This window comes from Clytia hemisphaerica, unplaced genomic scaffold (assembly GCF_902728285.1).
Source record: "Clytia hemisphaerica strain Z4C2 unplaced genomic scaffold, Clytia hemisphaerica genome assembly, whole genome shotgun sequence".
NCBI classification, from domain to species: domain Eukaryota; kingdom Metazoa; phylum Cnidaria; class Hydrozoa; order Leptothecata; family Clytiidae; genus Clytia; species Clytia hemisphaerica.
Window position 1 is genome coordinate 50,368 of NW_027104628.1, and position 72,089 is coordinate 122,456.

Here is a 72,089-nt window from a genome sequence, read left to right on the forward strand (position 1 = left end):
GACACCCTGTAAGTTGACTTTTGAATTAGATTTTGGATATGTTATAGCTCTGAAATTATCTCAAAGGGTTAAAAATTGCTATGAAGGGTGTTATTTGAGGTTGACATTTATTAAATGGCTCCAAAAATGAGGTTAACATTAGTTTTGTGCATAATTTTGACAAAGGTAGATAAATATGATGACTTTGGTTTACAAAATATCATTATTGACCATCTAAAAATCTTTTTCCAAGGAAATATCTGTTATTTGAGCAAGTTTTGAGGTTGACAACAACGTTTATTTCAATGCAAGGTAAAGTGCCTTATGGTGGAAACAGCCAGAAGCTCTTTTAAAATCATTTGTAAACCTCAATTATATTTGTTTTTAAGACAGAAAGACTATGGAATTGGATTTAAAAATGATTATTGAAGCGTTTTTTTTGAGGTCGACAGCCCCCATAAAGCCTTTTCTCCCCACTTTTAACTCAATACAGACTTTTGCGGCTTGTCAACCTCAAAAACAGCTCATTTTAATGGGTTTTGTTTAAAAATCTATCTTTGCTTAGCTTTTTTGCCTTACTTAAAACATATTGTAATGTTCAAAGTCCAAATTTTGAGGTTTACAGTGCATTTTAATAACTTCGACTTTGTCAACCTCAAATTAGGTAATATAACATAAAAACTTGGTTCTTTTAACACTTTTTGTCTTGTATAACTATCCAAGAGGCTAATCTCACCATTTTTTACATTTCCTTTTTAGTTCCCTTTTCTGAGGATGACATTTCCTTGAAATGGTCATTTTTGGTCTGTCAACCTCAAACTGGCTCGAATAAGGGAAATACCTATATCCATGGCTTTGTCTTCATTAGCTCTATCCCCTCCTGAAATCTTATTTCAGGATACCAAGATTTGAGAAAGTTATTGACAAAATTCTAAATTTGGTGTTTTTTTGGAGAAATAAAAATGTCACACTATTTTTGACTAGCATCATATGTCAATGTTGATTCAATGCCCGTTAAAGAAAATGATCGTGCCCACGGGAAAGTTCCAATTTTTAATTATTGGGAAATTGGGGAAACCGGTTCACCACGTGGATAAAAAACGTACGGAATGAAACCTGACAGAACATTTTCAACCAGGTTCATTACTTGTGGATTTTAAAACCTACATAACCAAAAACGAAAGTTGTTAGAAAGGAAAGAGTAAACGCAAGACAGAAGGTTTGGTTGTGTTGATCAGGTATATTTTTATTCTATCCGAACTAATGTTTTAAAAGACCAAGGGGGCCTTGACTGCCGTCGTGCAAGGCACTGAGAGGCCACAGGTGCCAAAAAGGCCGTTTGAAATGTGACAACCTCATTGGTGGAAATTTGATAAACAGCTGCGAAGGAGCGCTGGAAAGCAATCAGTAGAAGATACCAATTTCTTTTTTGTTGCAGATTTCGAAATAAAATTCTCTCAGGGATTACTTGTCAATGTACATGTACACATGTGTTGTGTCAAGGTTTGCTGATTTTATTGCTTAAACAGGTCTTCTACAATCAGTGAAGTTCTCCCATCAAATTTCAAATTTTTCATTTTCCCTCGTACCTCCAAAAATAGGGCAAAATCAGAATCCCCCCTTTATAAAGGGGGGGGGGGGGAGGACACTATAGCCTGCAAGGGGCTAGGGCAAGTGGGTTTTCAACTTCTATCTCTCGATATCTTTTTGGGACTTTTCAGGGTGGCATGATAAAAAAACAAATCATAATTTGAAATGAAAAAGAAAAGAAAAGCTAAAAAAAACCAACAATTAAATTATTTTTGAAAAAAATTGTCTTGCAAAATCGTCTGCTTGCAAAAATTAATCCACCTAAAACGTATGGTAACGTCTAATTTCGACACTCTTTTATAGATCTGAGAATAATCGAAAGGTTGAAACAATTTTTCTTTGCTTTGTGGTCTATCTGTCTCTTTCATCATCCAGCTTGTTGTCCCTAAAACATTGATTGAAGATTGGTCGAATTGAATTAGTCCCAATAAGGGTTGTAAAATTCACAAAAATTTTCAGTTGTTCCTCTTTTTTAAGTCATGCTAAGGGTGCAACGGTGGAAAGAAGTCAGGTGGCATACCCCTGTCAACTTCAAACCCATATTACTCCCCCCCCCCCCGGGTGAAAGCGAAATAAGATGTTAAGAAAGTTCAAATTGCAGGAAAAAGTAGGAATTGATACTGCACAATTTTTGATTCATTTAATGGCATAATGATCATTTTTCTATGAATCATGGATTACATGATTTGCTGCAATCCTTGTTGGGCATAGTCTATTACTTTCCACATGAAAATTTCTCTGAGACCAGACAATGTTTTGACTTATCTTACTCAAAACAGCACATGAAGTACAGGTACTACATAGATTGACTGTCATACTCATAGCCTCCTTGGGACGAAAACTTATTTAAATTCTATATAACAGGAACAATAAAGAAAAATGGCTGAAGAAATTAAGGCACAAACTTTCCCAAATATACAAGATAATGATTCAAGCTCACAGCTAGGTTCAAATGCTTCCAATGAAGTTTTAAAAGAACAAGACGCAGATGTTATTGGCAAAACAGCAAGTATGATAAATGTTGAAGAAGACAAAGACGAATCCATTGTTAAGGATATCCCAAAGACTGAATTAGAGAAAATGACACCAAGTTGGAAGACAAAGATCATTGAGAAAATACCAGCTGAGGAATTAGAAGGTCTATCTAAAAACCAGAAAAAAAAGTTGTTTAAGAAGAAAATCTTTGAAGAAACACGACATGAGAGACGACAAGAAGAACGGTCTCGTCGTAAAGAGAAACGCAAAAAGGAAAAGGAGTTAGGCCTAGAGGTTCCGCGAAAATTACGTGCTAAACATTTCAAAAATATTGAATACCGTGACCCCAATATTGTCATTGATTTAGATTTCTATGAGTTGATGAATGAAACTGATGTTAGGATGGTTGTGAAGCAGGTTAATTCTTGTTATTCCATCAACCGAAAAGCAAAACATCCTGTTCATTTACATGCAACTAGCTTTCATGGACCTTTGAAAGACTTATTTGTAAAGCTACAACCAGGTAGCCCGCATTGGGACTTTCATTTCCAAGAGAAAGACTATATCGATTTGTTTCAGAAAGAGAAGATAGTCTACTTATCGTCAGATTCGGATAATGTTCTAGAGAAAATGGATGAAAATAAAGTCTATGTGATTGGAGGTTTAGTAGATCATAATCAACATAAAGGACTTTGTTTAAAGCGAGCCCAAGAGAAGGGATTAGCTCATGCTAAACTACCTATTAACAAATTCATCTCATTATCAACAAGAAAAGTATTGACTATCAATCACGTCTTTGAGATTTTATCCAAGAACCTTGAAACTAGAGATTGGAAAGAATCCTTTTTCTCAGTGCTGCCAAAAAGGAAAGGGATCGAAGACAAGAAAGAAGAAGTTGTTGTGGCAACCTAAATGATTTTGTTTTGATGTTGGGTTTTTGTTTGGGTTTGAACAAAATTTTTCTACATAATCTTTAGGTTAATTATATTATCAAACTATCTATTTAGTTTCTTTTTTGTATCTTTTTTAAAAGAAAAAAGAGCTCACAATTTAACATTATTTCAAGGTAAAATTATTACTTTCTTTTGTAATATTTTTGGTGTTGAAGAGTCAAAAAGGTTAAAAAAGGTCACAGTTATTTCATTTCTGGAGTCTTCACAATCTCTATGATAGGACAAAATTTGCTGCGCTACACGTTTTTTTTTTTATTAGAACACCTTAAATTTGGCTGAGCCTGGATGTGCTTATTCTTTTAGCAATTTTCAGCCTGAAATGTTCTTAGATGCGTTCTTAAATTTTCAGACTACTCTAAATCGACAATATCATGCAAAATACTTAAAATTGGTAAAATTTGGACAATATTTGACTCTCGATTTAGAAAATCCATTCCTAAGTTTGTTTAAAACTGCTTGAAAAGAGGAAAAAATTGTAGTTTCTTGTCATTTTTTTCCAAATTGAGGCTGGGCATGTTCTTACGATGTTCTTAATTTTTCGACGAATTTCAGCCTGGATGTTCTTATAAACTGGGTTCTAATAAAAGAAAAAACGTGTATCATGGTAAAAGGGCTAATCTGAAAAATATTGGCTGGGAAAACTAAGAATTTTTCATTGTAACTGACCTTAAATTTTGAGATTGACCTTTTTTTGTAGCTTGGAGGGTCTAGCCACCTATTAAAATGGCTCTAAGTTGAAGGTCAGCTAAATAGAAAGATTTCTAGTTTTCTGGGGAAATGTGTTTAATGTATTCTTGTTGTATAACCGAGAAACTTGTTTGATTAAAGTTCCTTGGTATAACAAGACCTTAGTTAACTTCCTGTTATCATACTCAAATGTCAAAAATGAAAGTATCAGATTACAACTTGCTCGTTTCTTTAATGTCATGTTGTTGTTAAAATGTTATTTTAAAGGAATGTTTAAGCTTGGTCACGAGTTTTGTTTAAAAGAGATTCATTTTGTGCTTTAATTCATTCTGGTTAGTAAAAGATTTGTTTTTTGGATTTATTTGATCGCCAGCAATCAGTTTGGTCACAAACAATGGATTCTTTAGAACTTAAAAAATTTATCGTTAGAAAAAGGGATTTATTGCTTAGATTTTATGGAAATCACTGTTGCTTTTTGGCTTAAGTTTCAATGACTTTTTGGAATTTTTGTCCGAGGTTGCAGTACAGTGTGTCCCAAAAAAAGAGAACAAATTTTTATAAAAAGTAAAATTCTCAAAAACTCTTCATCTTAACTGGGCTCTATGATTGAAATAAGATAATTTATCATTTAAAATTAAGATAAAAAGATTAAAATTGCTCTGTTCAATCAATACATATTCCATTCGACTGCAAGATGATTGAATAGGTTTTTGAGTTTGAAATATTACTTAAAAAAATTCCGCTAAAATATAAACTATGAGGATCTTACTTTTTGCGGAACGACCGTTTTGAGGGCGCGAAACGCCCGAATAGGGAGTGTAGCATCCTTTCTCTAGATCTGCGCGTGGCGTAAAAAAATCTGTATAATTATGTACGAAAATTTCTGAAAATGAGCCGGTGGGATGGCGAAATATCGACTTTGCTTCGTGTTGGATGGGGTTTAAATTAGTTTAGCACTATTTGAAGTATTTGTTTCATAAATTACTTATTTTAATAGAATATAATCTATGTTTTGAGTATTATAATGTAAGATATTTTATGAAAATTGCAACTTTTGTACAAATAATAGTAATAGTACCAAAACTTTATCTCCTTTGCTTTTTTCCCGCTTCTTCCAGATGTCTGGGCCCAGTCTTTTTTTCTGCGTTTCATTTTCAAAACAACAAAGATGGCCCTGAAAACCAACGAATCTCTTCGGTTTTTGAGGTGCATGCATTAACTTTTGGACTGATTATACCTGGTTATATAGCCCATTGAAAGGTAAATCTTAATTTTTTCCCCTTTATAGTTTCAACTACCTTTGGAATGTTACATTAGTACTTTTTCTTTGTGTTGACTTTTTTGTATTAAATTGGATTTCATCTGCATCTCACAAAACAAAATGTTTTTTTCTCGGCCATCATGTGCTTCATGGATATCATATGGCCCTGTTTTCTTTCCACAGGCTTATTTTTATTCATATGGGTCGTGTGTTTATTTCATTTTACTCTAACTATAATTATTTTCATCTCTTCTGTCTTCAGGGTTCAGGTGAAGGAGCTTGATGTGATGGGTGACTTTTAACTACTACCGATCGGCCGACTGGCTGAATCAGCAGTGTTTCAGAGTTTTGGTGGGTGAACGTGCACAACAAAGAAGCTGCATAAAACCAAAATATATATATAGCATTATGACTGTATGAACAGATTGTGATTGATGGAGAATAATAAAATGGTCCTCTTCTGCTGAATATAAATTGTGCCAGTTCCATGTTATTCCGTGCAATGTTTACGAGACAAAAGAGAAGACTTACTGGAAAGTAGAATCAAAATGATAATTACTAGTTGCTATTTTCGTCATTGAAGATTTCTTCAATATTTATTTGATAATGGAATCATTTTGATTTGGCTTGATTGATTGTTGATTCCATTATCGCTTGCTGACTCTCGAGAGATTTTTGTTCAACATTGGAGCTTGATCATCATCAAATAGAATAATGCCTTTAGCCCAAAAGACAACTTAAATGATAAAAGTACCTATATGTTTTTTTGATGCTAGCTCGAATATATTTTCAAACAAGATATCTTTCACAAAATAGTGTTTTTTACTGGCGAATCAACTTATATTTGACTCTTTGACGTGAGATTGTAGATAACGCTTGTTATTATTACCGCCTGATAAATAGTAATGGCATTACTTTAAATTATACTTATACTGTATATATGAATTATAGAAGTTTTTGAATTTTATTTTGCAAGGCAAGGTTCTTGAAAAAATTAGTTTGGACTGGTTTGGATTGATTTTATAAATGAAACATTGGGAACATCTTTTTGCCGAACACCCAATATCGCAAAAATAGACTCACAAAAAGACAAAATTTCATCACGCAAAAGATCTAAGACCTTTTTTCAAAGAGGACGCCCTGTTGAATAATTGTGTAGTCCAGCCATAAAAACAATGATAGAGCCATGCATAATTACTGTATCATGCATATTGTAATAATTATGCATGGTTTTATCATTGTTTTTCTGCTGGACTACATAATTATTCAACAGGGTGGCCTCTTTGAAAAAAGGTCTATAGCTAGGCTGCTGATTCCTTTTCGGAAAATTGATACTACATTTGAAGTGAATGATATCATAAAGAGGTAGCACATTTTGAGAGATTGTATACTAGGTTCTAATGGCTGAAAAGCTCAAGATCATCTTTCAAACTACGCACTATTTTTTTTTAATTTTGAAGGGAATTGTTGATAAATTTGTCTTTGTAAAAGTTTTACAGAGAGCTAAGTAATAGTTTTAAAAAGTCACAAAAAGATGGGATAAAAGTCTTTCAATTTATTCAGATAAACTACCAGCCTAAAGCCTAATGTAATATCTTTGTTGTTGGTCATTCAGCCATTGCACAAGAAACATGTGTGTTCTTTTTTGTCACTTGCATTCTTTTTTTTAAGAACCAGTAAATTTTTTTAAAGGTTTGGCTGTCCTTTTTTGCACTTTGAGCCTGAAATTGTTTTTGAATTGCTCAAAACCCGGCGTATTTAATTTTTGAGCCTCGTATTGTTCTTATAAAATTCTTATAAAAAAGAAAGAGTTGAGTTGGAAAACATTATCAATAAAAGTTTGACTTATAAAAATAATTTGTTAGTGTCGAAATTTCTTCGCTTTGCGAAAACGGAACGGTCGTTCCGCAACCCCTTTTATGTTGATTATAAATAAGATTTTATCCGTTTTTTTTTGGGACACTGTAATGAATATTTACAATGTTAAATTTCATTTTGAAAATCTTTATATTTAGCATTAGACTTTCTTTTTCTATTTTAGTGAATAAAAAAAAAACGACGAAAAAAAAGAAAAAAAGTAAAACACCCTAACTTTTTATAAATTTAACATGTCAAAGGTGATTGATAAAATTGTCAAAGAGTTTAAATCATGGACTTGGCATCACTTGTTTATCTTCGTGTTAACTTTCATGGCATATGCGGCTTTTCACGGCTGCCGAAAGTCGTTTAGTAACATCAAGGATGAGTTAGCAGAAAATTTCACTCCCAATACTACTTATTTCCCATATGATACTTGGCAGAAAGAAACTACCTTCGCGAACAAGGATGACGCTGATGTGTTCTTAGGTAAGGTGGCTTTTATTTTGACTGTTGAGCTTTATGTAAATCCTGGAGGCACTTCCTTGGTCCCGGCTAACTGGGATTTTTCTTCGGAGTTTTTATGAAAGTGGTAACCTAATGAGGGCAAAGGTGTAAATGCGTTTTTGCTTTCATCGAATACCTGATATGATGTTGTGTCACAAATATTTAAATGAAGGTTCGATCGTGTTTACTGTATAATAATTATTTTGACTAAAATATGATCGCGGTTATAAAATCTCATTTTCTTTATTTATAGGTGAATTAGATTCTTTGTTTTTGTTCGCCTACGCTTTTGGTTTATTCGTCAATGGTGCGTTAGGCGACCGCCTGAATCTACGATATTTCCTCGCCTTCGGCATGTGTGGTTCAGCTATCGTCACTTTCATTTTCGGTTATCTTGGAGCAGCTTACCACGTCCGAAAAACCATTTTTTATCAGATTCTACAGTTCTTCAATGGTCTGTTGCAATCGATCGGATGGCCAGCTGTAGTAAGTATTATGGGGAATTGGTTCTCAAAATCTTCAGCTGGATTTGTGTTCGGGATCTGGTCGGCAAATGCGTCCGTTGGAAACATTATCGGTTCCGTAGTTCTAGCTCAAGTGTTGAATTATGGTTACGAATATGGTATGTTGTTGAATTCTTTAATTCTTTTTTGTGTCGGTTTGATTGTTTTGTTTTGCCTCGTTGTCCACCCTAATGAGATCGGCCTCGAAAACCCCGACCAACAAGAACGCGTCGAAACTTTAGGACAGGAGGATAACGATCCTCTACTACCATCAAACAAAGTCGCCGTACAACAACCAAAACCGATCAGTTTCATCCAAGCTGTTCTAATACCAGGTGTGATCCCGTACTCGTTAGCGTACGCTTGTCTGAAGTTGGTCAACTATTCGTTCTTCTTTTGGCTACCAACTTACCTCTCACAGGGTTTACACTGGAAAGATGACAAGAGCGTCGAATTTTCAAACTTCTACGACATCGGTGGTATCTTTGGAGGTATTATCGCGGGAATCGTTAGTGATTGTATCGGAGTTCGATCACCAGTTGTCGGCATCATGTTAGCGTTTTCCGTAGGTACAATCCTATGTTTTAATTATTTCTCGGGAGTTTACAATGTCACAGTCGCGATCTTATTCATTAATGGTTTTATGATCGGAGGTCCAGCCAATACGATTAGTACGGCAATCACAGCTGATCTTGGAAAACACGAGAAAATCATGGGTAATGCTGAAGCTTTGGCAACAGTCACTGGCATCGTAGACGGGACTGGCTCTGTCGGCGCTGCCATTGGCCAGTACCTTGTTGGGGTTATTAATAAGAAAGCTGGATGGCAATATGTGTTTTATTTCTTGATCGTGATGACGGGCTTGAGTATCGTGTGTATTATTCCGATGTTAATCAACGAACTTAAATATCTGTTCCGAAGACGCCCAGACCCTAGACGATATTCGCCTATAGGCTCTCAAGCAGAACCCGAAGAAGTACGTTCGTAAAGTTATTTTTATTGAATAATTAGATTTTAGGGATACCCTGTATGTGTTTTTCTCTTTATTGTATTTTTTAAATTATTTTTTGAGTAGATTTTGTGTTTGTTATTCTTCTTATAAAGGTTTTTCGTTAGAAAAAATTCATAAGCTTTTTCGGATCCGCTTTTTCTGTCAATTTTCCAGGCTTGGGTTCTGGTAATAAGTCCCTTGAAGGTAATAATTGATGGGCGTAATCAAGATAGCGTCATTTTTCCTGTCGCTTTCGGAATCACGAAAAGTCTAAATTTGACCTTTCTTTTGCTATTTATCCCATTGAAAAAATTGTATTTTCTTATCGTCAACCACTACATGACTTTTATTTTCGCTAGGCCAGAACGAAGTTTCCCGTCGTCAAGAAAATTCATTATGACGTCAGTTTTTTGTAAAGAATTTGAAAGCTCGGTTGTTTACTTGACCTCGCCTGGCTTCCTGGATTTAGAAATAAGCCGTAGGTGTTTTTAAGGATTAATTTGCTAATTTTTTATATTTCTTGTAACTTATTCAGATTTGATAATTTTTGGTAAGCACAGATTAGAAATGTTGTTTTTATTGTTAAAAGTTTTATTCATCTTGTGTATTGATGTTACATATATTAGTTTTTGTAAAGTAATGATGCAATTTTTGATACACCTTTTCGACCGTAGCCGCCAATTGCTGCGCGGGCATTTTTTTTTCCGTTTTACCACCCTAAAACCGTCCCAGTCTATTTTTTGCACCTATAGACAATAGAAAAAGGTGTAAGAAAGAATTGGATTGAGTTTAGGGGGATATTAAGGGCTCTGACCATGGTCGGAAAATCGATTTTAGTATTTAAACATAAAAGTTATGTTTTAAGTTATTTAACACTTTTAACAAAGAATTGCCTTTATAAATTGCTTTTAAAGCAAATCCCTTAAGAGTAATTAAGAATTTAATGACAAAAATGACGTTATGAACTTTAAAAAGACGTTAATAATATGATAATATATGTTGTACCACCTTCTTTTATAAAAAGTGCTAAGTTTTAATATGTAATTAACCTTTTTGTTTCGAAGTTTTTTCAAACTGTCCGCAAAGAATTGAACTGTTTTAAATTTTCTAAATTAATGCATCAAAAATTATGGCTGTTTTTCTATGAAAAGTTGGGGTGGAAAATTGGTCAAAAGCACTATTTTCAAGATTTTGAGACAAATAAGCTTTTCGAAAAATTTTCCGAAAAAATAAATTTAGTTCGATAAAAGCAACGACTTAATAAAATAGATGGACCAAGAACTTCATATGGCTCTTAGAAATCAATTGTTTTCTATTCATTTTGTATTCTTTCATCTTGCCGTCTTTCCGCCGTCCGCGTAAGTCATATTACAAAGAAATTAGACTTTTTACAAGCATCTCTAAATGGTGTAAAATCAATTATATCGAATTTCTACTGACCATAAACATAATTTTCGATTTTTTTTGCTTACGTCAGATCGCATTTTTAATCATCTTTCTCACAAGATATTTTTCAATATTTTTCGACAACACTGTTGCGCTTTTCAGCGCATTTTCTTTAAGAACATAAACATTTTTGAAAGACTCTAACTAAGAAAATAAACGTGCGTTCATGGTGTGTTCTTAAGATAGAAAACACAAACACTATCCAATTCAAATGTTATAATTTTAACAATGTTGACTAATTTCTAAGCCTAACAGTTTGACTTGAAATTAAGAACATATTCACAAAAATTTAGGTCATGTGATCAATATCAACCAATAGCTAATCTTAAAAAAATGCTTTTGCACGCGGAATGACATTTTAATGATGCAAAAAATCATTAAATTTTATTATCATTCTTACGGATCATTTCAATAGGATACTGGTCTATCTATTTTATTAGGTCGTTGATAAAAGGTATACTATCTAGCGCAAATTTTTTTTCAAAATGTTTTTTCTCCGCCGAAACTCTTCTTTGCAAAAGTCTTCATTTTCTTCTTCATCAATTTTTTTCATTGCGATTCTTAAATTTTCAGACTCTAGGATAATTGGACAAACAGAAAATGTATAACATGTCACAGTTTTGTGGGCTACATCAAGTAGAACTTTACAAATTGGCAAAGTGGCAAATATAAAAAATTCACTATGGTCAGAGCCCTTAAATAGTAATAAAGCTGCACGCGTCTGACCGCGCGACTACGGTCGAAAAGGTGCATTAACACGGTTCAAAGTAGCTGGGAATTCTCTCTTCGTGTTTTCCCGGAACATTTTAAGTCGAAATAGTAACAAGCATTATTTGAAGGTTTCAACATTCTACCCTGTATTATCTTATAAGATAATACATAAATGTCTTCTAGTCATGGCGTTCGAAATTAAGAACGCCGTGTTTCTTCTCGTGAAATATTTTACATGGCCAAATATAATTACCTTAAGTGGATGAATTTTTGCGAGGCAATTTTTTCAGCCCTAATATCTTTCATTTTCATAATGGCTTTAGCAAAATAACTAGTGATTTTGGCAAAAATCTCGATAACAAAATTTTTGCGAGCATTAAATTTTTGAAAAGCTCGTGAAGTATAATCCTGGTGTAAATTATTAATCCACTTATGTTACTTATTAATGCATTATTTCTAACTTTAATTTTAATGTTTTAATATTTCAAACATGTTGGAAACTTGAAAGAATTTAAACTTAAAAGAACAATTCTTGACCGCCCTTGTTTATTTATCCACGTCTATAGATTGTTTTGCTCGGCTTCGAAAAAAATTTCGTTTGACGGAAGATTTAATATTTTAAAACTTTTTTGTTTTGACGAAATGTCCTTGTGATATGTATTTTGTTATTATTATTTGACGCAAGATTTTTTTTTCAAAAATATTTTGGTACGAATATTCTGATGAAAGATATAAAGACGTGAAAAATATTTCATCGAAATTTATTTGGACTGAATATTTTGACGCAAACTTTTTTAAGACGTTAAGGATATTGCAAATTCCTTCCCAAGACAAAAAAATTAAAAATTTTGTAAATTTCGGAATGCTAAAATAACCTTCTTCGACTAGAAAAACTTCAAATATCACAGTTAATTTGTTTTGACACGTTCGTTCTTTTGTTCTAAAAGAATCTTTCGAATCGGTAGATTCGAAAATGTCAGAACTCCTCAAACATCGCTGGAACCCCCCTCAGGTGAGTTAAGGAAAGTCCAAAACCCAAATCCCGATTTTTCCACCGCTTCCCATTGTTCCTTAACTCTCGTATATAGCTCAAAAGAAGCGTATTAATGAAAGGATTTCGGAAAGTGCTGGGCCGAAAATTTAAATTTAGCCAATCTCAAGATATCGACCAAAAATAGGTTTTGGACTTTCCTTAACTCACCTCAGGACTGGCCTTAAACGGATTTCCTTCATTTTTCGTGTTGCACTTGACGGAAATTCATGTTTTTTGCATAATGAAGGAAAATAGTAATTCCCAAAACGAGGTAGCCTGTACTAACCCACCCCACGGGCGTTTTTTGTATTTTGAAAAAACTTGCAATGTTTCGATTAGCGAGATTCTGTGTCTCAGTTTATCCCATTTTTCTGGAACAAAATCCTAAAAAACTTAAGCGTACAGCAGGAGTGCTCTTTTTAACAATGAACCATTGCATTGATTCGCTAGATGTAACGTTACTTTAGTAGTTGAGCTAGATTGAATAATAAAAATAGGTACGCTCAACCGCTGAGACAGCCAGAGATTCGTCTCAGACACGGTCTAACCGTAACAAACACTTCACGTTTTCTTTTCAGTCAGTAAAGAAGAATTTAGTGCAGGCTAAAAATGCAGTGGAGCCCAGTCTTCAAAAAAAAAATAATCCAGGTCCAGAAATGTCCCGAAAAGTGGCTTTCGGGAATTCCTCTAGATTTTCTCATTAGTTTTTCCTGAAGTTTTGTTTATTTTTTATTTTGAATTTAATGTTTTCTTTTGATTATCCAGGTAGATCCATAAAAGTATCACTACCATTTCTCGTCAAAATTTTTGGGTTTCTGCCTGTAAAACGAGTGGGCTTGCTTCAATGAAGTATAAGCCCGAAGGGCTAGAATCGAATCTTTAACCTTTCTCAGGCAAAAAAAAAGCGAAGCCTTAAAATATGCGCCGCATTTTTGACGACGGATTGAGTCTATCGATTCCCTTGTTTTTCCGTGATATTTTTCCGAAATTTAGTGGTAAATTTTAGTTTCAATCTGTCAAAGGCAGGCAAACCACCCTAGGCCCGCCAACTTTGGTAGGCTTCAATTTTTTTGACTTGAGAAAATTTGGTGAAAAATTTTCTGTATTTGATATTTGATGTTAGACTTTTTTTGATTTAAGAATATTCGATGTAAGATTTCTTTGACTTTGAGAATATTTGATGTAAGATTTTTTTGATTTGAGAATATTTGATGAAAGATTTTTTTTGATTTAAAGATTTTTTTTTTGACTTTGATTTGATTTTTTTTGATTTGAGAATTGATTTGATTGAATATTGGTGTAAGAATTTCTTGATTTGAGAATATTTGATGTAAGATTTTTTTTGATTTAAGAATATTTGATGTAAGATTTTTCTTGATTTGACTTTGAGAATATTTGATGTAAGATTTTCTTGATTTGAGAATATTTGGTGAAAAATTTTCTGTATTTGATATTTGATGTTAGACTTTTTTGATTTGAGAATATTCGATGTAAAGATTTTTTTGATTTGAGGATATTTGATGTAAGATTTTTTTGATTTGAGAATATTTGATGAAAGATTTTTTTGATTTGAGAATATTTGATGAAAGATTTTTTTTGATTTAAGAATATTTGATGTAAGATTTTTCTTGATTTGACTTTGAGAATATTTGATGTAAATTTTTCTTGATTTGAAAATATTTGACGTAAAACATTCTTTATTGGAATATTTTTGATGAAAGATTTTCTTAACTTGAAATTATTTTTGGTGCTAATTTTTTCTTTGATATTTTGATGCTAGATTTTTTTGATTTGAGATATTTGCTGTAAGCTAGATTTTTTTGAATTTGATATTTGATGTGATTTTTTTGATTTGTTTTGATTTCGATTTTTTTGATGTCAGCTTGTTTTGATTTGATATTTGACGTCAGATTTTTTTGATTTGAATCTTTGACGTGAGATTTTCTTGATTTGATTTTGGTGCTTTTTCTTGCTTTGCCCTATTGGCTGTATTTTTTTCATTTGAGAATATTTGAGATGATTTTGATTTGAGAATATTTGATGAAAGATTTTTTGATTGATTTTGAAATTTTTTGATTTGAATTTGACGTGAGATTTTCTTGATTTGAAAATATTTGATGTAAGATTTTTTTTGATTTGAAAATATTTGATTTAAGAATATTTGATGTCAGATTTTTTTGATTTGAGAATATTTGACGTGAGATTTTCTTGATTTGAAAATATTTGACGTGAGATTTTTCTTGATTTGAAAATATCGGATGTAATATATTTTCTCAATTTGAGAATATTTGATGTCAGATTTTTTGATTCGAGAATATTTGATGAAAGATTTTTTTGATTTGAGAATATTGAATATTTGATGTCAGATTTTTTGATTTGAGAATATTTGATGAAAGATTTTTTTGATTTGAGAATATTTGACGTGAGATTTTCTTGATTTGAAAATATTTGACGTGAGATTTTCTTGCTTTGAAAATATTTGATGTAAGATTTTTTTTGATTTGAGAATATCGGATGTAATATATTTTCTTAATTTGAGAATATTTGATGTAAGATTTAATATTTGATGAAAGATTCTTTTTGATTTGAGAATATTTGATGTAAGATTTTTTTTGATTTGAGAATATTTGACGTGAGATTTTTCTTAATTTGAGAATATTTGGTGTAAGATTTTTCTTAATTTGAGAATATTTTTTGGTTTTCATACATCTTGCAAAGATTACATCGATTATAAAAAATGCGATGAAAAATTGTTTTTGCAATGGAAGATTTCCTTCAAAAGATTTTAAAATGTTTCGAGGAACCGCCGAACTTCGGGTTATTTGAAAAATACAGAAAGAAAAAAGACAAATTTGATATTTTTAACAAAAATAAATAATTTTATTACCAATATATGAATGTTTTGATTGGAGAAAGTTTTTACGTCCAGCATTTTGTCCATAAAAAGAACAACCCTGCTAGCTATTGAAATAATAAATTGTTCCTGATTATATTACAAAATACCAAATAACGAATGAGAAAAAATGACTAATATAATAAAATAACGCTAAATTTAACGGCATCTATACCATGCTGTTAGAAAGTTTATGGCCAACGCTCGTTACTAGGAATTTCGAAATTTGTTCTTAATATTACATCGAGATTCAGAAATTATTCTTATATCGACGACGTAATCTTTTATACGGAAACACCCGAAAAAAACCGGACGTTTGCCACCAATTTCATTGTTAAATCCAAAACTGGTGGCAAACGCGCGGTGTTTTTCGGGTGTTTCTGTATAAAAGATTACGTCAGAGATATAATATAATTTACTACTAATCATTTACGTTCGAGTCATAGAAAAATTCGAAAAACAAAAATCCGCTGTATCCGCTGAAAATTGATAATTGAACATTGATAGTAAAATTACTTTTTGCTCGAGCAATCTCGTTAGCAGAGAGGTTTGTACCACTTTTTTATTTACTGATGGGCGTTGGCAGCCTCGTTTTCGTGTATCCAAAGCTTTATTTACGTTACTGATAGACGCCAGAGAATACACTCATCATGATTCAGTAAGCATCAACAAGCTGATAATGCACAAGGAACAAGGTTGGGACGATGGTGCAATCGTGAGCACTATCAGTATCATAAAAAGCGAACTAAGGCACTGGTATTCAAGACAAAATCTATGTTTTTTTGTAAAATTACGAATCGTCATAAGTAAAAATGACCGTTACCGTATAGTTGCAATCGCGATACAGAGCTCTAAGTGGTTTAAATATACCATATAACATAAAGAATTGACCAATCAAGCTGCAAACTCGAACTCAGTGCCTTAGTGCGTTTTTTACCGATTTTGATAGTGTTTACGATTTTATCAAGTCTATCAGTAAATAGACCTTATCGGAGTTATTGATTTTTCTAAAAAAGCGATGCATTGTGGGATTGTTTTGAGTGTATTTCAATAGAAACTCTTAGGAATTCCTCAAGGGAATTCTATTGTAATACACTCGAAACAATCCCACAATGCATCGCTTTTTTAGAAAAATCAAAAACTCCGATAAGGTCTATTAAAAAGTGGTGCAAGTGGCTCTGAGTATAAGATTCATTAAATTGATCTTTAGATCAGGCGGATGTACTTTACGGTACAAAATCAATCGCGGTGACTGAATGACTTTCATTTACAGTACTGAAAATATATAGTGGTAAATTTACAAAAAAAAATGTTAACATAAAGAGTACAGCGATACATATACAAGAAAAATTGAAACAAAACAGAAAAACAGCGTAGCCTAAAATTCTATTTAAAATATGGTACATTTTTGTATATGATACATGATGTTGCGTTCGAAGAAAAAGAAAAATATATAAACTTCTGCATTTCCCTTTTTTGTATTCAGGATCTAACTTCATAATCTTCACAACGTAATCTTTTATATGGAAAAAACTGCGGGATTACTATCGAGTTTCAAACGATAAAATGATTTGTAAAGGCCCGAGTGTTTTAGGCTATTTCCATATAAAACATTAGGTGACAAAAATCATGAATCTCAAAAATATATGAACCATTTTTTGGCTGACAAAAGAGCCAAAGCCTTGTATTAGTCCATATACTTTTGGTAGATGAAAATTTCTTATTTTGTTTATATACTTGTATATTGTTCTTTTTGGACGTAATTAAGACCTACTCATACTGTGGTCGGTTCTGATGAAATATCTTTTCAACGAAGTGTCTTGAAACTTTGTGGCATCGCCAAATAGCTTGATCAATGATAGAATCATGTGAAAGAACCAAGGTACTTTCCGTCAAATAAAATGATCGAATGAATTGACACCCCTGTATCAATTTTCCACCAAATAAAATGATCGAATGAATTGACACCCATGTATCAATTTTCCACCAAATAAAATGAACGAATGAATTGACACCCCTGTATCATTCACCAACCATCATCTTGTAGCCTCTAACTGACCAAACACTCTTACTTTTCCGACAACAGCTTCTTGTTCAAAGATTCATCTATTTCTATTGTTGTAAGTTTATAATCGTTCTTTTAAAACATGTCATCAATTTGAGAGCTGAAATCATCCAGATCTGCCAATAGGTTTGACATTATGTCATCTGTATTCTTGAACCTGGAAAGAAAAAAACAATGAAAAAATATTTTGAGAAACATATTGATAACCTTTATTAATAGAATGCCAGGATAATTGCAACAACGGAAGAAAATTGTTATAGGCTAGTCACAAAACGAAATTTGATTGGTTGAAACTCACATGCTTGTTATATTTCTACGCCCCCTTCTCACAGACCCGGTAAGATAATTTTCCACTAGGGACGATATTTGGGCCAATTTTTACAGTGGAAAGGGGTCCAAGCGGGTCTGTGAGAAGGGGTGTATTTTACGTCTGTCCAACGATTTACTTATCCTCACTAATAATATCCCAAGGTCGTCTTTGTGAAAGTAATCAGTTGTCAAAACAAGAAAAGTGGTTTTTGAAAGTATGCTTGCATGCGTAGCCAACATTTTCAAAGCCTATTCTGGGAATGGCAGAAATCTGAGAAATTTCTGTTCAAAGATTCTGAGATCTTTTTCTTGTAGCTTCCTTCCATGATCCTGAGCAAAACTTTAAAAAACTCGAAATACAGAGTTACAAATTAAATTCTAACTTTCGGCAAGAAAACAAATAAAATTTCTCAGACCACCTGATTATCCCTTTGAATGGAGAATTTCAAATAAAATGTGTTTTAATTTTAGCTTGATAACGACACAGTACTCCAAAAAAAAAATAAAGTCCCAACTTACGCTTTGTCAATATCGTTAATATCGTCATTGACCACTGTTCCTGTGGTTGCCGTAGTCGTTGTTGTTGTTGTTTGTTGAACAACAGGAGCTGCTGGCGTCTCTACTTCTTTGGGCGGTTCTATCTCATCGGGCGCCATTAAAACCTCGGGCGGTGGTGCTGGTAGATCTAGAGGCGACGGTGGTGGTGGAAGATCATCCAACGGTTCAGGTACGAATTCTTCTGTGGGTGGAGGTGGCGGGATAAAGGCGGGCATTGGAGGAGAGAAACAAATTTCTTCTTCTGGTGGTGGAGGTTGAGGAGCCACAGTGGCGACCGGTTTGGCGTTAATTTCCGGTTGCGAGGATGCGGGCGAGACACCGGGAAGGGTAACTGAAAATGAAGAACAGAAAAAATTAACACTTATTATCCCTATTCTACTTTACTAGATATTTTAATATTTGTATAATTCTTTGTCTTGGTAAATAAAAGGCCTTCTAAAAAACAGAGATATTAAACCTTACATTGCATAAACTTGATAGAAGTTGCCTTGCCCTTGGCTCCTCACTGAAAGTTTCTAAGAAGCTTTGTTAGGAGTGTCATCGAATATACCGGAAAATTCATGTTCTCAAATGAAGCTTCACATAAAAAGTCATACCGTTTTCACTTATCTGACTGTTGATTCGTTTCGGTGGTGCAGGTGGTGGCGCTTTCTTAGCGGCTACTGGCGGCGCTTGTGCAGCCAGCATTGCTGGTGGGTATAGCGGATCCACGTGTGGTTGTGGTGGAAGTGGTTGTGGCTTTTCTTCAACCACTGGTTTCGGTTTGGGTGTTGGCGCAGGAACAGGTTTCTTTTTAATGATGGTACCTGGGAGTGAAATAGGAATGAAAACTTTAAAAAACATTTTTTATAAGTAGCACAGAAAACCAATCGAACTGCATTTTGATCAATAGACCTTATCGGAGTTTTTGATTTTTCTAAAAAAGCGATGCATTGTGGGATTGTTTCGAGTGTATTACAATAGAATTCCCTCGAGGAGTTCCTAAGAGATTTCTATTGTAACACACTCGAAACAATCCCACAATGCATCGCTTTTTTAGAAAAATCAAAAAATCCGATAAGGTCTATTAAATGCTAACAAAAGCAACAGAAGGTGACATGGCATGGGTTGAGGTTTTAAGATGCTCAAACAGCAGATTTTGAACTTTAAATTGCCTATATATATCATTTTTGCTTCGAACTAACCAGATGCGGTCGTGTCCAACAAGAATCGCAGCAGACCCTATTTGTCGGCCCTCAAAATGAGACTTGGATGAACGTAGACATTCAACATGAATAAGAAAAAAGGACTAGTGTCTAGCAGTGAGCGCGACTAACAATTCCTGCATTAATATGGCGTATGCGTAATTTGTTTATCTCTGCAATAAACAAAGAGGAATGAGGTGAACAAACCGGCTCGGGTTGTTGATGACGTAATGCAAGATTCTTAAGAACAATCGCTCCTAAACGAGAGATGATGTGACCAACCTGTTGGAGAAATGGATCCAGTAGAACTATGAGAACTTCTTCGATCGTTCCAAGAGGCCGAAGATGAAGAACTGCGTCTTCGTTCCAAGGAGTTGGTCGGACTGTTATTATCATCTAACACTTTCTTCTCAACTTGCTTGAAAAAATCTGGAAAACATTAGATGATATTGAAGAACATTAGAATTCAAGCAATGGTATTTCAGCGCAGCGTATGGCTCAAAGGTGCGCAAGGTTGTGTGTTCAATCCCTGGCCGGGTCGTATCAAAGACTTCAAAAAGGTACTTCTCTGTTTAATGCGCAGTAATCAAAGAGAAGATCAAGATTAAGTCAGTCGAGTAAAGAGTTACAACCAAGGAGGCTCCAGGTCACCTTCGGGTCGACTGAAGTCGCAAAGATTCACTTAGAATGGTATCAAAACTTAACTTAAACTTGGTGAAGAAACGCCTGAAATATAGCGTTAACGAAATAGGAATGATGATTTGGTAAAATAAATGAACAGCCGTAATATCAATTTCACCATCTTATTAGAAATTCTAAGGAAACCTGACAAAAACGACACTTTCAGTTCTAGAAATACGTTAGCTAGGAGTGGTAATCGATATTCATCCCAAACCAGAATATTGATAACACATACCTCTTGATTTCGATGATCTAACAACTTCTTCCTGACTACCTTGCATTTCCCCTGATGTCACTTTCGATGCAGGTGAACTTGGTACCGCCTGGTCTTGGGGCGGTTTGACGGGCGGCTTTGGTTTCGGTTTTACTGAAGGCCCAACAGATGGTTTACGGGCGGCAACCGGTGGAGGAACAGCTGGCTTTGGTTTAGGTGTTGGGGCGGGCTTAGCAGGTTTTGATGCTAAGGGCGGTGGCGCGCGTGGGCTTAAGGCGGCTGTGGACATATCTGAATCGTCTGTGTAGGAAGACTGTTGTTGATAATTTATTGATTTTGAGATTGTATTTTCTTGAAAATGAGTAGCCTCTGTGAAAGAGTTTTGGTTTTGAGTAACAGTTTCAACGACTGCTATATCAGGCTCCTGGTCCAGATACGAATTCCGGAGGTGCAATGTTGATTGTTCAGCGTGAGAGTCTCTACTCGTTTGTTGTTGGTGATTCTGAGAATCTGTTTGTGGAGAAGCAGGGAATGTGAAGACGTTTGAATCTTCTGTTATTTGTGTCGGTAACGGTGACGGTTCCGGCGTCGAACTTTTATTACTGTTTTCACGGGTTTTTCGAAAACTGTGTGCTCTTTTTGTTGGACTTTCTATGAAGGAATAAGAGATGAGTTTTAAATAAATTGAATTTATAGAATTTTGTAACGACAGGATCTGGTCTTATCACTCTAGACCAAACGTTTTCGTAGTCTCGAGGTAAAAGATTCTAAAAAGTTACAAAACACTGAACTTAATTGGAAACCCTGGATCTGGTGATAAACAGATTTCGATTGGCCGGAATAAAAAACTAATCATGGACAGAAAAACACTGGAAGTTACTTCAGAAATTTAAAACTGACTCCTCAATGAACTCTCGCTTATTCGAACTTCTATAATTCGAACTAATTCCCAGTCCCCGTCAAAGGGAGACCCTCTTAAAATACTTTCTAGAATTCAAGTACGAATTTGAAAAATTGGACAAGTACTACATGTAGAAAAGAAAATTGAACTACAAAAATTCCTAAAGTACAAGTCTGCCCTGCCAACCAACTAACCACAAATTACATAAAAGAGAAAAATCACAGAAAAAATACTTTTGAAGGGACGATATTTTCAGCTAATCCCGCCATATTTTTGAGTTAATCTTATTTTCAAGTTAAAAGAATGTGACATGAATAATTAAACTTTCTTTGTCGCAAAACTAAAAAAAGGGTCGTCAAAAAGTCGAAATCGCTGTCACTTTAAAAAAACGAGGTCATTGACTTACTTAAAAATAGTAATGGTTTAACGCACTCCGGATTTGCATTCGAATGTAGAAAGAGTACGTTTCCCACTGTATACAGTACAGTCTCCGTAACTCGAACACGCACGTGGAACACAAACTTGTTCGAATTAAGGAAATTTCGAGTTAGGGAGCAAGGTGTGCAAGACATCAGTAACTGAAGGGACTATGAAGCTTGTTCGAGTTAAGGAGACGTTTGAGTTGAGGTTCGAGTTGAAGAGACTCCATTTTATTTATGTTCCTCTCGAGACCCAGATTACCTTCATAAAAATGGATGTAAAGTCTGTCTCAGTTCTACATGAAATGGACTTGTATTTGATATTATTCCACTAGGGAATATCGACTTTTAAAAAGTACACAATCTGATTCGAATCTTAAGATAAAAAAGTTGCAGCTTTTTTTTGTTTGTGCTGCAGATTACTACCTATCGGGAAAGACTTGAATATGTACCTTTCTCACATCTATAGGTCCTACCTACGTTCAAAACGAGTATTTTTTTTCGAGAAGAATTTGTTAAAAAGTTAGAAAATTTTCAAAAAACTGTTTTTCAAATGATAAACCTATTCATGACAACCGACATCGGAAAGACCCTTAGGCAAAACGGTTGATAGGTGACAAACGAGTACAGAGTCTTAAAATTACAAATCTAAAATCTTACACCAAGTGCTATACAGCCCGTCAACCAAGCCTATAGCCTTTGGCTCAAGTCACGTGACATTACAATAGAATTTCAGCGCTTGACCAATCAGAAGCTTCGCGGGTTTTCGAAAACAATAGCAACAATATTTTTTTCTGATATTCACTTTTTTTTGCCTGTGATGGCTTAAAGCACGTCATCTAGCCCCTTTGGGCTAGATAAATCTATGTTCAAAACACATCATCAAAATACCAAGAGCAAGAGAACATTATTTAGTAGTTTCGTGTTACATATGCAATCCAACTAATGACCGTTTGATCCAATTAACAAAGGTGCTGTAATGCCAAACTACCAATTAGCTGTTAATTAATATACAATTACAATTTTCTAATAGCTTTCTGTTTGGTGGAAAATGAACTATGCTTTACATGGCATAAAGCGTTGAAGCTATTTTCGATTTCAAGGCCAAAAGATTTGAGATGTAAAACACAAATATCTGAATCATTTGAATAAAGGACATGGGCCCCGTCAACGGGAAGGGGGGGGGGTCCATGTCAAATGGATATCGTTTTAAGGTGCTTTGAGGGTGTAAAATTTTTTTCCAAAATGTTGGCCCCCTCACTCAAAATGGCTCGCCGTGTCCCATGAAGGAATAAACATCAACATTTTCCGCCTTAACTGTATTTGCCATCATTGAAGTTTCTACTTTCTCTAAATCAGCTCCCGTTCTTAATGAAGTAATCCCAACTCTAAAACCCCCTGCCGAAAACAGCGAAAACCAATAAAAAAAATTTACGCTAAAATAATTTCAATTCAACAAAGTTCTTCACGAAAAACTACTCCACTTACAGATTTCTCTCTTGAAGTCAAATGTCTGGAACAGAAAGAGAAAAAGGATTTCCTTGTACGAAAATTTGAAAACAAACTTCAGAAGTAACAAAGCCTTGAATTTGAAGATTTTTTCATAATATTAAGAGAGAAAGTTGAAAGCAAAAATTGAAAGTTTGAAAAGCATGGTATTAATAATTTAAAGCAAAGAAGAATAAAGAAGAATGTGGCAAAGATTTTCCGTTTACATTTTTTTATAAGCAAACTTAAAAAGGACTAAAAAAAACTTCAAAAATCTTCATAAATAAAGGATTGTGCTGCTCCGAAGAAATACACGGGTTGCAAAATTATATCAACATGTGATTACTCGAAAAGTTCACGTCATTTTATTCCCATGTTACTTGCTTTGCAACTTACAGCTGATAACTTTATTAGTGTGAAATGTCATGTAACAAGCACATAAAAATTTTAATTTTGCAACCTGTGTATTCATTCGCAAATGATCCGATTCAATTCTTTTGGAATTTTCCTCTTTATGATATTCCTATATACAATTTCCCCCTTGTTTTCTTACAAAACCCCTTCTTATAAATAAAATCCGAGACAACAGCTTCCATAGTGGGATCCCAAAATCTGTTAATCCAATCACCATAAGCTTCTTCACACCAAATTACAATATAATGAAAAAACATTGAGAAATTTCAAAATCCTTTTCATACAAACAACCAATTGAAACAGAAACATTCTCACAGCTTCACACTTTGTAATCTGTGTCCCAATCATGAAAAAGTAGCGAGTTTATGAATAGCGCTTTTCCTGTGACAGAGACGCTTAGTTTTTAAAATTGTGTAGATCCTAACTGACTAAGGACAACGGAATGTCAAGTCATAACTACGGGTTGTTCCCAATCGTTCCAGCCACTTCCACTGTACTAGAAAGGCTTGTTATAAACCTGCTAGTCAGAATCAGAACAAACTAACAAGGGTTACACATTTTTTTAAAGAACAAACTATTTAAGAACATGAGGCTTCGATAGATAAATTATTAAGAACAAGTTAAGAACATTTTAAGGCTTTGTGGACTCCAAAACACCCATTTTCTCGGGAAATATACAAAGATGCTCAGTAGATGGTGAAATTAAGAACACTTTAAGAACATCTTTAAGCTTATCTGATGCAACAAGCCCGCAATCATTTGAACTTGAGTTTTGAGCTCATGTTTGAAAATGTAAATCTTAAATGCAAAATACTAAAAGAACTTCGGTCAAAACTCACATCAAACCCATATCCAACATCTTTCAGAAAAAATGTTAAATTCCTCTGCGGTTTTAATCCTTGTTCGATCTCAACACAACTAAAGTGAAGTAAAAAGCTATAAAGTGCGGTCTACACCAGGAGGAAATAGTAACCATTTTACACTTCCTGATCTACTTAAGGAGATGGGGTAAGTAGAATTTTTTGACATGTGGATGTGCACATAAAAGATTAGATTTTCATACTTGTTGGCGCCGTAACTTGAGCGCATACTAAAGATATGTCGGACGCAAAAACGATTATAAACGGCAGAATACGGAATTGCATCAAATTCAACAAAGTTGCAGGATTAGCGAGCTTAAAAGTATTGAAAATACTGAACGGATACACGTTTTCTTATAAGAACAAACTATACAAGAACATAAGGCTTCGATGGCCAAAATGTTAAGAACAAGTTAAGAACATTTAAAGGCTAGATGGACTCGAAATCACCCGATTCTTTAGGAAAATCGGTCAAAATGGGCACAAATTGGAGAAAATAAGAATCATTTTAAGAACATTTTTAGGCTCAAATCCCAAAAAGTTAAGAACATCCGAAGGCTTCAAAAATTTTGGATGCTCTTATAAATAAACGTGTATTCGCTTTAGAAAGAGACAAAGCTGATATTTTCTTTAGGAGTATATTGTCCGCTCTGCTTTCTTTCCAGTAAGCCAAATTGAAAGTGCCGATACACGTTTATACGAACATGGCTTTGACGGCCAAAATATTAAGAAGAAGATAAGAACATTTTAAAGCTTCGCGGACCATAAAGCATCCAATTTCTAAAGAAATATTCATAAAAAATATTCATAAAATATTGAAAATAAGAACATTTTAAGAATATTCTTAAAAAAACGTGTATAGACAAAGTTGTAACATTATTTTAAACTCTATACTTCCTCTTCTTCTTAGCATGCTCTTAAGACAGCCCCCACCAAAGCTCTTATCATATGGATACAAGAAAATTCGAATTGAAGATAAGATTTCGTTAGGAGATATGATAACAACTAGTTATAGTAGCTCTGGACACAGGTCTTTCCTTCAACAGAGACAGTAGCATATTTCGTGGGATGGGACGAAACCGTATGTAATTGGTTCGAAAGTAGATAGGATTTTGAGACTTTTTGAGAGGGGAATCGCAAATTAGGCCTGAGAAAAGTTTTGATGGCCAAAATACAGACATACATAGTAAACTAGGTATGAAATTGACTATTTTTCAATGTCTCGTACAGAGCATAAAATTCTGACCAAAAGAGTGTGTTCAAACATTATATAAAGTCCTGTGAAGTTCAAAATTCTGTTAAATAGAATAAAGATTGAAGCCAAAGTTTGTATAAAACACTATGCTAACTTTTTTTCATTACGATGGAGCTAAACCAAAATTACGTGCGTGTTAAATATGAAATGAAATAAAAACTCGGCAATCAATAAAGCTGCTTCAAAACTCGCAGAAATAAATATGAAACAGTGTTGATTGATACTAACTGTCTTTTGTATCAAAAGTTTAATTAAAACAGTTTCGAATTTAAGTACTTAACCTTTGAGAATGACCTAAGGGTAAGTTACTTAATTTTCTGTGTTTTCGATTTTTCATTTAAAACGTCAAAAGATCTAAAAGATCCAATTTCTTAGGAAAATGGGTCACAATGGTCGCAAAATGGTGAAACTAAGAACAAGAAAATAAGAACATCCAAAGGCTTAAAATTTTTTGGATGTTCTTATAAAAAAACGTGTAGTAAAAGCCCATTGGAAACAATGCACCTTCTTATCAACGGCATCTAATTCCAAAGGTTTACAAAATCACATAAGAAGTTAAGGTTTCGATATCCGAAATGTGAAGAACAAGTCGAGAACATTTTAAGGCTCTAAAACACTCATTTTCTTAGGAAATTGCTTAAGAATACTCAGAAAATTGTGAAATTAAAATGAACCTTTTTAGACTTAAACATATTTTAGGTAAGAACAACAGAAGGCTCTTTTTTCATTAAAACGTGTACTACACTCCCCTCTCAGACCCACTGGCAACCCTTCCCACTGGAAAAATTGTCCAAAATATCGTCCCCGGTGGAAAGTTATCCTCCAATTTTTGTCCCCACTGATAATAATTAAATAGACTAAAGTCTGTTCACGATAAGTGTGCACTCCTTTTTCTTTTACCTATAACTTTTGAAGGAATTCTTAAATCTTTATAAATTTGGTATCATTGGAAAGATATTAGTGAGTGGAACAATTTGCAATAAAAAAAATCTTTAAGAAAATTCTAGAAATGAAGATGAAAATGAAGAGGAAAAAAATGAAGATCTTGTAGAAAAGTGCTATAACTATCATTTTGTTCGATCATCGAACGTCATCACTGTGAAAAAAATTCTCAAAAATAATCATTCAGTCAAAACATATCAAACAAAGTTATGAGCTGATTGACGTCTAAAAACGCTGTTTTCTGCAGATTTTTGCTGTTTTTTGGGTCAATCACTTGTTAACTTTATATTTAATAAATATTTTAATGAAATTTCTTCACAGTGATGATCTCCTAAGATCAAAGAATTTCTCCAGTGAAAATAAAAGTTATAGCACTTTTCTACAAGACCTTCCTTTTTTCTTCTTCATTTTCATCTTCACTTTTAGAATTTTCTTAAAGATTTTTTTATTTCAAATTGTTCCACTCACTAATATCTTTCCAATGATACTAAATTTATAAAGATTGAAGAATTCCTTCAAAAGTTATAGGTAAAAGAAAAAAGAGTGCACACTTATCGTGAATAGACTTTAATTCTCACTGCAAAATATTATGCTATTATTCACACCCACACTGAATTTTCTGATTTGAAAACGAAAGAATTGAAATTCCCAGCCATAAAAAATATGGGAGTAGCAATCCCATCGAGTTTCAGTCCGTTATTTTTTACCCCCACCGACTGATAAATTCCTACCGGGTCTGTATAAAGCCCTAAAATACCTTATGTTAACCTAAAATAGAACAGTAAAAACCATTCGAGGCTCACAGCACAAAAAAAAAAGAATAACATCGGTGCATCACTGAAATTAACTGGTTCACATAAAAAAGAGTGAACTAAGTGAGGTCTGTTAACCACATAAAAACGAAATTTTTTCTTTGCTCAGCCACCTGATGAAGTCATATAGCAGGTGACCAAATGACAAAATTTGGTGTTACTGTTCAATATTTTATGTTTTAGATCCTCTATAAGGGTCATCTGTGCCAAAACCCATGCTTTTATCACCATCTGAAGTATTTTTGTGCTAACAAACCTCACTAAAAGTATAAACCCAGCTCTATACTTCTAGCCTTCTTTCCGAACCTCTTCTTTTACTCCATACTTTTGATACCTCAATTTAACAAGAAAGATTTTTAGAAAAAAAGTAGAAAGAAATTTTCTTTACTACAAGTACAAGTCAATTGACATAAACATTACACAAACAGAAGGAAATTTCTTAATGACAGGAAAAACAGAACATTGTTTACAAAAACAACATATTATAAAAAATGTTGGACAGAAAAATTAATCCGTTAATTTTGCAAAGTCTCCGTACCACTTACATTTCGTGTTTTCTTTTGATTTCATTTATTTTTAAGCACGAGTTTCAGAGGAAGATTAATAACGACAACTCTCTCCAATTCGAATTCGAACGGGGAGTTTACCTTTATTTGTTCGAATAACAGAGAGGTTTGCATTATGGAAAGTATTTTAAGAAGGTTGCCTCCTTGGGGACTGGGAATTGGAAAGATTCGAATAAAAGAAGTTCGAATAAGCAATATTCTACTGTATGTATGAAACATGTTTCCAAGCCGTCTCCAGGCCTACACGTTTATTTTTTATAAGAACATCCAAAATTTTTAAAATTTCGAATGTTCTTAACTTTTAGAGTTTCAAGCCTAAAAATATCTTAATGTATTTTCCCCATTTTAATGAATTTTTGTCAATTTTCCTTAGAAAATGAAGCCTTAAAATGGTCTTGTTCTTAACATTTTGGCCATCATCAAAGTCTTATATGTTCTTATATAGTTTGTTCTTAAAAAAACGTGTATTGCAAGTTGCTAGCTTACAGTTTTGCCTTACATAAAAATGTGAAATAGTGAGAAATAATACTTTGAGTCAACTTTATCTTGAACATTTTACGAAAATATACGTGTTTACCAAAAGAGCATTTCTAAAAAAAAAGGGGCAAAAATCATAGGCTATACTGGGCTATACTGCTTCAGGGAATATTATGCTGTTTCAGGATTTCATTGACTCGTTCCTCTATAAATCGTGAACCTCTATAAATCGAATCTCTACATCTCGAATGTCTCCTGAGCTGGAACAAGTTTTTTGATCTCTTCAGTTAACAATACCTTAAGTCTCGATTGCCGAACAAATTCACGTTTACAATGCATGATCGTTGAATTACTTTTTAAATACTCCAAAAACTGACAAACTCGGCTTCAATAGTCAAATATTAAGAACAAGCTATGAAAATTTTAAGGCTTTTGGGACTGTAACAAGCATCCGATTTCTGAGGAAAATAGTCAAAATTACTAATAAAATGGCAAAAATAAGATTAGTAATTTTGACTATTTTCCTCAGAAATCGGATGCTTGTTACAGTCCCAAAAGCCTTAAAATGTTCATAGCTTGTTCTTAATATTTGACTATTGAAGCCGAGTTTGTCAGTTTTTGGAGTATTTAAAAAGTAATTCAACGAGCATGCATTAAGAAAATTTTTAGACTTAAAACTCAAAAAGAAGATCCGAAGGCTTTAAAAATTTGTTCTTATATGTAGGTAGGAAACCATAATAAATTGGCAATATAGAAAGACAATTTCCGATGTATGTACACCACGCTACACATATGGTATTCCAAAGAAGGCTTTCCTGACTAACATCAACTCAATCCGTTACACAGTAGGGTCTCCATAATTCGAACACGCACAACGAACACAAATTTGTTCGATTTATGGAAACTTTAAGTTTAAAAAGAGACTGGTTTATGAGGACTGTTAGCGGACCTTCAATTCACGCATTCACGTAATTTCTGTTCACGCAAAGTTTACCAAGTCAAGCAAGTGAAAAAGCCCATTCACGCAAACCACTGGGGCCGTTTATAAGGCAATGTTAACTGAAAGGACCAGGAAAATCGTTGAGTTAAGGAGATATTCGAGTTTTGAAGATTTGAGTTATCTCAACCCAACAGTCATTCTGCTTTCTATGATATTTCTTGGACTGCTAGAATCTTGAGTGTGTAGTGAGAACTATACAAAAACATCTAAAATTATTCCCTTTTTTCTGCCAAAGGGGGCTAGCAAATAATATTCAGTTCTCAATCTTTGACTCTTCCTTCACCTCTACACGAACACTCTCTGCATATCTTCAATATTTCAAAACTACAACATTCTTATCTCCCTCTTATACTTATCAATATGGAAAAAAGAAGAAGAAAATTGAAGTTTTTAAAATTTTACTTAAATATTGACAAAGTGTAAAGTCGGTTTCAAAAGACCGAAAAAGAAATCGTCCAAACACACCTCCGCAGACTCTTCGATAAGAAGAAAGTTCTTCTAGAAAAATAAACTCTTTTTCCATATTTCTTTCACAAAAAACAAACATAGAAAAGATTTTTCAAAAGCTGTAAAAACTGAAATCTGAGCTGAAACTGATAAGCTTTCAACAATAGCAATAAAACGCTTAACCTTTTAAAACTGACGTTCTTACATTTTTAAAACAAAAACCTATGAAACAATTGCTCCTATAGACCAACCAAGAAGCATAATGGTAGACAACCTAGCGTTAGACTCTAATGTCAACATCCCTCTTCTAATTCGAACACCCTTCTTTAAAGACAGGAATAATATGAAAGTTTGAATCACTGATTGAAAAAAGATTATTCCTCTCTGACCACTAAGCAAAGAAAAACAATGTCAACCTTTCTATCAATTTCAGCTGATGAAAAGGGTGTCGGGATTATATGAGGGATGTCGACATTAGACCAACTTACAGTATTTCACAACACCGTCCGTTTCTTTCATAGTTTAAGCCTATTGCAAAATTAGGCAAGTAATGGTTAAATTGCTAGAAACTAGAGCAATTCACGAATGGCAAACTTTTCATTGATGTAACTTTGCCAGGCATTTCCTCATATTGACAGATACGTCATACACCAAACTCGCAAACTCTACCTTTTCCACACAACACACATTACATCAAATGGTCTGTTTTATCATAGCCTTATGTAAGAGGCAAATTGTAAAATGAGTCTATTAATAATTCTAAATTTAATTGATTTTTTTGTATTTCTTAATTTGAAGGTACTTAAATTTATTAAAGATGTAATTACGACCTTCTTTAGAAATGTTTTCCCAACTCAAACATAACACGAAATTTATGTTATTTAACGGTAATGGAAGACACAGTAGCCCAAGGAAGCAATTACTGCAAAAACTTTGCTAACTTTGGCAAGGGTTGGTTTCAGATGATACACATTTTTTTATAAGAACAAACTATATAATAACATAAGGCTTCGATGGCCAAAATGTTAAGAACAAGTTCAGATCATTTTAAAGCTTTACAGACCTCAAAACACCCAATTTCTTAGAAAAATGGACAAAAACATTCAAAAAAGGGCGAAAATAAGAACATGTTAAGAACATTTTTTCTTAAAACTCAAAAAGTTAAGAACATTCCAAGGCTATAACAATTTTGGATGTTCTTGTAAAAAACGTGTATTTTCATAGGAAAATGGACAAAATACTCACAAATGGTGAAAATAAGAACATGTTAAGAACATTTTTAGCCTTCAAATACAAAAAGTTAAGAACGTCCGAAAGCTTCAAAAAATTATGGATGTTCTTATAAGATAAGGTGTACCCGATTCCCATATTTCCCTAATTTCTGTCACAGCATCAAAATGGAAGCTAAAAATGCAGGAATTGTGTAAAGTAACGTTGAAGCCCTCTATTTTCAGGGAATGTATTACCTCACCCCATGTTCACAGACCACTGGGGCCCCAGCCCCACTGGAAAATCTGTCAAAAATTTCATCCCCATTCGAAATTAAATGTTTAAAGATTGCAATCCAGAACCATCCCCGCTGGATTTTTTGACCTTGAAACAATAGAAATTTCTATCGCCATTGGTATTTCAATAGGAATTTTTCTCCTTACTGAGAAAGAGAGTTCCACCGGGGCTATGAGACAGGGGTGTCTAAAAACATCAATCCACTGCCTAGTTTCCATTCAATAAATTGGTATTCATTAAATTAAAAACAACATTCCTGTATAAAAGTCATTCATTCAAGTGTAGTGTAGAAGAGTCTTTTAGCTCAAACCTCTATAACTCGAATGTCTCCTTAACTCGAACAAGTATTCTTGTCCCTTCAGTTAACAAAGACCAACAAAACCTTATGAGCCTTACTACATATCTCGAGATTTCCATAACTCGAAAACATTTGTGTTCCCTTAGCGGGTTCGAGTTATAGAGACTCAACTGAACTGTATTATATATTCGAACAAACTTCCATCTACTTGAACAAACTCTCATTCACAGACACATTGAAAGACAATGTAAAAGTTCTCTACCACTGTATAACCAACTTGCTGCATTTTTTGAAACATAAACACTGTTTATAATCATAAACACTTCAATTACTAAAAACTAAAAGATGGTTGAAAAAAATACTTTCCCAAAAAAATATCTTCGCAGAAACTAGGCACCGGTTGATTTCTGGTAATACGAACTTTTAGGGAATGAGACAAATCCTGTCAATTCGTGATATTCATGACATAATATTTTAAACATTATATGTGTTTCCATATTAACATAAACTTATAGTCGAACGTGTACAACGCACTGGGCTAAACTATCAGTTGATTCAAATTATTCAAAATGAAAAAAACTTCCACATATAATAACCAAAAAAAAGGGCGCCAAATTTCAGCCAAATCCAACCATTTTTTAGGCCTAAAGTTTTAGCCTCGTTATAAAATCTAAATTTTTGAAAAATTAAATAAAAAACCCCCGCATATTCACCCAAGGAATAAGTGTGCCAAATTTCAAATCAGACCAGTCTCCAGGCTGCCCTAAAGTTTTGGGTAGGGACATATACACAATGCACACGCCCACACATAGACATTCTCAAATTCTAGCTCAACTGAAGTTAAGAATACAGAAAGGATAGAAAGACCAATATGATGTTTGATGTGATACAATTCACCTTTCGTGAAAGCTATGAGAACCAGAAAAACAACGAGCTAACGTAACGGGAGCTGGTAACGAGTTTGCAGAAAGACACAAATGACCGAACATACACCTTTTCGACCGCGAGGTCAGGCGCGTGCCATTTTATTATTTAATTTACCACCCTAAACTCGATCCATTCCTTTTTTTGCACTTTTTTCTATTGTCTTTAGGTGCGAAAAAAAGACTGGGACAACGAACAAAAAAAATGCCCGCGCGGCAATTGGCGGCTACGGTCGAAAAGGTGTATTCATTTTTGACGACCTTTGCTAAGATTTTGAAAGTCTAAAATAGTCCCTTTCCCGGATTCTTGATACGTCGTTTTCATTGAACAAAGAAACACATACCGAGCACCGCAATATCCAGTACCGCTGTTAACTCCAGATCGTTCAACCTCTGAACAGCCAGTAACAATTTCTTCTGATGTCCTCGTTTCTTAATGTCGATCATTTCAAGGTCATTTTTATCAAGATCTTTGATGAAATCCATATCGTCGAAACCACCCTCAACAAAGTTTGGTTCGTATTGTCGTAAGTTTAGAAGACCAAGCCAAGTACCTACGTCACGCTAAAGAAGAGAAAAGCATTGGACTAGAAAACAACGGATACATGTTTTTTATAAGAGCAAGCTATATTAGAACACGAGGCTTCGATGGCCAAAATATTAAGACCAAGTTAAGAACATTTTGAGGCTTCTCCGACTCTAAAACACCAATTTTTTTAGGAAAATGGTGAAAATAAGAACAAGTTAAGAACAATTTTAGGCTTAAAACTCAAAAGGTTTAAGAGCCTCCGAAGGCTCTGAAAATGTTGGGGTTTCTTATAAAAGGACAAAGGATATTGGCAACTATTTGTGAATGACATAATCAATGTTTCTACACATTCTATCATAATGGTCGATGATTTTGCCAATCAACCAGCTAAATTATATCCTGAAAATCAGGCACCATGTAAAGTCTCGCTGAATCCAAAAATGCAATCGAAAGGCTGTCCAAGACCGTATTAAGACGTTACCGTTCCGCATCGTTCCGAAAGGAAACGGTTCAGAAACAAGTGTGAACGTCGAAATTTGTTACAAAGCAAAACGGGTCAAAACAGTTTTGCTCCAATTTTTTTTATCGGAACGGAACTACTCCGTTTGGTTGCTCCAAAACGTTCCGAAATCAGTATGAACACTTCCTATTCGTAACGAAAACCCAGGCCCGGCCGAACAACGGTAAAAGTGGGGAGGCTGAAGGCTCAAAATGAGATAAAATTTGCTAGGAATTTGAGAAAAAAATCTAATTTGCTCAAAAGTGGGGAGACGCTTCCGCCGGGCCTGAAACCGTACCGGAGTGATATGAAACCGTAACGTCTAACCATTGTCTAATAAAAGTCCTAAAAATTCTTAGTACAGCACTCACAGGTTTATTATTGGGCAACCTCTCTGAAAACGACAATCTAGCGATCTCCGATAAAAGTTTTTTACGATGTCCTGTTTTATGAATTTCTAAGAAATTCAAATCGTCGGGTGTTATAGCCTGCATACTGGCCATGTCAAAACCATGTTTCTTGAATGAGTCGAAATAACAGGCTAGTTTCAGTTCGGTCAACCAGTCGAATACTTCTTGCTCCGTCTATGAAAGGCAATAGTGATTCGGTAAGGATTTGAATGGGATAAATTAAGTTAAGCTAAAGAGACATTCCAGTTATAGAAGTTCGATTTAAAGAGAGTCCACTGTACTACAATGCATTTCATCTGTAAAAGGAAAACTCATTCTCATAAAAAATTAAAACCGTACCTTGGAAGCTCTCAGATCCGATGGCGATGTCCGACCTAAGAGAAGAATTATGTTGCGTGATATCAAGAAGAAGAGTAAATACTCGTGTTTTAAAGTGGGCTATTCCAGAAAACAATTGTACCTCCAATATTGAGGAGGTACATTTTGAAAAAAGGATTTAGTTTTTTTCATTTCTTGGAATACCCTGGATTTTTTACCTCGTTTTACTGACCCCCCCCTGGGTTGTCACCTCATTTACCGACCACCCTGGAACCACTTTGGATTCTCAACTTCATTTTACTGATTTTAACAATCGAAAAACCAAACCTCCTGGATTATTATTTTACATATCACCCTGGACGTCACACCTCCTCAACATAGGTGGTACAGACTTTTTCTGGAATAGCCCATTAGAACTTAATTTGGGCTGAGCCTCGATGTGCTTATTTTTAGTAAATTTCTATCAATCATGTAAAATTAGTCATTATGCGAGAACTGTAGTTAAGAAATATTAGTCAACGATCCATTATAGACAATCAAACGATGGCATGTAACGTTGCTTTAACGTTTTCCGACTATAACGGCCTCCCACTGCCATCGAGGCAAAATGTCCAATCTCAAAATTAATGTCTGAGAAAACTGAGATCTTTCTTGCTTTACTAACTTAAAAAATTGTGATTAACCCTTTTCTCGTGGTAAGAAGGATCCTATATACAAGAAAGAAATGGTCAATGTCAAAATATTAAGTTAGCGAAGTAAAAAACCTCAGTTTTCTCAGACAATAATTTTGAAGTTGGACCTTTTGCCTCGATGGCAGCGGGAGGTCGTTAGATGGACGTTGAAAGAATGTTATGTACAGGCTTGGTATTGATTGGGATGTCCCCGTAGAAAAGAAAGAAGGTTTCCAGTGTTTCCGTACAAAAGAAAGAGAGGTTATGGTATGAAAACGATAATTAATTCAATTCTCAAGATTATAATAATACCATTAGGTGAGTTTGGCGTTTGTAAGAGTACAGGAAAAGCATTTGGTAAACGATTGGGTGAACGTGCCGATGGTGAGATAGATCCTGCTGTGTTGTAATATAAGTGAGTGTAAGTATTGTTGTTAGTGAGTGGTGCTGGTGTTATTTATGCTAGTGCTTATTAGCCTATTTCATAGGATTCGTGTTTTTAGTACATCATATTTTTCTACATCATTGCAGTAATCATTTTTTTTTGGTTGAGCACTCTTTTGCGAATTGATATTATAAGATTACAAGAAATTCAATTTTTTCAACGTCTTTCTCGAAGGGATATCTGCACAGATTTGTGCATTTTCTCCCCTAAATTGAATAGAGAAAAGCATGTAACAGATGCACGATTTCTATGAAATAGGCTTATTAGGGTTAGAAAGAAAGCTTGATTGATCTAGTCGGAAAGTAGAAACTGTTAATTACGGAAACTAAAACTTATAAAATTCAGTAACAGTTAAGCGTTAAAATGCCTGCAAACGAAAGAATTTTCAGTTTTCAGAATTACCCCCTGTTCACCTTCCCCTGAAGAAAACCTGGGTCGCAAAGAATCCCTTCTCCGAAGAAAATCTGGGACAAAATGAAGCCTTAATAAGAATTAGTTAAGACAACTTTAGGAGAGAATTTGCTTACCACTCCCCGTACTGTTTGTTCTCGGTGTACCGAATGTTTTAATTTCAGAATTCTCGTAAACCGAGCGTTCTCGGGATTTCAACGAAGTCGAAGAGGTAGGTGGTGGAGGGGGTTGGAAACGAGGGATATCCGATTGTCGTTGATCACTCGTTTGTTGTCGGTGGGTTGGTAACGTGTTCACTCGTTTCATTGGTAATTGAGGACCTTTTGAAGGTAGTTCGGGAGGTGGCGTAGAGTGACTCGTATTCGCCGACGAAAACTCGGTATTCATATCCTCGTAACCCGGAACAATTGGTCGGAATTTATACGAGTCTGTACGTTGTTTAAGTTCCATGGGCTCGTAATTCGGTTGTTCGTCATTTTTCGTTCTTAAACTATTTCTCGTATTATTTTGCTGTATGCTCGATTTCGTTTCTACTTCTATATGACCGTGGTAGCTTGTTTGCGAATTTAAAGCGTCTCTATTATTAAAAGTTTGTTTTTGATTGGAAGAATTCACTCGGCCTCGGTCAGACTCGTCACTAAAATATACAGTCGTGTACTCTCCTTTCGCATCTTTGTCGTTTTGATTGTCGTCAATTCTCGGTGAACGAATAGTAGGCGAAGATTTATCGGCAGTTGCGAATTCAATCTCGGCATAGTTTGCACCTCCTGAATTCTGCTGCAATTGGTTGGGAGATACGGGCGCTTTGAGATGTTTTGAAGTTTGTTTATCACGTTCAACGCGGGATCCGATCGCCTACAGTAAAAATCAAAGTTGTAACATCAAATGAAAAGTTAAAATATTGTGCACGGATTAGGCGGGCTTGGTCAAGTGGCGTCGTGCGTGGTGTCGCGTCAGGGTCATTGGTAGACTAGAGTCTACTTCTGACTGAACTTTGCTTCTTGATAATTTTGATGGCGCTGAGCCCAGTGAAGAAGACTAAAGGATTAGCAGACTAGCAATCTTGAAATTTTTCACTTTCGTTTTCAAAAAATATATGAAAACAATAAAACAATGAATTTTATTCTAAAACCCAATAAAACCTTCAAAATTTGGAAAATGGTCTTTTAGTCATGGTTCTGTTTGTTTTTGTCCAAAAAGTGACTGGATTTAGTGGTATGGAATTGCTACCACATCATGCAAAGCCAAAAGATGGAGTCTGTCAAATTATGTCGGGCCACTTATCAGCACCAGCAAGGCTACCAAAAAGCTATAAGTAGTCCCGGGTTATTGGAAGAACTCGTCATAATGACGTAAAAAGATTTTTGTTAGGACCTGTCTGATAAGATATATGATTACGCTTCAAATTGCCCTTACGGCTTCTTTTTCTTTTTCTTGGAGTCTAAGGAATTTTTCTTTTGAATCATAACGGGAAAAAAAATATCATACCATTTTGAGGGTTTTACTGAAGTCACGGCCAGCACTTTGCGTTCGCCCTCGAAAATCTTCGTTCTCTTTCACGCCCTCCTGACCACCACTTGAAGTTCGTTGTCTGGGAACGTTACGGCCTCCCATCATTTGAGGGTTGATTGTCATAGCTCGTTGTGGAGGGCGTTCTCCTTCGAATCTATGCGAAGAGGGCGGCGGTTCATCCGAAAATGAACGCTGCGTTTCACGCCCATTGACGTGGTTCTGTTGTATGAAAATGTATAAAAACATTAAAAAAATGTATAATAATATTTTTAGTTATCGACGGTATTATTTTTAAGAATTTAAGGTACATGATACATTTGGATGTACAGTGGAGTCTCTTACCTCTATAACTCGAATTTTCCCTTAACTCGAAAAAGTTATCTCGGCCCTTCAGTTAACAATGTCTCATAAAACTTATTCCATAACTCGACATTTCCTTAACTCGAACAAATTTGTGTTCCCTATGCGCGTTCGAGTTATGGAGTCTCCACTGTATTTTCAGATCAGCGAAACCTCAAAAACTACTCCACGTAAAGATTAGTTTCTCTAAGAATCTCACCTGTTGACTGTCATGAGAGAGACTTCGTTCAGGAGGAGGTGGAGGTGCAGGGTATTTATGTGAAGGAGATTTTCGTGGTGACTTTGTCGGTGAACGAGGTGACTTCAATGGTCCATTACCTGTAGAAAGGAATAGGTCTTTTCATTAATTATTTTGAGTGCAACGACTGCCTCGTTTTGAGCCCATTACCAAGGTGATTAAATCCCCTAGATCTATAAATGTTAATTTTTAAATCGAGTAAACTTCTTATGAACTCTTTCGGGAATCAACAACCATAGCAATATTTTATCTGGAAGGTTTAGATTACGGAGCTTTGCTTGACCGCGTCAAGGATTTTGCAGCGGGAGGTCTGTTAACCCAGCCCTCGTTTTCGGGGATTGACCGAAATGCTTTTAGCTTTATGACCAAGGATAGTTGAACCCTACTGGGGATGCAGCACATATTTCCCAGTATAGACAGCTAATAAATAGGAACCTTCGGGTCACATTCAACTGGGTTGCAAACAAATTTACTTATGTTTCAAAGTTGCGATAAATTTGCCTCCTGATAAAACTGGTACATAAGCCTTTCTAACATAATATATAAAAACATCTCACCGTCTTGTCGTTTTTGTTTGAAGCTACTCATTCGAGGTGGTAGACTCCCTGCAGCCGTTTGTTTTGGTGGCTGGTTGAACTCCTGGTCACCTGGTGAAGAAAGAAATCATCTCAATTATCAATGGCTTTTATTCTTTGGTTAGATTGGTTTTAAAGATTTTGTGTCACCCGACAAAAGTGTAGCGATGCAAAGAAGACACCTAAACGCCAAGATGAATAGCATTAAACTTATAGTTACCACTTTTATCAGTGTAGTGTGTAAAGTCTCCTAAAATAGTACAGCGGAGCCCCCATTACTTGAACACCCACGGGCCGAACACAAATTTGTTCCAGTTAAGGAAATTTCGACTTGTGAAGATTGGTTTTTTAGCTGTTATTAACTGAAGGGATCATAAAACTTGTTCGAGTTATAGAGGTTCGAGATAAAGAGACTCCACTGTGATCTGAGAGAAAGTCGATCATCGAGTGGGACAGGAACGTCAGTGTACTGTAGTTTAACTAACAGTGGATTAGAATTCCCTTGTTTCAGAAAAGTCCGACTTCTTTAAAGCTCATGATTCTACCTGGGAAGAAACTTTTGCGGAATTTAATTTCGCGGTTCACAGCTCCAAATTCGAAAGTTCCGCGGAGTTTAATTTCGCGATTGGGAGAATCTTGTTTACAATATGGCCTGTCTTGCCCCAGAATTTACCCACCGAGATAAAACCATCAAGACCCATGACTGAGAGAGATTAAATTAGACTTCTGCTCAAAAGAAACTGAAAGAGTCATTTACATTTTAAAAGGAGACACTGGTCAAGAACATGTGTATCATATGAAATGGAAAGACTTTAACTGTTCAAAAAACGTACTCAGCTTTTGATTGAGAAGAGCCAAGAATTTGCTGGTCTGATCTTGCATCATTGTTACGGCAGCCATTATTTATTTGTTAATTTGAAATGAATTTTATCTTTGGCTAAATGAATGAATCCTTGCGTGAACCTTATTGCATCAATGTGGTGGCTCTGATATTCAACCTGGGTTATTTCCCTTACCTTCAATCCCAAATAGGAAAACTTAAAAAAAGACATCCTCGTTCCCCTTTTTTGCTTAACACACGATAAAATACCTTCCCCGATAAATTACCCTCTTCCTCGATAAATTACCCTCCCCGATTAAAAACTTTCACGATTAAATACCTTGCCTGATAAAATACCCTGCTCGATAAAATACCAACCGCGATAAATTACCCTCCCCGATAAAATACACTCGCATATAAAGTACCCTACAATACAATAAACCCTCCACGATAAAATATCCTCAACAAACGTGTGCTTCAGTTATACGATTATAGAATGGTTGAATTTCACCAGCTATATATTTTCCTTATTATTCAACATCAACTGTAAAATTTCCCTATAATTTCAATAAATGAAACATAGTCAAAAAGTTTCATATCAATCAAGATTAATTGAGAAATTTATGAAACGGTTTTACAATGATAACATATATTTTGTTATACTTTTCAAGTCGATTAATCATGAAAAAAAATTGAAAATAATCGATGAATCAAGATTAAAACATGATTCTTCTTTATGACTCCCTCAAATAGGCCGAACGATAATACAACAATTTGAAAGTCGACTTTATTTTTCTAAAGGATTAAATTATATTTCCAAAATATTCATTCCCATTGTAGATAATACATCTTTTTAACCGTAGTCGCGCAGTCAGGCCCGTGCCACTGTATTTAGGTTGGTAAAACTGACAAAAAAAAATGCCCGCTCGTCAACACTAACACTACTGACGGATTGCCAACGTTTTCCCAGTATTTCTGTAAAAATAAAATAATTCTTCCATAGCTTAAAGAACTCCTTCACAGCTCAGTACTCACTCAAAAAACTCTTTAAATTCATTTTCTTAGTCAAAAATCATCGAAGTTATTTGGAACAACGAAACGAGTGGATTTCCCACATGACCATATTTGGGTAAAAATTTCCACAAAAGATGGATTGAAACTAACCTAAATTCTTATTTGATCTTTATGAGGTTTTAATACGAGTTTTGGGTAATCAAAATAACCAAGTAATAACCGAAATAGACGATAATTCTTTTTCGATTTGTCATCGGTAACGCAGGGATTTTTCTAGACTATGTTATAGTCTAAGACGAATCACTATCTAAGAAAAAAGCCCAAAGCCAAAGAAAATTCGCAAACGGGTTTTTTTGCCGAAAAGAGTTTACAGTCGGTAGAGTTGCCAGTCTTAGACTATACGATTTTGGTACAAAATACAAAAACAGCCCAAATCGTACGAATTCGAGTTTCCGTATGCGAGGCCAACTGTGTTCGGTATTCGAAAAAATCAAAACAAAAAAAAAGAGGCGGGAGAGAAACTGAGATAAAAGAGGGATTCCAAGAAATATTATAGTTCTCTTTGGAGACCCTCTTCCTTTTATTCCCTTTGTATTTTCTTGGAACTACACTTTCTTTTCTTAGAAAACAATTTTTATAAACAGTCATTTTTTTAATAAGCTTGCAATTTCTTTGCAACAAGGATATCTATCTAAACTTTCACCTTTTACATTTCTTAAAAAACATCAAATCATGTAAGTTTGTTTGTTTGTTGTTTTTTTTGCCTGAGGATTATATCCTTATATTTACCCCTTTTATGTATTAAAGTCCATGTAAATAAAAAGCTATAGTATATTCTCTCCACTACAATTTGCTCAAAGACAAAGGATATGTATACAAATCATTGACAGTTTTATAAATACTTGCAATTTCGAATTTGTGACTTTCCTGTTTTCTTTGATAAAAAAATTTACAGTAGTGGATGCAAAATCTTATGATAACTTTTGCAGGGAAAAAGTAAAAAAGTTCCAGCTTGTACTCTTAGGTTCCAAATAACGCCCCCCCCCCCCCCCCGCTTGTTGATTTTAAAAATTTTTCTACCCCCGGACCTTTAGGACCCCCCCCGTTTATTAATCTCTAAGAATATTTTCAGCTGTCAAAGAAAGCCCCTTATTTTGCTCTAAATAGCCTGATTTTAGCCTATTTTTACCTTCTTTTTTGGGTTTCAGAGTACAATTTCCAACCCCCGCAATTAGTCCCCCCCGTTTATGAAATCTAGAAAATTTTCCAACCCCCCGGTATTAGAACCCCCCCCCCCCCCGTTTATTTGGAACCTAAGAATAAGCTTTCCGTATGTTGATCTTGCTTTGATTGAGCTTGAATTTTTTCTTACCCAAAAAGCCGTTAAAAATGAGGAGAATAGGGAAAAGTTAAGAAATCCCCAGAAATTAGCTTAAAATGGAAAAAGTACCAATTAGTAAAAACCTTGAGGCAAAAATGACATTAAATTCTTATTTACAAAACTGATAAATAGGTAATTCAATCATGATAAACAAATGATTCTAAACTGTCTTCTGACAATACTGTATTACAGCGACTAATTCCAGAAGCCTGATGTAAATTTTTCCAAGTCATAATCTCAAATTATATCAGGACGTCAAGTGAAAAATTGCATATCATGATAACATATTTCAGTAACAGTCTCAATTTATACCAAGGGCGTTGGCTTAAAACCAGGGACGTCAAGTGAAATATTCCAAGTTATAATCCCAAATTAAACCAGGACGTCAAGTGAAATATTCCAAGTTATGATCTCAAATTATACCAGGACGTGAAGTGAAATATTCCAAGTTATAATCCCAAATTAAACCAGGACGTGAAGTGAAATATTCTAAGTTATAATCTCAAATTATACCAGGACGTTAAGTTAAATATTGCAAGGCATTTTCTCAAATAATACCGATAATACCATAGGACGTCGTGATTGCAAGTCTTAATCTCAATAATAAACCATCAGGATACTGTGCCAAATATTTCATTTCGGTATTGTGCTCTCTGCAAATTACTGACACACGTATTCTCATTATTTTCCCATGCATCCCATTTCTGAATTTCTGATTCTTACCTAGAAAATTTAGAATAATAATCTGATAATTTTTACAGGTACGACTAGGTAACTGAACTTCTCGACAATTCAAATCAATGGAAAATTGAAAGTTTTCGAACAAGAAGTATATTAAGCAGTCTTTTTAGTCCACAATTGACAAAGACTTTGTTTGACATTTTCAAAGTTGTCCAAGAACTGCTAACACCAGATGAAAATAACTTTTTAAGAGTGGAGATATGAGGGTATCACATATCTAAGAACACTGCCTGTGATTCATAGGATCATAAGAAATAACAACTGATTACCTACTTGTTTCTCTGTGTCTTTTTGCTGTATGTAGTAGACTTCAGTTGAAAACAGCTTCTACAGAAGCATACTTGAGAAATAAGTACTCCCTTAAACTAAGTTATCTTGTAGTCTCAATAAAACAAATGAACCAAGATGAAAAAATCCATAATGAGCTGGATTTTCACAGAGATCCATCCATCTTGTCCTTGTGTCTCTTCCCAGTGACCAGCGTGTTTTTGATCGTTTGAACCAAGCTCGGCCTTTAAACTTAGGCGGTTTTCACCACGGAGCGACTAACCAGTCTCACTGGTTAGTCCAAGCAAAACCGCAAAATCTTTTTTATGCCAAAGAGTTATCGTCCGTTTCTTCGAAACTTTCCCGCCGATTTTTTCCCGTATACCGCCATAACGCCATACCGCCATATTTTCCCGCCTTTACTATCACTGTAACGGACGATAACATCGTCTAGGATTTTTCTAAAGATTTCTTTATGTCCGTATACCGGCCAAAATACTCAATCTAAGATTGAGTTTTTGAAACTCAATCCAAAATATAAAAGATATTTTCTAGCAAAATTAAACTTGTTTGTTGTTTGCAAACAAAAATCTCAAATATTATCTACATATTCAAAATATTTTTGGGAGCTTCACCCTCTGAACACCAACCAAACCCTCAGCTTCATCAATATACAGCTTTGCTGAGAAAATTCCCTTTCAGGCATATTAGAAACTCAATCTAAGTTTACAAAAACGACCCCAGCTCAAAGTGCTTGGAAAAATCCCCGGTAACAGTCCAGACAAATTGAAAATTCATTTTTTGTAAGGTGATCATTCACATCCACTGAGCTTTATATAGACCCTGGAGGTAGCTTTTCAATCCCAACCAAGCAAAATATTTTGATCGAAGTTTTTTTTATAAAGTGGCCCCCACATCGAGAGCGCTAGATCTACTTCGCTTGCACACAAGTGATGTAGCGCCGTTTGTCGTTAGGCAAAGTTTTAGCACTGCATGCAATGGCTTCTTTACAGGTACCAATTCAAAAAATATTTCGATCAAATATGGCGGATAGAGCTTGGTTCAGAGTTTTTAAAGGTAGTTTGTCGTTGTTGTCACAACGTTTTTTTTCACTTTATTCACAAACCCAACAATTCTATGAGGGCTGAAGTAAAAAATTTGATTGCCATTTGCAAACAAAAAAGAAAAATGTCACAGATGCAGATTCCCAGCTAGCACACAACGCTGCTTAACTCTTTGAGCCTTTGGGGAGCGGTGACCTCTAATTGCCTAAGTTACAAACCAGGGGTTGGCGGTCGGTGCTTCTTCCAATATTCGGTTTAATTCTAAGGTGGACCCCTTAAAAACAATCGAAAGGCTGGCTGCTAGTCATAGATTACTTGGCTACCCTGGTGAAATATCAGATCCATCTATTTATCTACCATTTGAGATACGCAAACAACGCAACTCCAAAATTGTAATTCTAGTCGATTGAAACAATTTGTTTTACAAGATGTCACATGTTCTCTTACGTATACCTTTAACCCATTTTATTAAACAGAAACATCTCTTATGATAAATCACAGTAATATTGAAAACGTAATACGATTTAAGGTCAAAAGCTTATAATAATATCCAATCTATTTTGTGTGAGCGATTTAGCTTTTAAAAACAGAATTCTGAAAGAAAATGTTACATCGAACGGTCAAATACGGCAATTCTACCGGCCCAACTGAAAAGACAAAACTTCAAAATAAAAAAACGGCAAAACAGCGTTATTTCAACATGTTACAGCTGAAAGTCGAGTCAACGTTGCGTGTCAGCTGGGTTAAAACTCAACATCCAACATACAGCTTAAAAATTTCTTCCACGAGCGTAAAAAAGACACAGAAATGTTTACTCCACGAGAAAATAGAGCAGAGTCAAGAATGAAAAAAGAAGAAAACAAACTTAATTTCGGAAACTCCAGAACAATTATCTGATATCAAAACTACAAAGATATAGCTCAAAATCAAATTCATATCATGATTACTACAGAAAATTTAATTTTCTTTTTGCATTATGCGATATCAACGAAAGGAAAAAAAAAACTTTTAAACGACCCATCTAAAAAATTTTGATGACCGCCATTTTTTATTAAATGATATCCTTAGGCTGCATTATTAATATTAAATTTAAAGCGTTTTATTATTTATTTATAAGAATACCATTTTAACATCTTTATAAATGAGCGATGATGGCCGAGTGCTTTGAGGCGTCAGAGCCATTGACTTCCAAGCCCGAAGTGCTAGACACGAGACTCCCGGATAGAAAATGAAGCCACTTATTTCCCATCCAGAGCACGTGTGTTTTTCAAACAATTTTTTTAAATGCGGGGTAAACTTAAGGCTTCACTTTTTCTTGCTTGAGTAAGGTTGAAGATTCATCTGTATCCATCTGGTTCGAACCCTTCCAATGCTTCATTCAGTTCAAAGATAGCCGAGCTGGCTGGCCGCGGACACCGTGAAAATAATTCGAAAGATTGTCTAAAAGTCTTAGATTACTAGGCTATTTTATCTCCGTAAAGTATCGACTCTATCGATCGACCTTTCTGAAACGGGGGTAACAGTTATAGCATAAACTGAACTTCGGAGAACTGGTTATGGTTATGGCGCCCTCAGGGGAGGAGGTAGGAAAAAGCGTACATCCTAAATCTTCAAGGAGATTCTAAAGTTTGCCACTTCTTATGAAGCATATAATATCGAAATAACATGCACAGAACAATGCATTGTCTGAAGGTTGCGCCCTATGAAACATAATGCGACAATGGCAAGTTGGTATTTAATTTTCTGAATAGTAGTAAGTACAAATAGTTAAATTTATAGTTAAAGTAGTTAAGGCATTATAAGCTATCAATGCAACGCAGAGTAAAGTTTCCACGATTTGTAGTTCTTATACTGGTGGTTCCCGTAGATGATATCACAAGTGAAATATGACAGAATTTCCTTTTTCACTGTTATGCTCAGTTTGAACACACATTAATTCTTAGTTAGATGGTAAATTATCACCGCTATTCTAATATCATTCATAAGTCAATGATAATCAACCGACAATTTTCATAGTAGTATACCTTTTATTATAAGAATATCCAATATTTTTTAAAGCTTCCCTAAAATGTTTTTAAAAAGGTTTTTAATTTCACCCATTTTCTAAGAAATTGGTGTTTTAGAATCCATAAACCTTAAAATGTTATTTAACTTGTTCTTGATATTTTCTTATAAAAGAAGAGCGCAAATTCTTTTGGATATAAGGCTATATCCATAACGTTCTTATAAAAAAGGTGTATGCGGAAGGAACAGCAAGAATGAAAGGAACTACACGTTTTCTTTTTATAAGAACAAAATATATAAGAACATAAGGCTTCGCTGGCAAAAATGTTAAGAACAAGGCTTTGTGGACTCAAAAACACATCTTAGGAAAATGGTCAAAAATATTCACAAAATGGTCAAAATAAGAACATGTTAAGAACATTTATAGGCTTAAAACTCAAAAAGTTAAGAACATCCGAAGGCTTTAAAAACTTTGGATGTTCTTATAAAAAAAATGTGTAACGAAACATACACAGCAAAACTAAAAATGACCTTATTTGTTGTGATCACATGAACTTACCTTGTGAAAGTGTGAGAACTTCGAAATTACCGATGGGCACGATCCCGACTGGAGTGGTCGCGGGTGACGCTAAAAAGAAGATATTTATTACTAAGCTAGAGGTCCCATTAGAAATTGGGGGCACACCCACAAATATCTTATATAAAACACTAGATAGAACTACTCTGTATTTCCCAAGCAACGACAGGTGAAGCAAAATAATGCGCCATCTTTGCTGAAAGTATGTCACAGTTCGGTACCGGCAATTTGTTCAACCAAGCAAAAAAACTTAAATGGCGAAAAAATGGACGAGGCGAAAAAAGGGACAGAGTAGCTCTATCTAGTGTTTTATATATAACATATCTGTGGGCACACCTGATGTTAAAATGCAGTGAATATCGCAAAAAGAACTATATTGCTAGCTCTCTGAAAGCGATACCTAGACATCGTGGTGCATCGAATCGATAATGCAATCATATCAGGCAGTCAAACAAAATAACTTTAACCAGCCTTGGTGTCTGACGGACATATCACCTCGCATGTTAGCGACTACCTTTTTAATATCTCATCGTTCATTATCGTTTCCCCTATATTCAATATATTATGCACCTCTGCAATTGACAAGAGCTGATTGGTTGAAAGTGACGTTGTGGATTAGAAAAACCACTGCGGGCTGGCCCGTTCATATGTGAAATTTTCATCCAACTTTAGTGGGATTTCACTCAAATCAAGTGGGATCCCAGGAAGGCAGGTTGGCCGAGTTCCCATACAAACAGAATTATTTTTCTATGCAAAAGAATAAAGAAAGAAGGGTGCTATGAAATGACTAAATGAGCAAGCCCAGCCGGCTAACCGGCCTGAAAGTACATAACATCGTGAAGTCATTGCAGTGGTGCATATCACAGTTGAAATGGATCATGGGTAATCAGGACTGATTGCGCCTCAATAACGGCTTTCTGTTGGCTAGACGCAAAAATCTCCAAAATTTTTCAAAACTTTGGACGAACAGTAAGTCGTAATTAGCGAACAGTGGTCCTTGCGCTTTGCGACTGTGAAATGGCATATAAGGCTGTGGCATAACCATAATAGTACGAAATAAAGGGGAATATTTTTAGTATGGATGACAAACCTGGTTCGTTTGTGGTGTTTTTTCGTTCAGGACTCATGTTCGGTGTTTGTACCGTTCTTGAAGCTGGATGGAAAAGAAGAAAAATATTGACATTTACAATGGTTAGAAACTCTGTACCTATACTGCAATCACAGCCGTAATATTTGGCGCAAAAGGGAAATTCCATCAAAATGTTTTAAAACCGCAAGTGAATTTTAAGTGCTTTAAAGTACTGTTCGAAAGTAGAGTTTTAACTATGAGTTTTAACAGCTCAAAATTGTTTCGATGAGGCTTGAAAAAATCAAAATATTCAATGTAAGAAAGTGGATCTGCTAAAATAGCAATTCTCACCCCAACTTTAAATTCTGAAATTCGTTAAACGTTAAAATACATGTAAAAGCTGAGAAATATTCCAATACGGCTGAGAATATAGCCTGGGAGCCACTTAACCCCTCCCAATCCTCGCCCGACCTTTAAGTTTTGAAAAAAAAGTTAAAATACCCAAAATTGCCAATATATTTCGGCGTTGATTGTAGAACACACGCAGAGAATATCTTCGGGCCTTGCGCATTATTGAACGAAAATAAATGAGGCGCTTCTAAAGTTATTGTAACTAGGTTTTGTAACTCAGGACCTCTCGTTGACGAGGCCCATGATGATGCGCTAAAGCTGCTTGAAAATGGCTCTGGGTTCGAGTTTGGCATGGTTGCTGAACTGCTGAAATTTTATGCATCTCACATTACTATAGTCATGGAAGGAGAAAGAGAAGTGAGCTGAAATTTTACATTTTCTTGATTTCCTTTTCAACCATACCAGCATACAATAACATCTCGTTGTTTCTGTACCACAAGTAAAACGCTTGTGTTCATAGTTATACGACATCTTATGTATGTACTTACGTTTCAATGTTTTCAATGCTAAAGAAAAGAACCGCATCGTGTGTATCTCAAGCTGTTAGCTAGACTTTCATACAAATGAACGAACGAAGGATTTTCAACCATTGAAACCGTAAAGAAAGAAAAATGTAGAATGACGAAAAAAAGAATTTCAACTCATTTCAACCGTTACATCAATTTTGACCAATAGAATTCTTTCATTTTTTCAATTAACCAATGACGTTACGATATCGTAAAAAAAGAATTTCAACTCATTTCAACCGTTACATCAATTTTAACCAATAGAATTCTTTCATTTTTTCAATTAACCAATGGCGCTACGATATCGTCACATTTCGTGACGGCATGGAAGTTAAACATAAAAAAGTTGCCTTGAAAGCTACCGCCAAATAATGTATGGGTAGAATAAAAGACTTTATCTTTGTCAATTTTGCACGCAGGTAAAATATTTCTACTTGCCAATCCAAACCGAAGAATAATAATTATATATGGAGAAGATTTCGCAAATCAAATCACCCCACGCAGAGCTCATTAAAAGCCGAAAAAGAAAACTGGAAAACAATAAATAAGATTTCAGGATTTTCGTGTTGGAAGTTGGAAGAAAGGAAGAAATATGAATCTATCCAAAAGTAGATAAAACATGGGAAAAGAAATAAAATAGAAGAAAAAATTGCAAAAATGAAAATTGACAAAATGTATAGCAAAAACATGTCAAGAAATATTTAAGAAGACAATAACACAAAATTGGCCAAAAGGTTCAGATTAATCTGCCAACTGGGAGTTTGATGAGCAAAAATTGAAAGCTATTGAAAATCTACTTGAACATTATAAAATATGTAAAATATTATAATAATTAATTTTAAAACAGGTTGCAATCTGGGCAATTAAAAATATAAACCAGGTGATCTATAAAAAATAAATCAACATTTTGAAAGAAAATAATTACGGTTGATGCTCTCTAATTCGACGTTCTACCATTCGATAACGCGACCATTCCAGAGGAAGCTAAAAGGGACCTAGGAGCGCCACGATCCATACACAATTACAGTTGACGCTCTCTAATACGCTCTATTATTCGATAATGTTGAAAGTCACCATTAACAAGAAACTCTTAAAAACGACGCTTATTCGAGGAAAATCCGATTCCCTTTGAAAATCGAATTAGAGAGCGTCAAAGGTATATAAGACCCATCAAAACGGCACAATCTGGCATAGAATGTCGTGGTTGATATTTCTCGGAATGGCTCAATATTGAGAATCGACGTCAACAAGAAACTCTGATAAACGATACGCTCATTTAATTCGATGAAAATCCAATTCACCTTGAATATCGAATTAGAGAGTGTCAACTGTTCTTAGAAAACAAAACAAAAATACAGAAAAGAACTAGAAATTTAGTTTGCGTTTATTCGCCTAGCCTATATACTAGACGTCACTCGCATTTTTTCTACGCAATTAACGTCTATTCCACTTTGCGACTTTTTCAAATGTTCGGAGCCCGTGTTTTCGGGCTCTAAACATTCGATTTCTCGACGTCCCTTTTAGCTTTCGAAGCTCCTGCAGTAGCGAAAAATCGAATTTGCGTCAATACACTTGAAAGGCTTCTATTTTTCCAAAATCGTCAAAGTGGAACTCATCAAGAAACGGAATGAAAAATCCCGGTTTTTGGTGAGGTACTCGCTAATATTCGCCCTTCTCCCAGAATTACTGAAACTCACAAAAAATTATCGTAAAACAAAATGACATTTTTAGTTTTCTTGAATCACACAAATGACGATTGACAAATTAAAATTTTAATTCGAAATAAGGTGTGAAAACCCCACAAAATAACGATAACACCCGTTACATATTTCATAAGGGCTTTGATCTTTACAAATCAGAAGCAATTCTTTTAGTTTTCCAGGTGTTTTACTGCAAAAGACCACGAATGCAACTGCAAGATTGAATATTTAGGAATCCCATTGTCTTGTACATTCATCAGAAAATCCGCGGGGAATATTACAGTTAATGTTTTTTTAAAGTCCTATTTCCCCGTCAGATTTCACTGTCAGATGAATGACTTTTTTATGATATGTACAAAAAGGACATCAAAATATATAACAATAAAGTTAATCCTTTTAAATTGTGACCATTCCAGAAAAAGTCCGTAATCACAACGTATGTGGAACTGGTCAATAGTCCCAGTGGCTGGGAAGCTCAGTTGGTAGATTATTCGCCTTACAATCTAAGGGTTGTGGGTTCGATCCTCGGTCACTGCAAACTTAGCGAATGAGTAACTTAGATTGGGTAATCTGATCTAGGTGGTAAGTTACTTGGAGCTGAGAGCAGGTATGACGCTCCACCTCAGCATTCAACCTTCAAGCAAATAGAAAAGGGGATAGACTCACTCACACCCAGCTCCGCCAACAGCCACCAGATGAATATATACTTACTTCTAATAGTCCCAAAATTTTTATCTAATAAAAGTGTTCAGGAGACTGTTAACTGAAAACGGGGATTTTTCAAACTCGACAGCGATATTGTAAAAAAACTTACTAGATTCGGATGAATTCGACGAAGCCATAGAACTAACGGACATCGCTTTGGTCGATTTTGAAGGTGAGGATAACAAATGGACTGCCATTGCTGGAAAGTATCCCATCTTTTCGTTCTATGAAACATAATTTGACATACAGTGTAGTTTCTTTAACACGAACCTCTATAGCTCGAACGTCTCCTTAACTCGAACAGGCTTTCTCTTTCCTTCGGTTAACAATTATAAACCGTACGCAACAACTCGAAATTTCAATAATTCAAACAAACTTGTTTCCCCCGTGCGTGTTCGAGTTATGGTGACTCGACTTCATTTATGGCATAACATTACACGTTCTTTTTATTAGAACCGGTTTATAAAAACATTTAGGAAAAAATAAGAACATCGTAAGAACATGGTCAGCCTGTGAATTGAAAAAATTAGCCAAATTTGCTCAAAATTATTAGAGCACATTATAGAAACTTCCGTAATTTAAGTAATTATTTTACTTCCAAATTTTAAATTAAAGCAGATTTGAAAAATTGTCAAATAAAGAAGCACTTCAAGACTAAGCCAAAATCAAGATGTTTTAATAAAAAATGAGGTATACGAGATTTTTCTAGATGCTCATATAGTTCGTAACCACTCCGAAAAGCATTAGATATAAGGAGCTTGAAAAGTTTTGCGTAATTTCCTCTGCAGCCGTGACTTGGTTGTGACTTGGTCGAAACTTGGTCAAAGTTTGGTGAGACTTGGGCGAAAATAAGCCAAAGGTTTCTCGAAACTTTAACGTAATTTATACGAAAAGAAATTTATCTTAAGTACTAGTAGGTCAAAATCAGCGTGTGAAGTTTATGGTAAAGGGAACTAAAGAAAACCAACCTCTGAATTGACGACATAACCACGCCACCTGCCATCTTCATTTTGTTCCAACACCTACACGTTTAAAAGGAAAAACGAATTTAAATCAGTAAAATTCTGCGACTTTATTATCATAAATTTAGTTACAATCGAGAAAACTTTAATTCTGACTGATTCAACTTTGAGAAAGTTCATTTCTATGGTAAGTTATGGCTGGACGCAAAATTTGTTAAGTTAAAAATAAACCGTGTGCGATCAACAACAAAAACTCCTTCAATAAAAATTAAATATATGCAATCACCATACAACAAACCACAAAGTTGCAGTTTACGGTAGATTAGACTAGCAGAATCTGGATAGATAGGTGAATGATGTTGGATGAGGTATAAAAAATAAAATCCACACTTGACTTTAAAGGTTTTGTTTTTACATGAGAGTGATATCGTTTGCTAACTCATCAATTTTAATTCACAAGCTTTCCGATATTGAATTGACACGGATATGGAGCAAAATTGTTCAGAAAGAGGAAAAGACATTTTTTGCTTATATCAGCACAATATAATAATAGGTAGACACTGTCCTGAAATGAAATATGTGTCTGATGTGATATGAAAACGGGAACACTTATGTAAAAATAAAACCATCAATGAAAACAAAAAAAAAGACTTACAGCTATGGAATCACCAGATTGGAAGTTCAGACACGTTTCATCGTACTTATTATTGTAGTCGGATACTGCGCGTGCGTAGACCAAACTTTCGCCTGCTGCTTCTGAAAATCACGAAGAAAAGAAATGTTTGATTTTAGGAAGTTTGTACTGAGTCAACTTAAGCAAAGATTTGTGTTGATGAAGGAAATTATCACAAAGTAATTACCACTAAAAGAATAGTTAGTATCTTTAAAGAAAGTCTTTGTAAACTAATTCTCAGCTCCCGAGAAGGAGAGACCTAAAATACTCTATAATTCGAATTTTTCTGCTTTTCGAACATCTAAGAGTTCCCCGTTCGAGTCCGAATTTTAATGTAATAGTACCTCAAAAGTTTTTTTGAATAATCTATTGCACGGGCATAGTGGGCAACACCCCTCCAACCACCGCTTGAAAAAGGTCACCCTAGCTGCATAGGGTTACCCTCACCTGAAATCTCTTATCAGTCCAACCTCCCATCTTATTCAGCCACCCCACCTGAAGTTGTAAAATCCTCGAACCCCACGTGAAAAGATGTTTGTTTCCGACTACAAACTGGAGAGAGAGACTGAAGAAAAGATGAATTTTTACAAACAATATTAAATAAATTGACACTTATTGTTTCATATTTCTCTCATGTTTCCCTGGAAGATTTAACAAACAGAAAAGTGAAAAAACAAACGAACTCTTTAAATACAGAAAACTTGATAACCCCCACCTGAAACATGTCACCTCCACCTTCATAGGGTTTATCAACCCAAAAAGCTAAAAATCCTCAACCCCCTCCCCCCATAATCCAAGGGGGTGCCCACTATGATGTTCAGCACTAAAATAGAGTTTTCCTAGACGGCAAAAAGAAACATAGGTGATCAGAACTCACCCCTTAACATTTGTTTGATTTCGAGACCAGCTCGAGATGCGGTAAATTGAGTGACAACGTCCAGCGCCGTCATTCCTTCTTTATTCTTCAAACTAATGTTAATACCAGACTGGAAGAAAAGAGAAGTAAATTAAAATTCATCGATCACAGTTACTCGTAAAGGCCAGCAGTACAGTAGGAAAAAATACACTCTAGGCTGGACATAAAATAATGTTGGTTTGCCGTCAGCCAACCGACTCTTCTCTAAATTTGCCGCCCGAAAAACTTTTATTGCTATTTCGACGAAGAGAATTTTTTCCTAAAAAAATTACAAAATGTACAAAAAAATTCCATCAAATAAAAAAAGTTTATCCGACCGACCCACCCACCTCCAAAATCTAGGGTCGGGTGATGGTAAACCAAGAATTTTTAAGTCCATATCCCACGGAGCATTTTTTATGAGAGCAATAACATTAGAGAATCCCAAAAAATGACAACAATTTAAGAACAATGCTGAGCCTGGAATGACTGAATATTAAGCAAACTAAGGGTAAAATCAGTAAAAACAGAAAATTACAATATTTCGTACTCAAAACTCATTTTGCTGTCCTTCTTGAATCAGATAAAGTCAATGTGAAGCCTCCTCTTTCACTATTTTTCAAGAGAAAAATTCTCCGCTAATTTTCTACCGTCTCTATCAATTAGAATAAGCAACGCAGAACAGAAAACCGACTGTCTAAATTAGACCTTCGAAAGTTCGAAAAAGAAAACTGAAATAGAAAACTGTACAAAAAGTTGTACTTATCCCTTTCCCGCACTAAGATTCCACTGCTTACACTTTTCTAGCGAAAGAAGACCAGGACCCTGGGTAGTTGAAAATTGCTTCTGAAAAGTTAGGCTTTTTCGTAAAGTAAACACGAGATTTTCCGCACCTACCTTAAGAAGAAAACCCTTTCCAGTCTCATACCGGCTATCCCGGGAAAATAGCGGAAAAATCCAGGAAAAGTCAGGAGAATCTTAGCGCAGGAGTGCAGGAAAGGGAACCTTATGCAAAACGACGGTAGATGAAGGTGTAATAAATCTTGCATTGAGTTTCAAGCCCAGAGGCGAAATTATTTCCAATCCAAAACGCGCATAGAACGCGTCGTAATCATAACAACAGATTGTCTCTAGCGGTTCCTTTGTTTTGGAGGACTACATTTTTTGAAATCTAAAGTGATAGATTTTAGTTTCAATCCGGCGTTTGTGTAAAAACTACGCGCGGACGTTCTGGATGAAAAGTGGTTTCATTTCCCATCCAGGAGTCTCGCCTCTAGCTCTTCGCGCTTGAAACTCAATGAAATCTTACCACGATAAGTAACCGGACCACTTCTTTTTTCCCGTACAAGCCAGCCAAATGAAGGGCCGTTCCCTCCGTCCTACATTCATTTACATTCGCTCCTGCATTCAGTAACAATTTCACGATATCGTCATGGCCACCCTTTGCAGCGAGATGTAAAGGACTTTTATAACGTGGGTCGGTAGAAGGTGAGACCAAGGACTGGATGACTGGCTCGTTTTGTAGGAGCTGTTTGATGACCTGAAAACACGAAAAATGCGATTTTAAAACGTTAGAGCTTGAAAAGTCAAACTATTGAATTGTTCTGAATAAATTTATATCCAGTTCTTTTTCAACCGAGACTTATCTTGTAGTAAAGATACACGGCGTTCAAAAGAGCCAATTATCAACGACCCTTTAATAACACTATGCACAGTCATCTTCAAGTTGGAAAATACGAGAAAACTAGTCTTTTTATACGGAGAAAAATGGCAAGAAGGAATATAAGACTAGGAATGTAAAACGTCGATAGTAGCAGCATTCAAGTCTTGAACTCGCTAGAAAATTGACTTTATTTTTTTGTATCTAGCGTTCGTTATAACACGATCAGGATTCTAAGTCTAGCAATAGACGAGAATGCTAGTCAAATTATTGACGAAACAAAAAGTAGAATGTGGGCAAATCTGGTACAACTTACACCAGTGTGTCCGTATTGGCAAGCCAGATCAAGAGGAGTCTCCAATGCACTGTTTCGAAATGTACCATCTCCATGTGATACTAGAAGAACTTTCGCCTGAAATGTTAACAAAAAACAGTTGATTGCTTTGATTCATTTTTTTTAATAAACAAATGCCACAACAGACCATAATGGGATTAATTTTCACAGGAATTAAATTTCGCCGATTTCGCATATCTCGTTTACTCAAACAGACACTTCTATTATAGAAAACTTAGATATACAGCACACCCATAGCTGCTTCACCAGCAAGCGATGGAAGTTTTTTCAATGCATGGATTTCTAAGAGAGCTTACGCAAGCAGCATAACCATGTTGAGAAGCAAGGTGGAGAGCTGTTTCACCAGCAAGCGATGGAAGGTTTGGTAATGCACGACTTTCTAAGAGAGCTTTGATTGCTTGATCTTTTCCAGCCCATGCTGCCATGTGTAATGGCGTCATACCTAATTTGTAAACAAAAGTTTGAAATTAGATGCTTTGATTGACCTAAGGCCTAAACTGTCAATATTTCACCCCTGTATCATCCTCGATACTGCATGATATACTTTTAGTCTCTCTTATGTATGGCGACACAACTTTTTTTTTAATTAGGCATAAACAATAGCAAGCATGTTGTGAGAGAGGTAAAAATTCAACAGACTTTTATATAGAAACTTCGTTATCTTTTTCATCTTTGGTATTGATTTTTCCTTCCATCTAATAATGGAGGTCGAGTTTTAACCTCGTTCAGCCAGACAAACTTAACAGACTAATGTATAGAAACTTTTTTACCTTTTTTATCTCTGGTATTGACATCTCCCTCCATCTCAATAATGGACATAATGATTTCAACATCCCCGAGTAAAGCTGCATGGTGAAGTGCAGTGAATCTAAAGAAACATAAAAAATTGAAACAATCAGATATTGTACTTACTTTCAACTATGCTGCTTTATTCATATTTGGTGATTCACAAGACCAATCAACACAACTGAGAAGTCAATTCCTAAACATCTCGAACCGTTACCATTTTTTACTACAAGACTATCTGTCGAGTCAGAAATCGCCGCATCTTCCTGGACGATACGTATGTCTAATGATGAATTTGATTCCCTCTGAGATGGCAAGAGAGTTCGGCCATGTTATTCCATTCTCCAATAATATCTCAAATACAGTATTTCGTGGTCAGTTTTCGAAAGAATTTCGAGTTACATGAAGACCATTGGTAAATTTTGTAAACGAAGCTCTTAAACATAATTGTAAGCGGAGTCAACCCCTAGATCCGTGTCATCTCCCACACAACCGTCCGTATTTTGTTAGTTCGAGAATTGTTACGGATCCTAAAGGTTGGCCATACTTCTATTATGGCAAAGTTTCGTATGTTATCGTGATTTTAGTGTGCGAAAAAAAAAACTCAGTATAGTTTTCATCACCCTTTTCTAAGTAAATTAGGTTTACCCTTCAGTGTCAGCAACATTTATGGTGGATTTCTTTGAGGATGATTTCTCTGAAGAAAAAAAAGTTGAAATTACTGTGAACGGTTAAAAATTCATTGTCTTAAAAGGTAAGGTATTCTGAAAAAGAGCAAGTGGGGTTCCGATGCAATATATAGTTTTTTCTAACCAAACAAGATGAAGTTCTTTGTTATTATTTTCATTGAAGAAAGAGTTTCACCGTGCTTTAGGAGACTGGCGTGATGAAGGGTGGTGTCATCTCCGCAAAGGGGACATGAAGGTGAAAAACTAGGACGTCAAGAATACAGTATACGTAATCTGGCTATAGCTCAACCAGAGTAATTTTCAGTGGTTCCTGGCTCATGGCATGGGATACACGCATGACGGGACGCATCTGCTAATTACTGTAAGAGAGGAACATATCATAATCTAAAACATTCAAGAATGTTGTTGATAGATATATTTTTTTTAAATATCGCAAAGAGAAGAAGCATTTTTCATTCACTTGTTGGGAGGGGGGTTTGTACTCTTTTACGGTGTGACGGGATTGGCCCTTTTTTAGTACGGTACTAAAAGGTAAATTTCCTACAAGAGCTATTAACAAACAGTGTCAAATAACTTTTTATTTACCCTATCGAAAAATGTCATATGAGACATCGAGTGTTTAAGAAAACAAATACTATCTCATTTAATAACATAGAGGATGACTAGAGTAGAGAAACAGTATGTAGAAACCAGGCTATTTAATAACCTAACTCTTACTTTGCATATATTTTAATTCTATTTACTAAGAAAGAAAAAGATTATGGCAATGGGTATAAGTAATTCCTCTATTGTCTACAATGATAAGTCTTTTCTAAGGTATTTTGCGAGTGCTTGAAGACATGAAGTGAAGTACACTTTTTTTTTATAAGAACAATTTTATAAGAACAATGAGGCTCAAAAATGCCAAAAAATAAGAACAATTTAAGAACAATCCTGAGCCTGGAGTTGCTGAGTTTTAGGTAAAATAAGGGCCAAATTAATGAAATTAGGGTTCAAACCCAAAAATACCCCCAAATTTGCCCTAAAAATAAGAACAGGATAAGAACAATTTGAGGCTCGAAGTGCCAAAAAAATAAGAACAGCCGAGCCTCAACAAAAGTTTACTGGTTCTTATTAAAAAAAAAAGTGTATTTTTTTGCAAACACAATTACTCCAAAACTGTACAGCTACTCAGTATCAAACAAATTAGGTCTTTTACTAGAGATATTATAAAATGCTGCAATGTAATATTTGACCTTCCTATTTTAAATCTTATAAAAAATATTTCAGGAAGGTATTTAAGATGCGAAATTCATTTTACAAAATTACCTAATGTAAATGGTCCTCAAAAACATAAGAGCATTTTTGCTGTTCTTCGACTTCGTAAATACATTTTTGAAAACAATAGGAAATCTTATGCATAAAATGAAATATCATAGGTTTCCTCTCTGAAGGAAATTTGTAATTTAAACCTTTCAAAGTTTGCAAATTGTTTTCCATTTTTCCAAATTTTAATGGACTAAACGTTTTTGTTTTTCATAAGAACATCCAAAATTTTTGAAGTCTTGGGATGTTCTTAATTTTTTTGGGTTTCAAGCCTAAAAATGTTCTTAAAATGTTCTTATTTTCATCATTTTGTTCCCATTTTTACCTATTTTCCTAAGAAAACGGGTGTTTTTGAGTTCAAAAAGCCTTAAAATATTCTTAACATTTTAGCCATTGAAGCCTTATGATCTTATACAGTTTGTTCTTATAAAAAAAACGGGTAGCCTTTTTTATACTATAACAGATGAGATGTTGTGTTCTTATAAAAGACATAAATAATGAAAAGATATATATGTACAGTACTAAAGAGTAATAAACTTTTAATAAGTCAATCAATCAATCAATTACATGATATTACACATGGCTTGTCACTTCAAGCAAATTAGAGACAGATTTAAAAATTAATCAAAGCAGATGAGCTGTCTAAATGAAGGCTTAAAATTGATAATGATGTGTGAATATTTAGAAGGCTTGGTTCCCTTTCGTCTTTCAGAATGTTATCAATTATCAGTTGTATCAAATATATAAAAAATAATGGAGGCATAAAAATCATAGAGAAGGATCGAAGGTCTGCTTTAAATTTTGAAAATGACTTTTACAAAGCAAAAATTTTGGCGTCAAAAGTTGTAAAATCATTGATGAGCTTTTTAGAAAGAAATTGTGCAATGGAAAATACCACACAAAATTCTCTTTAAATTTGATCCTCATTCTGTGGTTATGAAAACACGAAAAGATTGAGTTACAGTTATATATTGGTGCCTTGTGGTTGTTTAATAAACATCTTTGAAAGATTTGCCATGTTTATCTTTTTATGTCTTTATGAATAAAAATAACACCAACAGGGATCCCTTATTGGGATAAAAAGATAAAATATTCATGTGTTTGTAATCAAAAATAAAAACGTGGGAAACTCCATGGATCAGATTCTTCTAGGAAGAGGGGTTTTCCTTTACATCTCTCTTTTATACATCATAGATCATCTGATTTGATAAAAAGAAGAAAAACTACTTCAAAAAAGGCTCATTGAGGTAAATATTTCCCTTTGAAGGTTTATCAAACCTTTTAATCAAACCTTTGATCAAGGAAGACTTGAATGTTAAATTTGATTAAATACAAGGAAATATCATTTCAAAGATTAAAGAAAAGAACTTTTTAAGCTAAAACATTTTCCAGTCTTAAGTACAGAATAAAGAATAATACACTTTTATTTATAAAGATGAAACAAAAGAGAAAAATCTTTAAATGAGCATTGCACTTTATCAAAATGAGAAAATAGACATTCCAAAACATAGGTTCAAAAAGATAAACACAGAAAAAGATACTAGTCTGGATCTGAATCTCAATGATCATATTTGACCTATTAGAAAAGAACCCCCGAACTGTTTTCTACTTTATATTATGTCTATTCAAAAAAAATAAAAACAGATAAATTATAGTAAAATTTTGGTTAAAATATTTCAAAAAAAGTCTAAGAAAATATGCTTACTACTGCTTCTTTTGAATTTGTGATGTGCCTTTCTTACATACTGGACGTTGCCTTCCCTCACGGCATTGATTAACTCATACTCCTTGCCCATTTGTTTACATTTATTTGAAATCCATCAAGCACCACATCCAAAGATTTCTAGTCTAGAGTTGATAAATAACCAGATCAAAATAAGACAAATCTTCTTCCGTCTACTTTAGTATAACATTTTGGGGATATTCAATGAATTTCCTGCAATTAAGACAAAATTTATATTACTTGCTAGTAATGTGAAAGAACCCTCTATGTGTTATTCATCCTAAACTAACAAGTACACCTCTCCCAGTTATTTTTCCTTAAAACATTTTGTGATTTAACATCCCCTAGCTTATTATGTTTTGAATTATATTGATTCGCCAGTTAGGTACCTGAGAGTATAGATAGATACCTCCTATTGCAAAAGCTTATAATCATTTAAAGTCAATAATAAAAAAAAGATCTAGTCTTGATCCTTCAGCTGAATCATTAGATAAACTTTTCAGACCCAGATTACGTGAAATATTTTCTAATTTAACATCCCCTAGCTTATCATGTTTTGAATTATATTGATTCGCCAGTTAGGTACCTGAGAGTATAGATAGATACCTCCTATTACAAAAGCTTATAATCATTTAAAGTCAATAATAAAAAAAAGATCTAGTCTTGATCCTTCAGCTGAATCATTACATAAACTTTTCAGACCCAGATTTATGTGCCCAAAAACAACCTTGTCTTTAAGTTTAGCAGACTTGACAGCAGAACCTCTAAATTTTTTGCTACTCTTTATATAGGAGTTGGGTCCATTTTTCATGTAAGCTGGACCCTCCAAACCACAAAATCTTTGTGAATATCAAAATTCAGGTTAGCTAAAAAAGAGAATCTCAAGATACCCATTTGACCCTTTTGACATGAAATATTAAAGAACGAATAATAAAATGAAAATTGCCAGTTCATATTTTAAACTTTAGGATGCTACATGAAAATTTTAGTCAGTTATAAAGATTAATTGAAGAGTGACTAACTGAAAAACAACAAAAAATCGAAAAAATTGTCAAAAAATCAAATTTTGGCAAATATTTTATCCCTTTAAACATTTCAAACATTTTGTGTTCAAGTGCTTTTGCAACGTTAGTCTGGTGTGTCGTCCAGCAGGGTTGTGAAAAAGAATCCTGATCAGCAATGCAATAAGTTGGTCTAATGCATAGTGGGCAACACCCCTCCAACCCCCACCTGAAAAAGGTTACCCCCACCTACATAGGGTTACCCCCACCTGAAATCTCATATCAGCCCAACCCCACCTTTTTCAGCAACCCCCACCTAAATTTGTAAAATCTTCGAACCCCCACCTGAAAATTCAGTTTATCCTTTTTTCCTTTAGGAAACATATGTCATAGGTAATGGATATAAAGAGATGTGCTTTGTTTGAACACTCACTCATTAAAATTAGTTTTAGTTTTCTTTTAGGTTTTGATTTCTAATTTTATTTGTATATTTTCTACCCTAGCTTATTATTATTTTTAGACAACCCCCACCTGAAAAATGTTACCCCCACCTACATTGGGTTACCCCCACCTGAAATTTCTCATCAACCCAACCCCCACCTATTTTTAAAAATCTGAAAATCCTCAACCCCCCCAGAATCCAGGGGGGGTGCCCCCTATGTAATGTCAACTCTACTTTAATCAATTCTAACACAACACCCTTCTTTTGAGAGCTGGCATAGTACCAAAGTGTCCCGGATTCTGTCAAGACTTTTTAATTGGCTGAATCTTCCATCGATCTCCTATCCGGATCGTTAAGTAATCCATCGATCACATGGAGGAGGCTTCATCATAAAGACGAAAGACATGTATCTATTTTTCGGATCCGGCATGCGGGAATAGTGTCATGACCGGCAGGTGACCTGGTAGGGTTGGGTATGGGTGAGGTTTGGGTGTGGTTACGTATCAGATTGGCTAGGAATTGGGTTATTATCAGTTAGGGTTAGGGTTGGAGCTAGAAACAAGCACTCTTTTGTGATTTTCTCTTAATACAGTCTGGTCTGCAGTTTGTACAATATAAATTGCGTCAGAACCGCTTTCCTGGCATGAATCCGTGGCACAGTGAATAAGGCATTGGGTTTCAAAACATCGAAACTTTGCATTTAGTGGGTTCGAATCCCACCTGTGGCGATCTGTCGGTAAGTCAATCAGCAGTAAGTTAGAAAACATAGAAAATAACTTACAAAGAACCAGAAAGTCAGAAAAACTACGAACAAGGGACTGGAAAGTACAAAATAGGTCCAGATCTGTCTTTCGTCTTTACGAAGAAGCCACAACCCGATCACATATGGATCCGTCATCGAGCCGTTCCGATGGTCGATCCTATCGAGCGCGGGAGTCTGGGTTTATTCAACCTCCTTCTTTAAGTTCAACCCCCCTGTTTTTTCAACCTTTTACGCACAACAAACTCACTTACAATCTCTAACTATATATTTCAAAGTTATTAAAATGAAGAACAAAAGCAGCTGTCTTGCAAAGGTTGAAAAAGCATCAAGATACTCCATCAAGAGTTGTAGAAACAGAGTTTTCGCTTCATTCATGGAAATAATTGTTGAGAAATTTAAAAATGATTGGAAAAAACTCTATTACAAATTGTCAAATCTTCCATCCCCCCCCTCAAAAAAATCAACTCCATCTTTTGGTCCAAGCTACCCCTCTATTCAAAATTTAAATTCAGTAAAAAATTCTCACTATTTATTATGACGATAATAATAATACAGTAGAGCTATCATCATCATTCTACAGCCAAAATCATGTTGTAAGCTTGAATATTTTGAATACATATACACTAGCTTTTCAAAAAGGGCTTTAAACAATCTTAAAATTGAGCAGATCCAAACATTAATCAGATTACAAATATCAAAAATCCATCTTCATAGAAACCACTCTTCATGATTTTTTTTGAGCCGCTCGCTTCGTGCGTATTCCATGTTAAATTTGTTTGTTAATTGAGTCCATGACCTTTAAATCTAAAGATTACGTAATTATTAACTAATAACCGTTTGAGAGCTATAAGAATTAATCAGAACCTCAGTAGGTTAGGAAAATCATAAACACAAACATGGCGGCCCTGTTTGGAGGAAATCCATTTTCATCCCAAGTTGGGCAAAGAATAGGTAAAATTAGATATATTTTAAACAACATTCCTTTGTTTATCTTGTTTCATTATCTCAATTCTGAATGATACTAATCTCTCAAATGTCGAAAAATAAAGAAATCATTTTTCTTTGTGTTTTTTCAACTTTTTCTTACATTTTTAGCTAGCTAAAATTCAACTTTCATTTTTTCAAACGACGACATATTATAAAATATCAGGGTTTCATTTCTTCCTGATACGAAGCTGATAATTTTCGGTTTAAATGGGGAGTAATTTAATCTGAAGAATTGGTCAGTAAGTTCTTGTGTTGAACTTAAAGAAAGCAGCTTAAGGGTAGGAGGGGCAGTTCCCCTCAGGCAAAATTGTCGATTCTGTAGAGGTCACGAAATTGCCGAGTACAGACGTCGAAAAAAAAAATTCAAAATGGCTGCCGAGCGAGCACTGACAAAAACAAAAAATCAGGAGTTTTCAATTGCCTACTACAGCAGAATAAGACAGAGAAATGCAGTAAAATAAAAAGTAAACAAACCTTGATTACTGGCAATGAATTCTGACTCTGACTTAAAGAATGTTGGTCCAGTTCCCTGGGAAAGGGTATGACTACACTTCCAAATGACTTTTCTTTACAATAACATTCAGTGAGGCTGGAACTTTGATTTTTGAGGATTACGATTTTACCAGTTTTTTAGCGATTTTTGCCTCGCTAGCCCAAATCCAAATCCAAAACCAATCTAGCTTTTTCTAATCCTGGAATATTGAGGTTCCAGCTACACTGACATTTGTCTTCTCACAAATCCAAAAAGATAGGCTATAAAGCCAACACGGGGGTCAATTTTTTTTACAACAAACCGTCAGATCAAACTTTATAAAAATCAACCATGTAAATGTCACTTGTTTTTGTGATATTTGAATAATATTAAAACCTTTTTGCCTATACTTGGTTCTTCAAAACCATTTCCCTTTCCCGCAGCAGGCTTTAAAGTTCATGTTTACCCCCGTTTTTTTTTTGCGCAGTAATCTAGAAAGGCCTTTAGTGCGGTATAAACAAATGATTTCATTGGTTTAAAAAAGTCAAAACATCAAGCTATATCACGTGATCAGAATAATGATCGGAGTGAACGGAAGCCGTGTTCATACGTCATATGATATTTTCGTGCGTTTTAATTCGGCAAAGTTTAGTAAACTCGACCACGTATCAATATTTTGATTTTTCAAGCGGGGATTTCTGTAGAATGATAAAATATGGCTTGGCTGGAATGGACACCATAACAGCAGTGTCACACATATCGATTCTCCACAACTATAAACGTCAAATTGACGCAAAGGGGGGTGGCAAGCACTTAAGCTAAAGTCCCGAAAAAGCAGGACAAAAATTGAAGTTTGCAAAAAAAATGCAACATAGAAGATCTTTTAAATTCAATATGTGCATAGAGCAGTAAAAATACAACTTTTCTTTTTTGCCTTTTTTTTGCAAAAGTTCTAGGAATGAAAAAAAGAGATAATGATAATTGAATACTATCCACTGATGATCCGCGGCACTATTGTGAATCTAGAATCATTTTGCGTACTCTTCGGTTGAGAAAACGATTGACTGATTGAAGTTTTCACCCGTGCAGGAGCTCGCAGGCGTTCTGCGAGCGTTCACGCCTCAATCCTCAGACAGCGCTAAAATGGTAGTTTTAGCTGAGACAGATCATTTCGCTGGAAGTTGTTAGAATGTTTACAAGGCTATGTCACAAGTGTTATGCGTAAGCCAAATCGCGTATTACGAACAACCTCTAAAATTGCTGAGTACAGGAGAAAAAAAATCGAAATTCAAAATGGCGGCCAAGCCCACGCTGATAACTATCAAAAATCTTTCTTTTTCAATCAGCTATTGCAGCTCAATAAATCAATGAAATAATTTGAAATAAAAAGTAAACAAACCTTGAACCTTTCATCAATCTAAATAAATAGAAGTATTCATCTAAAGTGAAGATTACATTTCAAAATAAAATGATTGCCAAACCAACCTAAAGTCAGTGTCTGCCAACTAAAAATTTCTCTGCGGGGTCACTGGCAAGGAGTTACGACTTCAGACTTTAGATTTCAATTCTTGTATAGGCTGCAACTACACTGCCAAATGATCTGTATTACAAAGACTTCCAAATGGGTTCATAAGTTAAGAAAATGAAATTATCATCTAGCATGGGGGTTTGTTTTTAAAAACAAACTTCAAAATGAAATTGTTAATAAACTTGTTACTTAAAATATCACTTACTTCCATAATTTATTTATGATATAACACCCCTTTCTTAAATAAATGACCTCTTAAAGTCTTTTATGTTTGCCGCAAGAAGTGAGAAAAATTTAATTCAACCCCCGGTTTTTCCTCTCTTTTTCTAGCCATTTCCCGCGTGTTAGTGTAGACACAACTATAATCCGGGGAAATGAAGCGTTTTCATTGGTCTAAAATCACGGATGGTCATGTGACCAGAATTTTATCCAGGGAAATGCCGTGGCCGCAAAATGTTTTGCTTTAGTGAGATTGACGATTTTGTTGCTTTGTATTTGAGCGGGCGAAATTTCTGTACAAACCAAAATATGGCTTCGTTGGAATACCGGTTGAAACACTTGTGATGTGTTTCCTGTAATTTTTGTATGAAGAGTTAGGTCTATCGGACAAAGTGAAAAAGTAAGCTTTAGAATGACCGATAGAAACTATAAAGTGACCAGTAATTACCGGTCACTGGCCGTTATTTGCAGCACTGAGACCTACCTTTAGGAGAACGCAACAGTCTATTGAATAACTAATTTTATTACAGCATAAATTACTTAAATAATCCAAGCAGTATAAAGATGGGATAAATTATTGTTTTTCTAAGCCAACAGCTTTCTTGTAAAAGACAAATCAATTCAATGAAATTGTCATTAAAAAAAAATAATGCTCTAGTAAATTAGTTATTCAGTAGGCCGTCACTCATGTCAATTCTCGTAATTTATGTTCCATGATCCTGTATCTTAAAAATAATAATACTAAAGACTAACTTACGATAGTGTTTGTGTGACAACACTGTAAGGATAGGTCCCTTCAAAATAAGTCTACCATAAATAAAGTCAGTTACACTATGAAATCAGGTTTTCAGAAAAAACAACTTTGGATAGTCATCTACAGGATGTATTTGAAACAATAAGGATGAGAGTCACCTGAACCGTGCAAGATGGCAAGACAATAGACCTTTAGCTGACTGTGACCATCTATCGAATAACTAAAAATAATAACAAGAATAAAAATGAATCAAAAAATTATTTTTGAAATACTCTGGAGTAGTTGGCTAATAGCTAGTAACCAGTAACTGACTATATGATTTAAATCCAATCTCCCCCAGGAAGACAGCTGCAGAATATTGGCCTGAGCAGATTTTGATATTGTAGTAATAAACAAACTAGTGTGCTGGGAATAAGTAATAGCTATCACACGGTACAGAGTACAATATGGGATATATTTTACCAGCTCAGGTTTTTCGTCATATTTTCCGAGCCGAGAAAAATATATTGTACGAGTGAAAGTGTGATAACTGGTTTATCATCAATTTGAAAAATGTCAACAAACTTTCTCTCTCCATTTATCTTTCTCTGTTTTTTGTTTTGCTTTCTTTTCCTGTATTTTGGTGAAATCGTGAAATCAACATCAAAACATTCAAAAATAATGATCAAATGCTTGTGAAAAGATCAAAACACTCTTATTTGACAACTTTTTTTGTGGTTTGAGAAGAAAACGAAAACATATCTGGAAATAAATTTTAAAAGATTCAACAAGAACGTTCAAAATACGATCTCTCGCTTACCAGACCCCTTTCTTGAACACAGTCTTGCAATTGTACGGTACAATATGAAAATCAGCATTTTATGTATGCATTTTTAGCCAATCAGATTGCTTATATTTTTCATGTTGATGATAAGTACTGATATTCTTGAAGGTGTAACATGATGTTATTCATTGATCTATTCAACTTATTTACATATTTTCAATAGAACAAGTAACTGATTCAAGTCGACCTTCTGAAGACTGGACTTTGATCCTTGAAATTTGTGACATCATAAACGAGAATGATGAAGGGTATGATTGTTAATTTTTACATTACACAAAATTCAAGTAAACCTCGTATCAGCTATCTTTAAAAAAAAACTAAATATACCTCTGAGATGTATGATTTAGTTAGAATGGGGACTAGAAATGGAAAAACTTAATTGACAGTCTTTTTTACCTTACCCTCCTTACCTAATTTTATTTATAAAACCCAGAATATTACAAGATGTACAAAAATTTAAATGTCAGGTGAATAATTTTCTATTTCACGAGAAGGTATATAAAAAGAATAAAAGGCGTGCAAAAATTAATGGGATTTAAAAGGTATGCAAGTGATGCAACACACTAGCAAATGTGAAGTGGAATCTCTCAAAAATTTTCTGCCCCTTTCCAATCATTCACTTCCAGTTCTCCACTGTTCTAGCTTATGGTATAACAAATGCCAGAAAATGACATGGTTTGAGAGTACGAGTCTTGTTTCCCGATCCATTGACGGCTCAGACAACATATAAGAGCGCCTGTATTCATTTGATTGCAATATGCAAAAGGCAAAGCTGATGAATAACTTTTCCTTTTTTTAGACCAAAAGATTCAATCAAAGCCATCAGAAAAAGACTTTCGAATAAGAATGCCAAGTGCATCATTTATACTTTGACAGTAAGTTTGAAAAGGAAAAGAATTTTGAACTTAAATAGCCAATGTTTCACTTCCAGTTTCCTTATTTTCAGGATCCAATCATTTGTTTGGTGTCAATTTTTTACCCTTTTAGTCTTAACTCTTTTGACCATAATTTTCTTATTCTTTTGCTTTGTTTTCTCAGTTTCTTTTAGAATTTAATCAGGGGATATGTGAATCCTCTCAAAAAATCTGTTTAGTATAACCCGCCTGAATAGTAAAATGTTTGATTTTTGATATGTTTGCTATGTTGATTATGATGATCCGATATTTTAAGTTTAATGGATTGATCTTTTTTATTTTAACCAGGTTGTTGAAGCATGTGTCAAGAATTGTGGCCCAAGATTTCATAAACAAATTGCTTCCAAAGACTTTTTGAATGATTTAACAAAACTTCTTGGCCAAAAGGTAAGTTTCCATAAGACTTGCAATTTAACGTTTTTTCTGAGCATCTGATTTATAAAGACTTTTTTGTTTCATCTGAGATCAGATCGTGATTAAAAAGGATTATCTCTGTTTTGTTATCGCCACGAATCCCTCGAAATTTCATTTAAAAGTATGGTAGGTTTGGATACAGGCCTCACAAGCGTGTTGCAAAGAATTTCAAGCCAAACTTTTTTAAATGGCGTTCATCTATAATATAATTAAACAAATCAATCCTTTCATACAACTTAAGTGTAAAGTTTATAGTTGACAGAAGCTTCATGTTCATTTTGGTAAAATTTATTACAAGTAGACGTTTCGGCTTCTCAACAGAGAACCATCCTCAGTACAGTAAAATTAAAATGAATGAAATGCATTCTAGTTACAAATTCTAAAAAAATATATCTATAATATATAATTATAAAAATATTAGTCCCTTTTTATGTTTCATTTTTATTTCAACGCTTCCTCTCCTTGAGGTCAGATCTCTGATCTTCATAGACTGGAGTCGTTTATAATGCGTGTAATACTAATAATAATAATAGTAATAATAATAATACGGGATTTAGTTTGTATAAACGACTGGAAGAATCCGGTGTTCTAGCCTTATAGATACAGGGGCTAGCTACGCAGAAACTTGCGTAGCGAGAAAACAATTTATCAAGCAACAACAAACTCTCAAAACGAAATCAACTCAAATGAAAAACTTTCAATACACAAATCCACACATATTTTTTTTCTCAAGAATTATTTTGAGCAGGAAAAAAATATAAATTGCAATATTGACACTTTTCTTTTGTTTGGAGTTAGTGCACAAAGGTTTCTAGACGACTAAAATTGTTCCAGTCATTACTTTTTGCTTTATTTCTACTATGTACCGGTATAAATTAGTCGTCTAGCTTGCTAGACTATGATCTTCACCATATATACAAACTAATTTTGGTTAATTTGTTGAATATTTTAATTCGTCAATATTAATTCCCATAATTCTGCATAATTTACTAAAGTATCAAGAAAATATGCTAGTTTGCTTTGTAAAATCCATTCTCCACCTCAGTCAAAAAAACCTCGCTTTGATCAGTGTACTAAAGTTCTTCTACTAAATCTTTAGGGCCAACCCAGTTCTATGCCACAGGTTGTACAAGAGAAGATCTTATCGTTGATTCAATCTTGGTCTGATGCGTTCAGAAATGCTCCAGAACTTCAAAACATCAAGCAGACTTATGATTCACTCAAGCAACAAGGTAAGAAGTATGATTGGTTTTAAAAGTGACTTAAACCTCAAAATGAGCCAATAGGAATTTTTATAGAACCTTTTCAGGTCAAGATCTTTTGCCAGAACAATTATTATTTCCACACCTTTAAGTCCTAGTTATTTTGGCCGCTCAAAAGTACATTATGAATATCCAAATCGTTGAAATATTCTTCAATGACTTTCTCATGTCTCGCTTTGTAAAATTTTCTGTTACCGTTGTGTCCCCCTTTTACGTGTGTAAACCGTTATTTTTTTATATTTTGGCTCTCGCCAGCATAGCATATAATTTAATGAACTAATTTTGGGGAGAATTAACTTGATTATGACTTTGAGACTATCTTTCGATTGTTTCGTGGAGCCCACGCTAGCTGATTTTGATATCCATGAATTGAACAGTACATTGAAAGAAGGGGGACTCGAACCCGGGACTCCTGATTTGTCGCTCTGTCACCTAAGACTACTCGGCCATGTTCCTTAAATCACTATAATATCATTTCCAACACAGTCAGAACGTTCATACATTTTCCACCATTGTCGCTTTCACGACTGTAATAGTTCCACATTTTTGTTGGGGTTTCATTTCTTATCTTCTTTTTTCATTGAAAAGCTTTATCCCTGATTAAGATTTCCCCACAGAGATTTTCTTCACTGATTTAAAAATTCTTTGAACCCTTTTTCCTCACTTAAGATATGTGTTAAGTTTTTAAAGTATTTTAAGGAGGAACCTCATTTTCAAATAAAGTACAATTTTGGGATAACTTTTCCTCTTTTTTTGCTTTTTAATTTTTTCTTAGTGTTTTGGTTTGAGGGATTTTATATAAGTCTTTCCTGTATTATATTATTATGCTTGAAAATTTCGTGATCCTGCAAAAAGATGTGTATTTTTTATGGATATTTTTTGGAAAAACCGGTGCATTTTGCATTAAATAATTTTAACTAATTTTTGTAAAATTCAACGTTTGATCACATTGCATGAATATTTTTGCTTTTTAGGGGTCGAATTTCCAGCCCAAGACTTAGATAAATTGGCTCCCATTTTCACACCTTCGAGGGTAAGTAGAGTTGAAATTATGAATTCCCGTACTGTATTTATGACAACGTTTTAAACTTTTAATTTGGTTCATAATATTTTAATAATCTTCTTTGAAAATGTGTAACTGTTATGACTATAAAAACGAGCAGTCGTGATTTAGTACTAATTTTCAAAACTTTCTGTGTTTCCATTTTAGTTGAGTGATGGTTCAGCCAACCAACAAGCTCCACCACCAAGAGTAAGTTTAATCTTTTTTTATTTGATGTGTAAAGCTTGGAATTCTTCATGCACTTTCTATCCTAAGGTGATTCTCTAAAGAAAGATTTTTCATTTAGGGCAAGATTGAATGTTGAGAGAATTCACGTCTCAGACTTAAAAAATGTTGCCAGCAAAAAATATGTGTAGGTAAAAAAAAGTTTGTAGCCTGTACTAAACTCTTCTTCGCTGACTGAAAAGATAACGAGTTTTTTTTCAAAATATAACAAACGCCCATGGGCGGGGTAGTACAGGCTAAAGATTTCGTAAAATCCAAATTTTCGTCACTTTTTGCCGACGAATGTTCTACTGATAAAATCAGAAACTTGAATCTCAAAAAAGATTATGTTAATCCTAAACTGGATTTTTATTTATACAGACATACGCTCCAGCTCCTAACTCACGTCCACAGACCGCCCCTGTGTCATCCGCCCACCACCCACAACAACAGAGAATGCCGCCCGTTGGATCACCTGTTCATTCACCAGCAAATAATGGTCCAATCAACCCTTCACCAGAGCAAATGGCAAAATTAAGAAGTGAATTAGACATTGTGGAGGGTAATGTTCGAGTATTGAATGAAATGTTGAGTGAATTACAACCAGGAAAAGAAAACTCGGGAGATTATGAATTATTAGTGGTAAGATTGTATTTTTATGTTTTTCTCCCCTTGACTGCATCCGAACTTCAGATTAACTATCGGGTGAATTTTCGCGTGGATTTAATTTCGCGCCTTTTTCGCGAAAATAAAACTCGCGAAATCGCGTTGGGTTGCCAACTCGCGAAATTTCTAAGATCAGATTTTAGGCTAAAAATAATACCCTGTAAATTTGCTATTTAGAACAAAGATTAGCCTTTTCAGGGTCATTTTTGAAATTTTTTTGAAATGTCGCGAAAATTGATTCGATTAAGGTTATCGCTATCAACGAAGCTAGAAATGTAGGAGATTCTTATTTTTCTGAGTATGTATCTCCCCATGAGGAGATTACAAAATGATTGGATTGTGAGTTATCTGGTGGGGACATTATTAGATTTTTAAAAAAGGGACTCATTTGACTTGAGTTATTTTTCAATTCTAGACAAATATGAAAATTTTATTAATCCTAAATCTCAAAGGACAATAAAAGGAAATAGAAACTTTCAACAGAAAGTGTAAAAGTTATCCTCGTGTCACAGACCCTGCCCCGCTAGAAGAATTGGCAAAAAATTCGTCCCCGGTTTAAAAAATACCCTAAAATTTCAGCCCAACTGGGAAATATCG

At 34.7% G+C, this 72,089-nt stretch overlaps 4 protein-coding genes across 4 annotated transcripts in view; 3 read left to right on the forward strand and 1 right to left on the reverse strand.

Annotated features, from left to right (window-relative positions):
* Positions 1–2,394: 2,394 nt before the first annotated feature.
* Positions 2,395–3,603, forward strand: LOC136824702 (uncharacterized). The gene has a single exon (XM_067080684.1). It carries the CDS (start codon positions 2,449–2,451, stop codon positions 3,454–3,456), a length of 1,008 nt encoding a protein of 335 aa, XP_066936785.1. The 5' UTR covers positions 2,395–2,448; the 3' UTR covers positions 3,457–3,603.
* A 3,881-nt stretch (positions 3,604–7,484) lies between these two features.
* Positions 7,485–9,438, forward strand: LOC136824703 (sugar phosphate exchanger 3-like). The gene is made up of 2 exons (XM_067080685.1): positions 7,485–7,791; positions 8,063–9,438. Exons 1-2 carry the CDS (start codon positions 7,554–7,556, stop codon positions 9,298–9,300), a joined length of 1,476 nt encoding a protein of 491 aa, XP_066936786.1. The 5' UTR covers positions 7,485–7,553; the 3' UTR covers positions 9,301–9,438.
* Positions 9,439–16,753: 7,315 nt separating this feature from the next.
* LOC136824704 (caskin-2-like) lies at positions 16,754–60,195 on the reverse strand. The gene is made up of 25 exons (XM_067080686.1): positions 59,963–60,195; positions 56,912–56,960; positions 56,248–56,345; positions 55,774–55,919; positions 55,439–55,534; positions 54,772–55,002; positions 53,445–53,553; positions 52,550–52,650; positions 51,901–51,954; positions 51,042–51,156; positions 47,632–47,694; positions 46,524–46,592; positions 38,656–38,745; positions 38,060–38,178; positions 37,477–37,719; positions 36,105–36,843; positions 35,445–35,531; positions 34,483–34,517; positions 34,105–34,317; positions 33,050–33,269; positions 20,419–21,048; positions 19,785–19,931; positions 18,915–19,124; positions 18,280–18,649; positions 16,754–17,608 (listed from the first exon to the last, which is right to left on the reverse strand). The coding sequence occupies exons 1-25, from the start codon at positions 60,051–60,053 to the stop codon at positions 17,527–17,529; spliced, it is 4,407 nt and encodes a 1,468-aa protein (XP_066936787.1). The 5' UTR covers positions 60,054–60,195; the 3' UTR covers positions 16,754–17,526.
* A 2,833-nt stretch (positions 60,196–63,028) lies between these two features.
* Positions 63,029–72,089, forward strand: part of LOC136824723 (TOM1-like protein 2) — a 15,200-nt gene continuing 6,139 nt past the window's right edge. The window contains exons 1-8 of the mRNA XM_067080700.1: positions 63,029–63,137; positions 67,133–67,217; positions 67,769–67,844; positions 68,172–68,270; positions 69,397–69,529; positions 70,534–70,592; positions 70,770–70,811; positions 71,208–71,468. Of these exons, the coding sequence (XP_066936801.1) occupies positions 63,083–63,137; positions 67,133–67,217; positions 67,769–67,844; positions 68,172–68,270; positions 69,397–69,529; positions 70,534–70,592; positions 70,770–70,811; positions 71,208–71,468 (810 nt within the window). The 5' untranslated portion in view covers positions 63,029–63,082. The remainder of the gene's footprint in view (positions 63,138–67,132; positions 67,218–67,768; positions 67,845–68,171; positions 68,271–69,396; positions 69,530–70,533; positions 70,593–70,769; positions 70,812–71,207; positions 71,469–72,089) is intronic.

What these genes read in the sequence shown, in the direction of transcription:
- LOC136824702 (XM_067080684.1), top strand. Translation starts at nt 2,449, where the DNA reads ATGGCTGAAGAAATTAAGGCACAAACTTTCCCAAATATACAAGATAAT.
- LOC136824704 (XM_067080686.1), bottom strand. Translation starts at nt 60,053, where the DNA reads ATGGGCAAGGAGTATGAGTTAATCAATGCCGTGAGGGAAGGCAACGTC. An exon ending in AACAAACAGTACGGGGAGTG is followed by an intron (nt 35,532 to 36,104) that starts GTAAGCAAATTC and finishes ATTACAACACAG; the next exon opens with CAGGATCTATCTCACCATCG. An exon ending in ACTGGATATTGCGGTGCTCG is followed by an intron (nt 21,049 to 33,049) that starts GTATGTGTTTCT and finishes ATTCCTTCATAG; the next exon opens with AAAGTCCAACAAAAAGAGCA.
- LOC136824703 (XM_067080685.1), top strand. Translation starts at nt 7,554, where the DNA reads ATGTCAAAGGTGATTGATAAAATTGTCAAAGAGTTTAAATCATGGACT. An exon ending in TGACGCTGATGTGTTCTTAG is followed by an intron (nt 7,792 to 8,062) that starts GTAAGGTGGCTT and finishes CTTTATTTATAG; the next exon opens with GTGAATTAGATTCTTTGTTT.